This window comes from Saccoglossus kowalevskii, chromosome 12, assembly GCF_978046115.1.
Source record: "Saccoglossus kowalevskii chromosome 12, keSacKowa6.1, whole genome shotgun sequence".
Classification (NCBI taxonomy): domain Eukaryota; kingdom Metazoa; phylum Hemichordata; class Enteropneusta; family Harrimaniidae; genus Saccoglossus; species Saccoglossus kowalevskii.
The window spans coordinates 19,372,257-19,441,184 of NC_140652.1; the positions used below are offsets into that span (position 1 = coordinate 19,372,257).

The 68,928-nt window shown below is 35.5% G+C and overlaps 7 protein-coding genes across 7 annotated transcripts; 2 read left to right on the plus strand and 5 right to left on the minus strand.

The window, feature by feature from the left end:
• Nucleotides 1-15,502: 15,502 nt before the first annotated feature.
• LOC102802951 (acetylserotonin O-methyltransferase-like) lies at nt 15,503-17,442 on the minus strand. The gene has a single exon (XM_006823652.2). It carries the CDS (start codon nt 17,387-17,389, stop codon nt 16,367-16,369), a length of 1,023 nt encoding a protein of 340 aa, XP_006823715.1. The 5' UTR covers nt 17,390-17,442; the 3' UTR covers nt 15,503-16,366.
• Nucleotides 17,443-21,096: 3,654 nt separating this feature from the next.
• LOC102801144 (E3 ubiquitin-protein ligase TRIM71-like) lies at nt 21,097-28,063 on the plus strand. Its single transcript, XM_006823641.3, has one exon. The coding sequence runs from the start codon at nt 21,209-21,211 to the stop codon at nt 23,213-23,215; it is 2,007 nt and encodes a 668-aa protein (XP_006823704.3). The 5' UTR covers nt 21,097-21,208; the 3' UTR covers nt 23,216-28,063.
• A 3,732-nt stretch (nt 28,064-31,795) lies between these two features.
• LOC146735604 (retinol dehydrogenase 14-like) lies at nt 31,796-39,839 on the minus strand. Its single transcript, XM_085506169.1, has 6 exons — nt 39,730-39,839; nt 37,760-37,886; nt 36,046-36,269; nt 35,116-35,263; nt 32,997-33,123; nt 31,796-32,105 (listed from the first exon to the last, which is right to left on the minus strand). Exons 1-6 carry the CDS (start codon nt 39,790-39,792, stop codon nt 32,018-32,020), a joined length of 777 nt encoding a protein of 258 aa, XP_085362295.1. The 5' UTR covers nt 39,793-39,839; the 3' UTR covers nt 31,796-32,017.
• A 2,156-nt stretch (nt 39,840-41,995) lies between these two features.
• On the minus strand, nt 41,996-42,291 carry LOC144358886 (WW domain-containing oxidoreductase-like). Its single transcript, XM_078012289.1, has 2 exons — nt 42,219-42,291; nt 41,996-42,120 (listed from the first exon to the last, which is right to left on the minus strand). Exons 1-2 carry the CDS (start codon nt 42,289-42,291, stop codon nt 42,002-42,004), a joined length of 192 nt encoding a protein of 63 aa, XP_077868415.1. The 3' UTR covers nt 41,996-42,001.
• A 2,606-nt stretch (nt 42,292-44,897) lies between these two features.
• On the plus strand, nt 44,898-46,757 carry LOC146735605 (uncharacterized). The gene is made up of 2 exons (XM_085505943.1): nt 44,898-45,686; nt 45,987-46,757. Exons 1-2 carry the CDS (start codon nt 44,898-44,900, stop codon nt 46,755-46,757), a joined length of 1,560 nt encoding a protein of 519 aa, XP_085362069.1.
• A 3,300-nt stretch (nt 46,758-50,057) lies between these two features.
• LOC102802726 (retinol dehydrogenase 12-like) lies at nt 50,058-54,166 on the minus strand. Its single transcript, XM_085505944.1, has 8 exons — nt 54,127-54,166; nt 53,652-53,737; nt 53,185-53,304; nt 52,848-52,974; nt 51,470-51,693; nt 51,168-51,315; nt 50,580-50,706; nt 50,058-50,148 (listed from the first exon to the last, which is right to left on the minus strand). Exons 1-8 carry the CDS (start codon nt 54,164-54,166, stop codon nt 50,058-50,060), a joined length of 963 nt encoding a protein of 320 aa, XP_085362070.1.
• An 11,160-nt stretch (nt 54,167-65,326) lies between these two features.
• Nucleotides 65,327-68,353, minus strand: LOC102802602 (polyprenol dehydrogenase-like). The gene is made up of 5 exons (XM_006823649.2): nt 68,314-68,353; nt 67,625-67,710; nt 66,238-66,357; nt 65,983-66,109; nt 65,327-65,424 (listed from the first exon to the last, which is right to left on the minus strand). The coding sequence occupies exons 1-5, from the start codon at nt 68,351-68,353 to the stop codon at nt 65,327-65,329; spliced, it is 471 nt and encodes a 156-aa protein (XP_006823712.2).
• Nucleotides 68,354-68,928: the final 575 nt, after the last annotated feature.

The following is a 68,928-nucleotide window of genomic DNA, read 5'->3' on the forward strand; positions in this document are numbered from 1 at the left end:
ATGCGTCAGACGGCCATAGCGTGTCATTGTTTACAAACAAGGGTCTACCCATGAGCCTTTGCATATTTAGTGTGTGTTATCGTCGCTTGGGACTCAATTCCCACGCGTGCACAGGTGACGACCCTCCCACTTTAAAATATGACTCATTTTGACCATAGAAACCCCTCTGTAATTTACATAAGTTCATATGCTACTGACATCCTTAAGATGTATGTATGAAATGTTGAAATTTGACATAAATATGACAATATACGGTAAATGAAGTAGTAAACACTGTTTTATTATAACAGGAGAGTTAGTACTGAAAGCAGCTATCAGACTTTTAAATACTGATGGTCTTTATTCCTTAAAGTGCCTGTTAAATGGCTGCTATTTTCTCACCTAAAATCATTCATTGGTACATCAATGTTATTATTTTTTATGTTTTTAAGCATAAAATATTTTTCAAAGTGAAAAAAATGCGTTTCAAACTCTACTGCAACTTTATTTTTGTGTATTTTAAAACAAGGCTTCTCATTAGCATACAGAAATACCTCTTATGACAGTCCTTGTACAGTTTTCTCGTCTTTGATTAAATTTCCATGTAGCTTGTACATTATTTCATATATTTTTTTACTACTATGCCATATTTATGCGATTATCTTCTCATTTGCTGCAATGCATCTCTATATGGAACTCTTCCAGAATGTTCAGTTCTGTCACATGGTTTGGCCGCCATCTTGGATTTTAGGTAAAATTGACCAACATTTTGGATTTATGTTTCTCAAAAGAGCTTCAAGCAATCAACTGGATATGCTGTATATAAGATGTACGGTCATCGCTTGTTACAAGAAAAATATTATATTTATTTATTTATTTATTTATTTATTTATTTTAATTTTTGCTATTTTCGTTGAAGGAATGATTCAGTGAAAATAAAATCTAAGGAATATATCTTTTTTCCTATATTTTACATTCAATTCATCAAAAATCAGTGAAAATAAATTCCATATAAAACGCCAAAAAAAAAATTAATTCCAGCTAAAATAAAGTATTTTACAGTAATTACATTTATTTGATAATCACCTGTAGACCAGCTGTCTATGGACAATAATGACAATTACAACCCTAACGAAGTTACTTCGCTGTAACTTATCAGTGGTTTGCTTATTGCCCTTGCATAGCATTTACTAAATTATTTCACAGTCACACCAGTTATAAATACGTCTGTCGCTAATTTGTTTACTCGTGTTATTGTCCAAATCAAACATTTTTATCGATAATTAATCACATGACATCATAATGCTTGAAACATAACCCAAATCCAAAACCTGACATACTCTGAGTGCAACAAAGGCATTCCTATCATCTTTATAAATATTTTTTCTATTTATTTCACAATTCAAACTGAAACGAGAGGATTCACTTAGCTGATTTAATTGCCATTGGGTTATTTTTAGGATGAATGGAATACGTATGTTGCACTGTGAGTAGCTTGTACATTATTTCATATATTTCATTTTATTTTTATTTTTTTTATTGCGAATTTTTTGATGAAGAAATAGAGAAGCTGTTTCAAGACATAAGAATTAAATATAAACTAAATAAAACAGACAATTTCATTAAAATAATAACATGCTATATCTCCAGCAAAGTTTATAAATGAAGCAAAACGATATTAAGTATATGAAAACTATCGCCTCCACAGTGGAATTAATTAATATTATTTTTTTTCAAATTAAGCTTTTAACATCTTTTACTTTAATTTTTATCTTATAATAGTTTAGTTTATTTAGCTGCTTTATTTTTAATGATTTGTATTTTATTTTATTCACCATACTGCGCCCACTGAAGGCATAGTAGTGTAAAAAAATTATTACGAAATTTTGGAGTTAATATGTCACAAAATCACCTTGCAACCATGTTAGATATGTTCAGATGTCTTTGTTTACCACAAGTTGGTATTTTAGTTAGCAAGATATAAATGTAGTTTAAGAGACACGTAACAAGCAATATAACTTCTGTCACTATTTCTTATAAGTTTCTCTCTCTCTCTCTCTCTCTCTATATATATATAACAATTTGAGCAATGAAGGTGTACAACTTTTGTCAAGTATAATTTTGAATCACAGTAGGATAATGATGTCATGACAAGTTTAATTATCATCAGAACAAGAATTAATGGTATAATTAATTAAAAAGAACTCATTAATTTGAAGGTTTAACACAAGAATTCGTTATTACATTAACAATAATTGTATTTTCCAGACCAAATTAATCATAAAATAAATAATTGGTGACATTACTTGATTTGAATTAACCCATTCCTACTCATCACATTTTCTTTGCTAAAATTGCACTGTGGACAACACCACTTTTTTTTTACTTGTACGTCAACAAATCCATGCTTTTCCAGAAGTTGCGTCATTTCATGGGCGCTTCTCTGCTTCCCTCCATCGAAACATGCCATCATCACCATGCCAATACCGGTTGTTGCGATGGGACCTGTTTTATCGTCATCATACAGGGCTTCCATGATAAGTATGGCACCTCCAGAGTCCAATGCATTGTATGCCTTCGTTAAAATTGACTTGAACTGATCGGCTAGCGCGATGACACCCGGAAGATCCAGTACCGCTTGTGGCTGCCGCCCTCTATTGGCAGATTTGAAATGTTCTTTCTTCACTATGCAAGCTAGTGGGATGTCTCTTACTGCACTTCTTGCATATACTTCGATTTGGACATTTCCTAGACACATGACTAGAATGCAGACAACCAAAACAATAACCACCCTTTTTGATGAAATCTTGTTTCTCTGACATGGTCTTAGCTGTAAAAGTATAGCATTCTTGAATACTATGTCCACCCTTCTTACAGAAAATACAGGACTGGTCATTTTTGTCTGCCTTTGCTATGGTTGATAGAGTGCGACCTCCAGGCCTGCCGTTTCTGTGTGTGTAGCGGTGAGATGTATCTTTGTCTTTCTGCAGGGTAGATTTCAGAGATTCCACAGAAGTGCACGGATCACATGCAATTTCTGCTTCCTCCTGCAGGAAAGAAACAAATGATTTAAATGAGGGGTATATACCTGTGTATTTCTTTGTCTTTGCAACAATACGACTCCATCTATTTATAAGCCAATCTGGTAGTTTCTGAAGCATTTTTCTATTTTCTCGAACATCATTTAACACTTCCATACCTGTTGTGACTCTCATGGCTATGAGACACTGCTTTAGAAAGTCAGCAAACCGTCGCAAGGCTTTGGAATCTTTGCCAGAAATCTTTGGCCATGAGTCAATCTTATCTCTGAAGGCCTCGGTCAATGTGAAAGAATTTCCATATCTTTCTTCAAGAGTGGCTTTGGCTTCATCATATGCACTTTCACTTCTGAGTAGAAAGCATCCCTCTACCGTTTCTCTGGCAGAGCCACCTAAGTACCTTTTCAGGTAATGAATCCTCTCAACAGGCGGGATACCACGTGATTCGATTAAAGTAGAAAATGAAGTAATCCAATCTGGATATGCTAATGGGTCTCCTGTGAATACCAATGGTTCTGGTGCTGGTAGTCGACTCAGTGACACTGACGCTTTCAAGCTCTCAGTCAGTGCTCTAAGCTCATTCTGTGCTGTAGTTGGGCAATACTCCTGAGATAATACTGGTTGGCATTTGTGTTTATCATTATTTGATTGTTCAACTACAGGAGGGCTATGTGGCTCCATTATCACCATTGGTGTTCCTGTACTATGTGTATCTACCATTGCAGGTGGCACTAACTTGGGTTCTCTTTTAACTGGAAAATTTTCAAATAAATCTTCCCTTTCATATACAGCTAACTTAGCCTTTTCAATACGAAGCTCTCTTACTACTTTTTGTCTATCAAGCTCTCTTAACCTGCGCTGCATTTCTGCTTCAGCTGCAACCCTTCGCTTACTCTCCTCAAGCTCTAGTACCTTTAACTCCTCCTCTTGAATAGCCTCTTCTTCTCTGGCTTCCAACTCAGCTTGAAGGGCAGCTGCTTTCACAGCGGAAGCCCTGCGTAATGATGATGAATTTGTTTCTTTTGAGTGCTTAGAAGACCGTGAGCAATGTGAAATGACTGATTTAGAACTAGATGACCACAGAGAACCAATGGACACCATACTCGAAATTTCAGCCCGTTTTATTACACATTGTGCACGAAGAACTGTCTGATCCACATAGGCATTTACTCGATCAATGGCCATCAAAATATCTTTTCGTGGAGTGCTTGACAGATCTCTAATTTGATTATGTATTTTAATAATTTTATTGCGCTCTTCCTCTATCACGTCAATCAGTGTGTTGAGCGATTCAATTGATTCATCCATCAATCGCTCACGATGCGGAACACGCGACAACAGCCGATCATGGGTTTGCCAAAATAAATTTTCAAGATCTTGTAACTTACCTTCTCTCGCCTTCTCAGTGAGCTTAGGTACTCTCTCTGATCTACGTAAACTTAATAAAGACTCAGATTCAGTCTTACCTTTACTATTAGCCTGATCTGTACCAACCAACACTGCCTCTTCTCGCTTACCTTCAATATCCGACGTTGAGGGCGCTGTATCACAATCCATTGTCACGATAACACACATCAACGTTTTTGTGATTGTCACAAATGAAAATGGAAGGAGTGTGTAAAACTACCTACACTCTTATAAAAAAATGTCCTTGTCAATAAGCTCAGAGAAAGTCTCACAACCACAAACAGGTAAATCTAAACAATGTGAAAACTACAAGATTAAACAATTCAGACTCATAGTTGTGCAGCAGGGAGTATGACAGCAGTAAATACATGTGTGAAAAATTATGCCACTGTGACAAAATTAGGATAAATTATTGGCGAGGTTCAATATGTGCACAAATGTAACCGTACATACAGCAACCATTAAAAAGCATGCAAACAAATAAATAAAATATCAAATATAAATTCAATCAGAATGGATTATATAGTGTTCGAATTAAATGTTCAGTTTTTCGCACAACACTGTCAGCTATTGTATGTATGTTCTTTATGGAATGTTCAGGCAGTTACCAGCTTTCCAACATCGGTCTTGAATTCATCTGCTCTTGACAACTTCAGCTTAATGTTGACTTGAACAGCAGTAATGCACAGCACCAGTGAATAACTACAGTGGGGTTTCCTAGAAAGGCATCAAACGTCTTCAACACAGCTTGGAGACACGCCACAAAGATTTGAGTTTTTACTGTATCACCAAGAGCTTCACCTTAAAGTGACAAGTCTACAAGAGTTTCGTATACTGGAGATGTGATTTATTCAAGCAACAGTGCAGGTCTGCTTAACACTATACAGTGAACGATCCGTAATGTAAGACCAAGCACATTCATGAACATCGTATTCACAATCTTAAGCTCCGTAAAAACTGAAAAATACAGATAAATACAAATAACAATAACGTAGCAACACAATTACATTTATAGTAACGATATGCTAGGTATGTCGAATAATAGTAACAAATGATCGTTTTTCCGATCTACTCAAAACATCTAAAATACTTGATAACAAGATAAATCTTGAACAAAAAGAAGGCAAAAATAGTGTAAATGCAACGGATACATTATGGGCACATAGTTACCTCATTGGCGACCTGTAAAGCCTTGGGATAATCGAAAGTATCCGAAATTCACAGTGACATAACAGAAAACAGCTTTCATGTCTAGTATGTATCAACAAAACGGCAAAAAGGCGAATGGATACAATAGGGCAAGTCACTTAGAAAGATCAAATAAGTAATGAGTAAAAGTATTCAAAATACAACACAAAATAATTATTACTATCAATAAAAGACCCCAAACACAACAAGGAGTCTACAAATGCATAAAATTCATGAAACAAAAAGGAACTATTTTCTATGCATAATGGCACACCACCGCGAAGGTGAAGCTATTCGATCTGTTTGTTTCGCGATGCTCTTCCAACATTCTAAGAAAAGTACCAAGATCATCTCACAGTGAAACTACGGATCCCAACAGAACAATAGATCAAGATCTCAAAGAAAGGACCAATATACATGTGAAAGATGCTGGTTGTCAGGGCATAGTTCGCAAGCGTGACAAATCACTTTCATCCATGATTGTGCCTGTATGGATCTCCAGCAAAGAAGATCCTAGTGAAGAGATGTTAGTATATGCACTACTTGATACACAGTCTGATACTACATTTGTATTGAATCATGCTGCAGAGCAGCTCAAAACAAAGTCAGATCCAGTTAGTCTTCGTTTAACAACCATGACTTCAAGTGATCGTGTTATTCCCTGCAGAAAGTATCCCAATCTCAGTGTTCGTGGATTTGATTCTGATGTAATGGTTACACTACCAACTGCATACTCGTTAGAGTACATTCCAGTCAACAAATCGCATATACCAACTCCTGAGATTACAGAAAAATGGCCTCATCTCCACCAAATCGCTCATAGGATACATCCCATACAGAAGTGTGAAGTAGGTCTATTAATCGGTTATGATTGTCCCCAAGCCATTGCACCTCGTAACTGCATCACAGGAGTGGGAAATCAACCATTCGCCATAGAAACAGACCTGGGATGGAGCATTGTTGGGCAGATGACACAGGCAGAAGAGAGTGAAAATATTTTCGGTGTTTCACATAGAATACTTACCAAGGTAATACCAGACAACTTGGTACTCAGCATTAATAGTACTGGGGATGCACATAACTCTTATGAAAAGCAGTATACACCATCAGAGATTTGCTATGCTTTCAAGACTTCAACAAAAGAACAGATTGTCAGTCCTTTGGATGTAGTGAAATTACTTGAATCTGATTTTAATGAAACCAGAACTGATGATGTGTTTATGTCTCAGGAAGATTTCCGGTTCATGAAGATTATTGAGAATGGTATTCACAAGGGAGATGATGGGCTTTATACAATGCCACTCCCGTTTAAACATGATAAACCTAAATTGCCAGACAACAAGATTATGGCAGAGAATCGCTTGCAGTACCTTCGGCGTCGATTTAAGAGTGATCCTAAGTACTTAAATGACTATAAAGTGTTCATGCAGAGCATCATTTCAGCGGGCGATGCAGAATTAGTTGAGAAACAAGAAGAAGAATTCGGACATGTCTGGTACATACCTCACCATGGAGTCTAACACCCCAAAAAACCTGGTAAAATACGTGTTGTATTTGACTGTAGTGCCAGATACAAAGGAACAAGCCTAAATGACCATTTATTGCAAGGTCCAGACCAAATAAATTCTCTTGTTGGTGTTCTTTGTCGCTTCCGGAAAGAGAAGATTGCTATCATGTGTGATATCGAGAGAATGTTCCATAGATTCAGAGTAGCAGAGCAGGATAGAGATTTTCTTCGATTTCTTTGGTGGAAGAATGACGATATAGATTCTGACCCAGTTGTATACAAGATGAGAGTACATCTCTTTGGTGCAGTGTCTTCACCGGGGTGTGCGAATTATGGTCTTAAACGTATAGCTAAAGATAATCAACAGTATGGTAGTGATGTAGTCTACTTCGTTAACAGGAATTTTTATGTAGATGATGGCCTGCAAAGTGTTGAATCAGTGTCTAAAGCTGTTAAACTCATTCAAGATGTTCGTGATCTTTGTGCAGAAGGGAATCTTCGTCTGCACAAATTTGTTTCCAATAGCAGGAATACTATGGAATCGATACCTATCTCAGAGCAAGCACAAGGCATCAAGGACTTAGATCTTTCTTCCAGTGACCTACCAGTAGAAAGAGCCCTCGGTGTTGAATGGTGTGGAGAATCAGATTCCTTTCAGTTCAGACCAGCCATTAGAAATCATTCCCCTACACGTCGTGGTATCCTGTCAACTGTGGCTTCGATATTTGATCCACTTGGATTTCTTGCACCACTTGTCTTGTGTGGTAAATGTATTTTACAGGAGATGTGCAAGAAGGGTATGGAATGGGATGAACCCCTACCAGATAATCTTAGTACAAAATGGGAATCATGGCTTTCTGAAATTCCTAAGTTGGCTGATCTCAAAATCAGGAGATGCTACAAACCAGAAGGTTTTGAAGACTTGAAGAAAGTTGAGCTGCACCATTTTTCAGATGCTAGTCTTACAGGATATGGACAATGTTCCTATCTGAGATTAGTTGATGTTCATAGTAACATACATTGCTCCCTTGTCTTAGGAAAAGCAAGAGTCACTCCTCTGAAACCAGTGACTGTTCCCAGGTTGGAACTTCAAGCTGCAGTTACTTCCATTAAAGTCAGCAACTTCCTAAACAAAGAATTAGACTATGAAAACATAGACAATTTCTACTGGACAGACTCAAATGTAGTACTTGGTTATATTGGAAATGAAGCACGTCGCTTCCATATATATGTGGCGAATCGCATACAGAGAATTAAAGATGCTTCTGTAGCTGAGCAATGGCACTACATTCCCAGTGCAGAAAACCCTGCAGATCATGCATCCCGTGGCCTAGATGTGGCAGGCTTGCAGAAGTCAAACTGGTTCACCGGTCCAGCCTTTTTATGGAATGAAGAACTACCATCTTTTGGCAATATGAACATAGATCTACAAGAAGATGATCCGGAACTGAAAACTGCAAAGGTGTTGGCTACTACCGTAGTTAATTCATCAATGCTGCATCATTTGGAGTGCTTCTCAGACTGGTCCAAGGCAGTAACTGCAATTGCTGTATTACATCAATACATTTCCAGGAAGCTTAGGCAGACTACTATTTCACCACAAGAAGCTAGACAGAAAGCAGTGATGACCATCATAAAGTGGGCACAACAAGATGCATTCGCTGAAGAAATAGAAGACTTAAATCGTCATGCCAATTCAAACGATGTATTATCTGTGAAAAGAAACAGCTGTCTAATTTCATTAAGTCCTTATTTAGACGATCAACAAGTACTGAGAGTAGGTGGACGATTGAAGAGATCTACCATGCCTGACCATGTTAAACATCCCATTATTCTTCCTAAGAAGAATCATGTGTCGTCTATGATTATTGGATGGTGTCATAGAAAGGTGGCTCACCAAGGCAGAGGAATGACCGTGAATAATCTAAGATCAAGTGGATTTTGGATTCTGAACTGTAGTTCAGCAGTTGCATCGTACATATTCAGATGTGTCCTGTGTCGAAAACTTAGAGGAAAGGCCAACACACAAAGAATGGCAGATCTTCCCAAGGATCGTTTAGAGCCAGCTCCACCATTCACATACTGTGGAATGGATTGTTTCGGCCCATTCATCATTAAGGAACGTCGATGTAGAGGGAAACGATATGGTGTAATTTTTACTTGTTTGGCCCTTCGTGCTGTTCACATAGAAACTATAGAAGAAATGTCTACTGATGCATTCATTAATAGCTTACGTTCATTCATTGCTATCAGAGGTCCTGTAAGACATATACGATGTGACAGGGGATCTAACTTCATTGGTGCCAAAAATGAGCTTTATCGTGAAATGCAGGCACTAGATAAAGAAACAATCCAGGACACATTGCAGAGTGTTCAATGTGAGTTCATATTCAATTCTCCAGCTTCTAGTCACATGGGAGGTGTCTGGGAACGCCAGATTAGGTCAGTAAGGAACGTGCTTGCAGGAATCCTTGAGCAAGCTAAAGCCAGGCTGAATACTTCGTCTCTCAGAACATTCTTATATGAGTCTATGGCCATCGTCAATAGCCGGCCTTTGACAACAGAGCACTTGAATGATCCTATGGGACCGACTCCACTTTCTCCTAATCAGCTCCTGACAATGAAATCTGATGTTGTTGCACCACCTCCAGGTAATTTTGTGAAAGAGGATCTATATGCTCGTAAACGATGGCGCACAGTTCAGTATCTAAGCAATTTATTCTGGACAAGATGGCGAAAGGAGTATTTGATAAATCTCCAGTCCAGGCAGAAATGGCAAAAGACGAAAAGAAACATACAGGTAGGTGACATTGTACTTCTTCAAGAAGAAGACACCATTAGATCTCATTGGAGATTAGCAAAGGTAATAGAAACCATTAATGACAAAGATGGACTTGTACGACGGGTCAAGATTCTTATGGGTGACCCAAACTTAACCAAACGAGGTAAGAGAACAACTAATTGCTCTATTCTAGAGAGACCTATCCATAAACTTGTTCTACTTGTGGAAAACAATTCTGAAGACCACCACCCCTGATGTAGCCCTGATGGGTGGGAGCAGTATAGAGTACACTCGTTATCGTAGGTTTTTTGGTACATGTTATAGAAAATCATAAATGATTTTGGGTGGGAGTGTGGCTGCCGCCCTCTATTGGCAGATTTGAAATGTTCTTTCTTAGAATGTTGGAAGAGCATCGCGAAACAAACAGATCGAATAGCTTCACCTTCGCGGTGGTGTGCCATTATGCATAGAAAATAGTTCCTTTTTGTTTCATGAATTTTATGCATTTGTAGACTCCTTGTTGTGTTTGGGGTCTTTTATTGATAGTAATAATTATTTTGTGTTGTATTTTGAATACTTTTACTCATTACTTATTTGATCTTTCTAAGTGACTTGCCCTATTGTATCCATTCGCCTTTTTGCCGTTTTGTTGATACATACTAGACATGAAAGCTGTTTTCTGTTATGTCACTGTGAATTTCGGATACTTTCGATTATCCCAAGGCTTTACAGGTCGCCAATGAGGTAACTATGTGCCCATAATGTATCCGTTGCATTTACACTATTTTTGCCTTCTTTTTGTTCAAGATTTATCTTGTTATCAAGTATTTTAGATGTTTTGAGTAGATCGGAAAAACGATCATTTGTTACTATTATTCGACATACCTAGCATATCGTTACTATAAATGTAATTGTGTTGCTACGTTATTGTTATTTGTATTTATCTGTATTTTTCAGTTTTTACAGAGCTTAAGATTGTGAATACGATGTTCATGAATGTGCTTGGTCTTACATTACGGATCGTTCGCTGTATAGTGTTAAGCAGACCTGCACTGTTGCTTGAATAAATCACATCTCCAGTATACGAAACTCTTGTAGACTTGTCACTTTAAGGTAAAGCTCTTGGTGATACACCGCTAACGTCATCTTCGGGTATTTAGCGGCGAAGGCGTAAGCCAAGGCACCGGTACAACCACCGAGATCGCACGCATTTGTGTAATGCGACAAATCGAACAGAGTTACCAGTTCACGCATAAACACGGACGACATTGAATGCATTTCCGTCATGAATCCCTTCCTTTCATTGGGATCGCGATAAAGTTCGTCGAAGTAATTGCGGCTGCCATACACTCGCGGTATTTGTGATTTGCCTTCTCTCACTGCATGAGTCAAGTTGCCAACCAATTGGTAATCAATAAGACTGGTCCCAACAAAGAGAGGACGCATTGACAACGGACTTGATGAAGTCAGATATTTCTTCGACTCGGGCGTATTGCGGAATAGGCAATCTCCATCAACATTAGCATCATGTATTTTCTCCAACAGTCCCATCCCAACACACGCGTTGAGTATGCATTCTATACGGTCGGCGTCTGCCTCTACCATTTCTAAGACTTGTTTGACACTCCTGGGTCCATCTTCCAGTATATCAAACAAGTTCAAGTTAATAGCTGCGATGCATACTTGGGTCTTCGTATAGGACATCAGCAAACCGTACAAGTGAGACGCCATGTTTGGGCGCAGTCGACTTGTCAGGGCCACCTCTGAAATGAGAGAGGTCTCGTTGATTTATAGAGTTGAGTCAGAAGCGTAAAAAAATACACGATACTGCCCACTCGCTTTCTCCAATACACTCGGTATCAACCAAGTAGGCTGTATTTGAAAGAATGTCTGACTACTAGTATTTAAGATTACCGTATTAGACGAAGTGTAATTGGGGGCCAATGTCATTGATAAACAAAATGGCAGCTTATGGCGCATGACACCATGCAGCCCGGGAGAATATTTAGCAGTTCTCTATAATTGCGGTGGATTAATTATTTTAACTGCGTGATGTCAACATATTCAAAGTGTGCGATAATATATTTACCCATAAATCAAAGAGGGAATGTGGGTAGTATTTGGTTGAGTATTTTTTTTAATTAAAAAATCAGTATGGCCAAGTTACAATTTTGGCTGCAAACATAGCACTCTCAAGGAAATAATACAAAACGTGCCTGGATGCATATGTATTAGTTTCTCATCATATACATAAAGTCATATATTATTGCTCACACAATTTCTAAATTTCGCGTATAATAGCAGTTTGCTCGAAGTCTGGTCAGAATTGAGATCGCATTCACGATTCTATTTGTGTGCAAAAGTCTTTCGAACAAAAACACATGGAATTCATTTAGTATATTACACTTGTTATGACTGTCTGGGCATAATTCCACAATAACAACAAATATTTCAGGGGAAATATACACACTCGTTTAATTATAGCAAACACGCTATAATTGCCTACTTGACATTCATTGTGCCATTCTCACTGGATTTATTTGATTTTATTTATATAAAAACAATCAAACACACAAATCCGTCACGCTATTTTTTTAAAAAATATGTTACATACCATTCCCCCAATGTAACACTATACTTTGTATTAGTACACAAAACTGTTAAAAGACATATACCATTTCTCGAAGTGACAAAAAACTAAACCAAGAGCTTGTCAGTATATACTAGTAGCAACCATTCCAAAACAACAAGTGGCATCAATGACTACTACTGACGAAGTGAAAACATCGCGGGCATGAATGTTCAAGGCTGTGCATGCAGTCGACCATTAATTATTAAAGGGCGATAGTCGTCGCGCCGCGCATTCGCGAGATATGGGTCTGGGACAGTTGTGTGTGAGAAAAATACTGAGACAGTGGTGTGTGAGAAACATACTGAGACAGTGATGTCTGAGAAAGATACCGAGACAGTGGTGTCTGAGAAAGATACTGAGACAGTGATGTGTGAGAAAGATACTGAGACAGTAATGTGTGAGAAAGATACTGAGACAGTGGTTGTTGAGAAAGATACCGAGACAGTGGTGTGTGAGAAACATACTGAGAGAGTGGTGTGTGAGAAACATACTGAGACAGTGGTGTGTGAGAAACATACTGAGACAGTGATGTGTGAGAAAGATACTGAGACAGTGGTGTGTGAGAAAGATACTGAGACAGTGGTGTGTGAGAACAAACTGAGACAGTGGTGTGTGAGAAACAAACTGAGACAGTGATGTGTGAGAATGATACCGAGACAGCGGTGTGTGAGAAATATACTGAGACAGTGATGTGTGAGAAACATACTGAGTCAGGTATGTGTGAGAAACATACTGAAATAGTGGTGTGTGAGAAATATACTGAGACAGTGGTGTGTGAGAAACAAACTGAGACAGTGGTGTGTGAGGAACATACTGAGACAGTGGTGTGTGAGAAATATACTGAGACAGTGGTGTGTGAGAAACATACTGAGACAGTGATGTGTGTGAATGATACCGAGACAGTGGTGTGTGAGAAATATACTGAGACAGTGGTGTGTGAGAAACATACTGAGACAGTGATGTGTGTGAATGATACCGAGACAGTGGTGTGTGAGAAATATACCGAGACAGTGGTGTGTGAGAAATATACCGAGACAGTGGTGTGTGAGAAATATACCGAGACAGTGGTGTGTGAGAAATATACCGATACAGTGGTGTGTGAGAAATATACCGAGACAGTGGTGTGTGAGAAATATACTTAGACAGTGGTGTGTGAGAAATATACCGAGACAGTGGTGTGTGAGAAATATACTGAGACAGTGGTGTGTGAGAAACACACTGAGACAGTGATGTGTGTGAATGATACCGAGACAGTGGTGTGTGAGAAATATACCGAGACAGTGGTGTGTGAGAAATATACCGAGACAGTGGTGTGTGAGAAATATACCGAGACAGTGGTGTGTGAGAAATATACTGAGACAGTGATGTGTGTGAATGATACCGAGACAGTGGTGTGTGAGAAATATACTGAGACAGTGGTGTGTGAGAAATATACCGAGACAGTGGTGTGTGAGAAATATACCGAGACAGTGGTGTGTGAGAAATATACCGAGACAGTGGTGTGTGAGAAATATACTTAGACAGTGATGTGTGTGAATGATACCGAGACAGTGGTGTGTGTGAAATATACTGAGACAGTGGTGTGTGAGAAATATACCGAGACAGTGGTGTGTGAGAAATATACCGAGACAGTGGTGTGTGAGAAATATACTTAGACAGTGATGTGTGTGAATGATACCGAGACAGTGGTGTGTGAGAAATATACTGAGACAGTGGTGTGTGAGAAACATACTGAGACAGTGATGTGTGTGAATGATACCGAGACAGTGGTGTGTGAGAAATATACCGAGACAGTGATGTGTGAGAAATATACCGAGACAGTGGTGTGTGAGAAATATACCGAGACAGTGGTGTGTGAGAAATATACCGAGACAGTGGTGTGTGAGAAATATACCGAGACAGTGGTGTGTGAGAAATATACTGAGACAGTGGTGTGTGAGAAATATACTGAGACAGTGGTGTGTGAGAAATATACTGAGACAGTGGTGTGTGAGAAATATACTGAGACAGTGGTGTGTGAGAAATATACCGAGACAGTGGTGTGTGAGAAATATACTGAGACAGTGGTGTGTGAGAAATATACTGAGACAGTGGTGTGTGAGAAATATACCGAGACAGTGGTGTGTGAGAAATATACCGAGACAGTGATGTGTGAGAAAGATACTGAGACAGTAATGTGTGAGAAAGATACTGAGACAGTGGTGTGTGAGAAATATACTGAGACAGTGGTGTGTGAGAAATATACTGAGACAGTGGTGTGTGAGAAATATACCGAGACAGTGGTGTGTGAGAAATATACTTAGACAGTGGTGTGTGAGAAATATACCGATACAGTGGTGTGTGAGAAATATACTGAGACAGTAATGTGTGAGAAAGATACTGAGACAGTGGTGTGTGAGAAATATACTGAGACAGTGGTGTGTGAGAAACATACTGAGACAGTGGTGTGTGAGAAATATACCGAGACAGTGGTGTGTGAGAAATATACCGAGACAGTGGTGTGTGAGAAATATACTTAGACAGTGGTGTGTGAGAAATATACCGAGATAGTGGTGTGTGAGAAATATACTGAGACAGTGGTGTGTGAGAAATATACTTAGACAGTGGTGTGCGAGAAACATACTTAGACTGTGTGATTTGTGAGAACGGTACATCCTAAGCTGCATTTGAGTGCCACTGCTAAATGTATTTAAAGTTTTAATTCTCATTTCAAAGTAGGCAGGCTCGTGATGGGCCATATACAGTGCCATAATAGTATACATACATATAAAGTGGATGGAACATGAAACTAACCAATGTTAAGTTTTTGTTGGAACTATGCAGCATATTTCGAGTTTAAAATCGTATACAGGTCAACAACCTAAACTGTCTTAAAATTTACACATATCACGAATATGTCTGCCTATTTACTATATGAATTTGGCTGTTGCAAAACGAAAAGAAGCATATGGAATAGATAAAAACAAATATTTGTATTTTTGAAATTGTTTTTAATATATTTTTACTAATAAAAATGCGATCAGCACGGTATCTGACCGACCACTCTACAGTGATACATATTCTGTTGTCAATATTAAGATTAATAAAAGACACAAATTTCACATTTTTTGAAAAGCACAGCGCAAGTACAATGCTATGTTTTTCTGCGATTGTGTGTTGTTATCTGTTTCCAGGGAAACTAAAGGTGGGTACAATCCAAGTTTGGAGCTTGATTTTGATTCATGTTTGTTGACCATTTCCGTACATCAATGCCTTCACATCGTTGTCTGATAATTTTCAAAAATACAGTTTCGTTTTATTGCTACTTGCCTCAACTTTGCCTCTTTATGGAAATAAAAACCAAAATTATACCGGATTTCTATACTGTGTAATATCGATCCGAAACATCGACAATCTACGTTTTTTTTCCAGTTGTAACCTCGAATTAATTATAGTGTTAATTCTTGTTTAAAGGGCGGCAGTCGTCGCGCCGCGTCCTGTTCGATATGGGACTCATAGCGACGTATACAACGCGTGTAAAATACATTGTTTATATACATGAAATTCGAACACGCGCTGCGCGACGACCACCGCGCTTTAAATTCTAGTTTAAATGCATAATGTCTGCAACTGCGTAATTTATTCCTACTGATCGGAAATTGTTGTATTAGTTGAGCTTTTTGTTGTAAAGTTGAGAAACTTAAATGAATATGTTTTGTATATTTGCCATTGAAATATCAACAAATAAATCATAATAATAATATTAGAAATCACAAGAGACAACATGGCCTCGCCCATATATATACTGGTACCTACACAGATTGAATACTCGTGAGTTAACCCATTCCTACTCATCACATTTTCTTTGCCAAAATTGCATCGTGGACAATACCACTTCTTTTCACTTGTACGTCAACAAATCCATGCTTTTCCAGAAGCTGCGTTATTTCGTGGGCGCTTCTCTGCTTCCCTCCATCGAAAGTTGCCATCATCACCATGCAAAGAGCAGTTGTTGTGATGGGACCTGTTTTATCGTCATCATACAGAGCTTCTATGATAAGTATGGCACCTCCAGAATCCAATGCATTGTATGCCTTCGTTAAAATTCCCCCAATACGATCGTCAGACCAGTCATGTAATATATTACTTAAAACGAACAAATCGCTGTTCGGAAACGGGCCAGCAAAGAAATCGCAAGCTATGAATGTTACTCTTTCCGACTTCGGGTCGATTGGCGTGAAGTGACCTGCTAGTGCAATAACGTCAGGAATATCCAGTACCGCTAACGTCATCTTGGGGTATTTGGCGGCGAAGGCGTAAGCCAATGCACCGGTACAACCACCGACATCGCACGCATTTGTGTAATGCGACAAATCGAACAGAGTTACCAGTTCACGCATAAGCACGGTTATTGTTGAATGCATTTCTGCCATGAATGCTTTCATTTCATTGGGATCGCGATAAAGTTCGTCGAAGTAATTGCGGCTGCCATACACTCGCGGTATTTGTGATTTGCCTTCTCTCACTGCATGAGTCAAGTTGCCAACCAATTGGTAATCAATTCGACTGGCCCCATTAAAAATAGGAAGCATTGACAACGGGCTTGATGAAGTCAGATATTTCTTCGACACGGGCGTATTGCGGAATAGGCAATCTCCATCAACATTAGCCATATGTATTTTCTCCAACAGTCCCATTCCAACACACGCGTTGAGTATGCATTCTATACGGTCGGCGTCTGCCTCTACCATTTCTAACACTTGTTTGACACTCCTGGGTCCACCTTCCAGTATATCAAACAAGGTCAACTCAATAGCTGTAAAGCATACTTGGGTCTTCGTATAGGACATCAACAAATTGTACAAGTTGGATGCCATTTCAAGGTATATTCGCCTTTTCAGAGCTCAGAAAATACTGTTCTCAACACGGAACAGGTGGTTATAGTGTGGGTTTACTAATCTGCACCCGCTAAAATTAGAATATTACTAATTTAAAATGCGCTTTCCACGATTCGTGCTCTTCCATTCGTTTGAATTTTGACTACAAGCTTAATTACATAGGTTCGTTATTATTAAGATGGAAAGTTCTAATATTAAAAACACACATTTGTAATGGGAGTAATCTTCGTGGGTTCCTGGAGATTTTTATCTTGAATTCTCGAATAATTATTCAACAATTATCGTTTTGACCGATATGTGATGGCATTTTTTTTTTAATTGCGTTAAATTAAATCGAGTTCATTGGAATAATTTCATTATTCACCCGAGTAAATTATAACGTTCAAGTCAATAAGCTGCAGTGCATATATGGGTCTCGGTATTGGACGCCATTTCATGGTATAGTCGTATTACTAATCCGCGCCCGCTAAAATCAGAATATTACTAATTTAAAATGTGTTCAGCACGATTCCTGCTCTCTCATTCGTCTGAATTTTGACTACCAGCTTAATTACACACGTTTCGTTATTATTAAGATAGAAAGATCGAACGAGTATTAAAAATATGCCGCGTATGGGATCCTGGATATTTTTTTTTTTTTTTTGAAAACGTTGTCGGGAATCAAACACATTTAAATACATATACGTGCATATAAAGAAACTGTCGTTAAAAAGTACATAAATTACGTCTAATACAAATTTCGTAGTATTCACAATAATTTTAAGCTTCTCTTGGTTTTTTTTGAAGCATAACGCAAGTACACTGCTAGGTTTGTCTGATGTCATAAAAAGAACACAGTCGGTGAGATCTGGGTGTTTGAAATTGTAAGTCGGCTAAACTTTTGTTTCCGTCTTTGAGTAACGAAGTTGAAACCTCTGTTTAATTAATGATGATCAGACAAAGCAATGTTATTTACGTATATTTTTTCTCCTGACTGTTTCAATAAATTAATATGAGCTGATAATTGCTTTCCAGACCAAAAGTGAACATTGTATATTGTCTGAAACTAATTCATGTCCGCTGAGGACAATGACTATTCTGTGTATCAATGTACTAGTATTTACGGCGTTGTCTTAAAACATTCAGAAGTACAGTTGTAACAAGTGTCCCACACTTTGCCTCAACTTAAACCATGTTATCCGAGAACAAAACAATCAAAATCAGACCTGTTGTCTAAGATTGATACGAAACATCGAAATTCTCCGGGTTTTTTTTTCTCGGATAATTATTCAACAATTATCGCACGTTTTGATCGATATGCATTTTGTTTTGTTTTCTGTAAACATTGGGCATGCGTATAAATTAAATCGAGGTCACTGGATTTTTGTTATTGACCTAAGTAAATAATGAGCTTTATTCATCATCACGTGACCGCGTTGAAACCAATCAACGTAACGCTAACTTGAACACCAACGTCTTTGGCAGAAAACAACCCGGTTTCGCGGACCTGTAACAGCTTCTTTACAGCTGTAGCAACTATATCGATTTTTTTCTTCGATTTTTATTTTTAACAAAACAGTCCTATGTTGCCGCATACAGAACGTTTCATGGTGCTAAGACGCGCACCACTCTGCCATGTATTTCTATGGGCTGTGTGCGAGCTGCTGTATTACGCCGGTGAAGCTGAGCCAGATACTTAAAAGTCGAAGAAACAGAACAAATTCAACTTTAAAGTTTTCCTGAGCAACCAAATTTATATATGTTTCATATGTAGGGGTAATCTTGTATTTACTATTGAAGGGAGTACCGTTTTCTGGGAGTTTTCGGTCTTTATTTTCACCTTGATGATAGTCAGGCGATGAAAATACCCGGATGTCAGCCCGAGAGTATGAAGGATCGAGGAAATATTCACCGTTACGGTATTTATTTCCAGCAGATTTGATGTTCTAGGGATATTCAAAGGGCTTTAAATTCACTTGTTTGTGATTCATTGTGATTTATTATATTGTTAAAGTCGGAGAGTCGTCACCTGCGCACGCACGGTACTAGTAATTGAGCGATGATAACAACACATGCTGAGAACGCAAAGGCTCATGGGTAGACGCTTGTTTGTAAACAATGACATGTTATGGCCACCTGACGCATGCCTACTTTATTTATTTATTTTATTTATTTATTAACACACAACATCCACCGGAGTGAATGAAAAGAGTTACAAATCAGATATTAGTAAAAGAAAAATAACTACATGAAAAGTAAAGAAACAAAAAACATAAAGAAAAAAAAATGTTATACAAGGAATGTGTTACTGGCTTAGTTTATGAAGGTTTTTTAATATTGTGCTAAAGTATTTGACATTTTCTCATCACTTAGTAATGATATGGATTTATTTTCATTACTAAATTTGTCAAAACTTGGTATACATTTATTAGCTACAATGTAAATTTTCAACCTTATTTCATTGTAACGAGGACAATTTGTGACAAAATGTTGTTCATCTTCAATATGATCATTGTTGCACATATTGCAGATTCTGTCTTTAAAATCCAATCCCGTATGCCGACCTGTTTCAATTTTCAGACAGTGGTTGCCAAGTCTACATTTTGCGAAGTTCACTGTTTTTCATAATTGTTAAGTAGTTTTCTTGTTCTATTTTGGTTTTTAAAAGTTTGTAGGTTCTTAGTGTATTTTTAGAACTTGATTTACTTCCTGTTGTCATTATTAATTTCATTTTTCCACTCAGTTGTAAACTCTTCTTTTAATTTCTCATCAACTGTTTTTAATTTTGATAATGAGCGAGATAATATTTGTTTCGTTTAAAAGATAAGAATGGTTTATATATTTTAATATCAAATCAAATTTGTTTAAACCATTTACTTTTAATAATTTTATTGTTTACTTTATATTTACGTTGACTAAATTTATGCGTAGGTAACAGCTTTACATTTTCTGACTCGTTTCGCTTAAGTTTAGTGCATTTAACTATCAACTATTAGAAATGTACTAGTATATGCCCGGTTTATTCGGAATATTTACTGAAATGAACCGTGACAAAAGACATTAGACATTCTTTACTACTGTCTTTGATTGACCATACACCCAACAATGGCTACTTCCACATGCGACTGTATTGTAAAATAGATAATGGATGTAATATACGCTTCGTGAATAAGCAAAGACACTGAACATGTCTCATACTACAAAATACAACTCCATAGACGACATTGTTAGCGTTTTGATGAATTTCTCAAAAAGATGGGTTTACAAGGATCGAAATATTGTTTTAATTTGTTGAAACCACTTGTATGGAACATACATTCAGTCTTTCTACCTTCAATATTCTCAGAAGCGTAGCCAGTTTGAAAGAGTTGCCCGGACCTCAGACTACTACTAGTAATACTATAAGTTGTCTGAGCCCAGTCCCACAGGTCGCCGGCACACAAGGCTAACAGCTGACGTAATTGAAGTACGCCCTCATACGCGCGTTTCAGATAAAAATCGGTGAAATAAAACCTAAAACAGCAACAACGAACGCTGATAGGACAATTAGTGGCATAAGACCTAACAAACTAGTCTGAAATGATCATTAATCAGTTCTATCACACCCCGGGATCACAGCCTTACTTATTTACAATAGTATTTCAAGAAATGTATGTCGCGTGACTTCTTCAGTTCGCGTGAGATCTTCGTGAATTTATCTAGCGCCCTCTCTTTACGTCTTATGTCGTGCGTATTTATGTTCAGTTCGCTGTGTTGAAGTCTGGTGTACGTTGTTTTACAAGTTTCTAAATCGCTCTCACCAACAAAGCATATCCGACCATGGCTGCTAACATGTCTGTTGACAAGGTTGCCGAAGATCTACTGACGTGTTCTATTTGCTTGGAGCGTTACAGGAATCCGAAGATTTTACCGTGTCACCATTCTTTCTGCCTGCCCTGTTTGGTAAAGTTGAAGGGACCTCGTGACGCGATAAAATGTCCTAACTGCAGACAAGAACATTTCGTGAATAACGTTCGCCATGATTTCCCACCAAGTATGATAATCAATTCCGTCATGGACATTTTTAAGCAACCGGAACAACCGCAAGGTGATGGGACATGCCATGGTTGTCAAGAAAACCCATCAACAAACACGTGTGTAGACTGTGCCATGGATTTCTGTACAACGTGCACCAAAGCTCACAGAACAGCGCCTGTTAGTCGACAACATCGTATTATGACTGTTGATGATTTTAAAACGTCAAATTTGCGAGACAAGTCGATTGTTTTGCCCGCAGACCCATGCACTTCCCACCAGGATAAACTTATTGAGCTTTACTGTGAGGATTGCCAGACTTCAATCTGTCTTTCATGTCTGGGGTCAAATCACAAAGGTCACCAAGTGATAGATTTGAAAGGAGCGGCAGAGGAATTTTGTAAGATGGCAACTGAGAACCTTAAAGTAGTGAAAACCAAACTCTCTGAGGAAAAACGACGAATAAAAATAGTCACAAAAAAATTAGAGGAATTATCGAAACAACAGTTACAGCAAAAACGGCTGATACAGAAACATTCGCAGGAAACTATTAGAAAATTGACTAAAGTAATTAAACAGGAAGAAAGCAGTCTCTTGGATCAATTGAATACTGATTATAAAAAATTGGATTCAGTGAAAAAGGTACGTATGCTTGAATCAAATATGGAACAACTGACACTTTTAATAACATACATGGAAAAAATGTTGAGAGATCGCATAGCTACGCAGTTAATGTCCTACAAGGAAGAGGCAGTCCGTCGTATTGAATATGTGATATCACTTGATCTTGGATGGGAGTGTGACAATAATTCACTCCTATCTTTTCACCCCAATGACATCAAACTGCAAGGAACTCTGGGAACGTTTCACAACACTGAGGTAGAATCTGAGTCTCGTTCGGATCAGCACTCCCATGATGCATCACTTCGTGGAGCTTGTGCACCAATGAAACTAGAGCGAACTGTTGACGCTGAGAGTGGATCAATGAAACTACAGCAGACCATTGGTGGCAAAGGCACAAAACAGGGGAAGTTCTCTCTACCGCTTGGATTGTGCGTCAATGCACATGGTGATATTGCGGTGGCAGATCACGATAATGCAAGAGTACAGGTTATAGATGCCCGCAACGGCAGATCGAAGTTACAGTTTAAACTTGCAGGGTTCAGTAAACCGGCCAGGCCAATAGATATATCATCATCAGTAGATGGTAGATACTTCATTACAGATGGGTCATTTGAAAATAATGTGGGAAATAATCAGGTGATTGTGTGTAATGAATATGGAAAGGTTCTAAAATGTTTTGGTAAGAAACAGTTACAGAATCCGTGGGGAATTGCTGTCAACCATAGGACTGGTTGCGTACTTGTAGTTGATCGGGAGGCGCATTGCATAAGAACTTATCTGATGACAAATTACAGGTACATTAGCTCGATTTGTACGAGGGATGATATGATTTCATGTCGGTTGGAATATCCCATGTACCTTGCTATTGATAGTAGAGGGTGTTTAATAGTCTCGGTTGATGACCTGCAGATTCAGATTATAACACCTGATGGGAAGTTTGAATTTAGGTCATGTCCAATTGAGGGCGTTGATAGTGCCAAAGGAGTTGCCATGGATGCAGATGATAATATTTATGTCTGTGATGTTTGCGAGTCAAGGGTGCAGATGTACGACAAACATGGTGAGTTTATCAGCACTGTAGCCAGTTTTGCCGATGGGGTATACCGCCCCATGGGTGTAACTGTTGACGCTGATGGTAAAGTTTTAGTAACAGATGGTATGCATAGTGTTAAAGTGTTTTCAAGGTGAAATTCACTGTTTCTATTTTGATTGCTGCCACATGTTTTTAATTGATTCGTAAGATTGATCGGATGGTTGGCAGCTGTTTAGTGTTTTTCCCACCTTGTGAAAATCATGTATAACTGGTATCTAAGTTTTGACTTGGTACATACAGTCATTAATTAAAGTGGGAGGGTCGTCACCTGCGCATGCGTCAGATGAGCATAACATGTCATTGTTTACAAAGAAGCGTCTATCTATGAACCTTTGCATTTTTAGCGTGTGTTGTCGTCACTCGGGACTCAATTTCCGCAAGTGCGCAGGTGACGACCCTCTCGCTTTAAGTCGTAGTGTGATGGTCCGTGTAACATGAATAATATTTTTTTGACCAAATTTGGTTTATTTTTGTTTTGTTTTGCATATTGAGGCAAAATAGTCATTTTTGTCACTTTTCTTTTTTATAAAATCCAGATTTTGGAAATCTTTTGAAAATGTGTATCCCACCAGTTGCAAAATATGAATTTCCCGCACTATGTCTCTAGCCTACAATTGTAACATCTCCAGCATAGACACCAGTAGTAAAAATGTTTTAGTACTGACACAAATAGCCATTTGTACAATATAACAACCACCATAGTTTTCCCCAAAATGCACAATTCCTTGCAAAATAGATAAATTGTGTGTATTTTTATTTGTGAGTCGCATGACCTCTAATGGACGTAAATTTCCTTTCTGTGAAAATCAAAAATATGATTTTATCTAAAACTTAACAAAAATTATTTTATTACTGCTTGGATTCCTTGTGTGACTGTACTCTTGACTTACCCCAATCTGTTAACATAAAACATGTTATTATATGTCTCTCATCGTAACACCATAAGTTACATCGTGCTGTAATTTTCATCCTACCATATTAGGAAATGTGAATTCCAAATATGGAATGATTACTCAGAGAAGCGTCCTCTAATAATAAAAACAAACATGGCTGCCACCAGAGTTTGACCGGACTCCACACAAAAAGTTTGCTGATTCTGTTGTAAACATTTTGGATTTCGGCATTCCCATGGTGTATCCTTGGAAGGAAAATATGCATTTATTACGATGAAACCTCAAGATATGCACTCAGACAGTAGGCAGTCCATCGACCTCCGCTGCACGGAAGTCGATACTCTCGCTGTGTACTGTCTTCATGCATACTTTGAGGTATCCTCGTAATAACCTCATATTATGTTTGACATTCAGTTGGTCAAGAGTAAAGAGATGTTTGAAATTTCTTTGATTTGTGTATTATTTTTTTTATCTATTTTATGTAGTCATTTAATTTTTAATCTGGAATTCAGCTTGTTACACAGTACGAGTACTGGCACCATTACGTGACAAATGTGTTGTAGGGTGACTACTGCATAGACTCTAGGCATAGTTTTAATTGTAAACTAATGGAAGGGCGAAAACAAGTCTTGTCTCTGTCAATGATAAGATTTTAGGGACTATTTTAAACCTGTAACAAAAATAATAATTTGTTGATTGTCTTAAGGTAGCGAGACTATTATTTGTGTTGAAAATTCCGATTTTCACATTTATTTAAGAATTGATGAAATGCACTATAAACTTTCATCTGACAAAGTCAACGTAACCTAGAATGTCATGTAAGTTGGTTAAAATGTAGATTTTCTGAAGGGAAGCAAGGCAGCTTCAGTAGTGTTTTCTAAAATCAACAACACAGGTTTAATTTGTGTGCCTATAAGTTTCAAAGATTAACTCAAGACAAAGCAATGTTAGGATATGTTATCAGTAGCTATCTGACACACAATGAGTGTTTCCAAACATTTGAGTGGTTTGTCTCCGCCCCTGTTTATTTCACAGATTAGTCATTTGCATATGAATGTGTCAGACACGAGGTCACACAGCCACTGAAAAAAATCATTGATTTTAGTGTTTTCATCTGCCGTTTTATCGAACTATAGCTATCCCATTCCTTTAATTTTTGTGGGTTTCCAATAGCCTTACACATTTGGATGCCCCTACGCATGTTAAAACAGACCTTGATGGGAAAACGAATCGCTTGTGCAGATAAACAAGGTAGAAAATCTTTGCTGTGACTTCATCGGCGTTTTCTAGGAGTTTATGTTTTTCAAAATACAAGGTCTTTAACAAAAAATAACGTATACTTATTGTCGTTGGATTAACACCAAATTTCCACAGCTTTAAGGTGACAATGAGAGGAAATTGAAAGTGTCCAGACAAACTAATTCATGGATTATTTACCAATGTGTTGTGGTTTGAGTTGGGGTCAATGCGACTAAAACAGAAATTAAAATTCAGGACACTATTTTTCAAAACGCGTTGCTTGAATAAAACTGATCAGACACATTCAATTTACCAGACTATTGAACAACTAGGAAAAGTGAAAACAAAACTTATTATCACCAGCATAAATGCATAATTATTTTTTTTACAAAAAAAGTAATTTTTCACTTTTGATTAAGTAATGCACCGTAGAATGCAGATACGGGCATGACAAACACACCTTTGAAAAGCTTGAAATCAGGCGATTCCAAAAATATATACTTTCCTGGGTCTATTTGTAGTCGTTTGGTCCCAATTAGAAGATGAAAAAAAGTATGCAAATAATAGTCCCGCTACCTTAATGGTGTATTCAATACGAATGTTTTAAAATTAATTCAACATGCAATTTAGTATTTTGATTTTATTACCTTGCCCGTACCATCAAAGATGGAAGGGAAAGGTATATTAAGGGAAAAATTTTGTCCGACGTTGTCGTCGTCTTCGTCGTTGTCGTCGTCGTTAATAATTGTTATTGTGTGCATGATAACTTTACTAATTCTATTCCAAACTTCATCAAACTTGGTCACTTTGTTCATCAGTATAAAGTCTTCCCTGAGTTTGAACAACAGATGTCCTGTATGAAAATATCATGCAAAAATTGAGAAAAACTGATAAAATATTTTGACTGTTTCTACTTGACTGATCACTGGTGATACACATCAAAGGTCACTGATCTCAGTGGAAATATGCATTGTTGTATGTGTTCAATGAAGCAAATGATTTATCTTGTAATAATATCCTTGGTAATGTATCCCATACTGGGTTTCAAAACCAACTCATGGAGAGATTGCAAAGTCTGATGCACATTTGCAAACCTACCAATAAATCTTTACAGAAAACAAGATGTCAGAAAATCAATATAAGCACTCCTATGAACTGGGTGCCAAACTTTGATCAAGATCTGAAGCTAATAGAAAATCTGTTTAGTTCAAAGTTATCAAATCAAAAACAATACATAAAAAATACATAAAAAGCAAAACATTTCATCCACATTTTAAAAAGAAAATTGTTCTAAAATATATGTATTCTGTATTTGACAAACAGTTCATTCGACAAATGAAAACTCACAGGAATATGTTTCAGCTATTAGAACAGAATGATAGAGTTTTTATAATACTAGTTTAAAAACGCACTTCAAAGATTGCAGTGTTTGAAGATGTAGATTCTCAGGAGGCAACAGTACTGTTGACTTCTCCCTCCACTGGACACCAACTAACTATTTAAGTTGATTTGCATACAAAGCAGAGCTTGCAACATGATAGCTATTCATAAAGGGTGTTTTTTTTTACTTTTCATATAATACAGTAGTCACACAATGAGGCAGTTCATATTTGTCTCAGTGAATCATTAATTTTTGACAGACACCTGTACAAAATACTTGGACTAAAGCCAGCTAAAATTTTCTGTTATCTTCCATGTTTTATGAATCTATTCACATCTAAATGCAGCACTTTTTTTTTCAATGAGACATTTGTTTTTATACTAAAATATCTGAATTACTTTGAAGAAAGCTGGAAATTATGTCCCTTAAAATAATTAAACAAATAAGGCACCAATGTTTTTGTAAGATATTTACATCTTTTAAGGACATTCGGTAGACTGATTCCCCACTGTTGGTTCAACCCCAAAACTTGTTTGTATTCATAATTAATTATGACAATGCATATTTATATTGAAACAAACTATGATAAAGGGAATTATATTATATAACAAAGGGCAAGGTCACCAGAGTTCAACTATGTTTAGATTTCTTTTTAAAGGTGATTGATTTATACTATTTTATATTTGCTTAATCTTAGTGTTGTGTCGACTTGGGTAATTTACAAACTACTGTAAAATACTTTATTTTCGCTTGGAATTAATTTTTGTCTAAAGAATAATTCATTGAAAAAAAAAATCCAGCGAATATACTTTTTTTCTTATATTTTACATTAAACTCGTCAAATAATCAGTGAAAATATATTCCACACAAAAAACCCAAAAAGTCGTTTCAGTGAAAATTAAATCCAATCCAGCTAAAATAAAGTATTTTACAGTCTTTTTTTTCAACATACTGAAAGCGACACAAAGTACATTTCATATGTTCTAGTTTGTAGTAGATTACTCTGTGATTCCAAAATGTGTTAATGACACAATATGTAGTTTATGTGGGCTTCCTATACAAATCCATTTCTGTATACCAAATAAACAATATACCTTTGACATCAGTGTACTGTAAACTACAGAAATATTTTGTGATGCATGTTTTTCTTTTTTTTTTTGTTCATTGCAAAAAAATGTCTGTTTAATGGTGTTTTTTTCTGACCACGTTGAATAACCTTTGTTATACATGATGTCCTCTGATTTGTAAAACTTTAAAAGATTAAATTTTAATTATTTTGAATTTGGCAATTCAGTGGCATTTGTGAAAGTCTGTAAAGGGGGGAAAATATTCACTGGGTTTAATTTTTACTTTGTGTACTGGTAATCACTGGATTTTAAGCTTTTAACAAAATAAGGGAAAATAAAACCCAGCTAATGACGAGCACTATACAGTACTTGTACGGGTTTAATTTATTCGAAAATGTAAGCAGCTACGTAATGCTATTGAGCATGCTGTGATATCCTTATTGTTGTTATGTTAGCGTTGTCTGTCAGATGTTCAATCCGCGTTGGATTGTTTTGCGCTTTAAGTACGGGCGGTGCATAGTGTAGAACAGCATACCCCATGCAATAAGTATGTACATAACCAACCTGTGTATAGCGACAACTCAAGTGACTTCCTTAAAATGTTCTTCATAGACAGGTGGTATTTATTTATAGGTTATTATTTTATGAACCTCACATTTATCCAGAAAACGTACTGCTGCAACAAAAACTCATTTGAATTTATGAAAAATCAAATAGGAAATTAAAAATTATTCGGGAAAACATTATTTTGGATTCTAAGGTTGATCTGCTGAAAAGTTTTGCTGAAAGGGTGGTCACATAAGATGGGTAGTCTTTATATACAGGCTGCTCATATGTTATGCTTTGGGACTGCCTAACAATGGTCACTATAGGCAGGTGGTCTTTATATAGAGTTGTTTACTAACACAAGTTGATCATCACCAGGTTGAAATGTGAAATACTTTATAATATGAGGCTATATTACAAGAATACTACAAAGCATGCACAAAGACAGTGCAGCGGGAGTATCGACCGATGTGCAGCGGATGTCAATGCGACCACGTACTCTGCAGCATCCTCGTAATAACCTTATTATTATACATCTTTTTCTTTGAGAAATGCATCATGGAATGCGGAAGTCCAAAACGTTTTAGAACAGATTAGTGAACTTTTTTGTGTGGGGTCCGGTCAAACCCTGGGGGCAGCCATGTTTGTTTTTATTATTAGAGGACGCTTACGCACGTAATCGTTCCATATTTGGAATTCTCTTTTCTTAATATGGTAGGATGAAAATACCCTGTAAAATACCGCAAAATTATAGCACGCTGTAACTAATGGCATTACGGTGACAGATGTATAATAGTCATATTGCACTTTCTTTTTACATCTTCTGCAACACCCAAAATGTTGCCCGATTTTTTTGTTAATACAGTAATGCCAAAAAACACTAGACATTCCACGGGATATTGTACTTCTATTTTTTTTTAAATATTTCTATGATGACTGGATAATTTTAATTTAATATCTAACATGATATACATACATCTGGATAATTCAGTGAAAATAAAATCTAGCAGATGTGTTGTAAAAGTGTTAATTATTCACTGGGTTTTAATTTTGCTTAATTCGCTTACTGGAAAATGCGCTAAATTAAAACCCAGTGAATATGTAAAATTTAGCATAGAACACATTATCCAAATGATACAACCATGAATTTAAACCCATTTAATATGCCTGAAATGGTAAATCATCGAAATTCAATCCCAGTGAAAATTAGTCATTTTACAGTACATTTTTTTCTATATTTCAACTCGTCAAAAATCAGTAAAAATAATTTTCATACAAAACACCCAAAAAATCTTAATAAAAGTATTTTACAGTACTTGGTTCATAGCGTGAAAGTAATAATAATCGTAGCAATTTTCATAATTGTGATCAGTTCTATGCTTCATATACCAATACTTGGGATGTTCACAAACATTTTCTTTTTGAATTTTTATGATAATCTCATATCATTTAATATGTTTTATTGCTTTAAATCCTTAAGTGAATCAATATTGCCCAACATGATCAAAGTTCTATAGTTGACTCAAAGTTGAACTAAATCCGAGACTGAAAAATCTACGAACAATAGACTTATGATTCGTGCTGAAGTATTGTGGGCGGAGCTTCACCTACAGGTAGTGTGCAATTCGACTGAAGCATAGATTTGCACTGACGTAACGAGTTGTGCTATTTCACTGGCACATCATTGGACGTCACAATGGGAAATCATATACTGATATTTTTAACATCTTATTTTAGTTATGAAACTTGCAATTTAGTAAAATGAAATTCTTGTTTTATAAACATAAGTGTAAATACGAAGAAAATTAGGGATCACAATTTTGTGCCTTAAGTCAAATGCATTTTTAAAAAAAATCAATTCTGATGGTGGCAACATTGCTTTCAGGTATGTCTGTGCAATGCGTGTTTCCATAGCGATGTGCTAAAGTCATGGAGTTGATCAATCGATGATCAGCGGTTAGGAAATGCGAATTCCAAATATTGAACAATTACACGTGTAAGCGTCCTCAAATAAATAAAAACAAACATGGCTGCCACCAGTGTTTGACCGGACAGTACACAAAGAAGTTTGTTAAAATCTGTTCTAAATGTTTTGGATTTTGGCATTCTCTTGATGTATTCCTGGTAGGTAGGTAGGTAGGTAGGTAGGTATTCATTCATGTAATAATATACATATGTCTAATAATAATGTTATTACGAGGATACTGCAAAATATGCACTTGGACAGTACGTGGTAACATTGACCTTCGCTGCGCGTCAGTCAATAATCTTGCTGTACTGTCTACGTGCATACTTTACTGGGAGTCTCTGTTTCATTGATATCTCAAGAACCACAAGTTTTTAATGAAATTTGATGCATACATGCTCTGGGTTAATACACTGATTTGATGAGGTTTTTGTAGAATTCCATGCCTATTAATTACTTAATTTACATGATAATTACCTAATATGTATCTGTTCTATGACAGTTTCATTGACATCTAAAGAGCCGCTCATTGTATTTTGATGAAACTTGGTACATATATGCTCTGGACTATTAGAATTAATTAGTTTTGGGTAAAAATGTTTGCATATTAATTACCTAATTTGCATCATTAACCAATTTTCAGCTTCCACACTAATATCTCGAGTACTAATTATCCATTTCAATAAAACTTGGTACATAGATGCCTAGGACAATGTACAGACATGATTAGTTTGAGTTTCAAATATGTGTATAATAATTACTTCATTTGCATAATTAACCAATTTTCAGCTTTCATACTGATGTCTCAAGTACTAATTATTCCATTTCAATGAACCTTGGTACATGGATGCTCTAGGACAATGCACAGACATAATCAGTTTTTTGTTAAATATGTGCATATTAAATACCTAATTTGCCTAAGTAACCAATTTTCAGCTTTCATACTGATGTCTCAAGTACTAATTATTCCATTTCAATGAACCTTGGTACATAGATGCTCTAAGACAATGCACAGACCTGATTAGTTTTGGGTTAAAATCTGTGCATATTAAATACCTAATTAGCATAATAATTCATAATTTTTGGTTCTGATCATTTCAATAAAACTTGGTACATAGATGGTGTGTGACATTGTACATACTTTATTAGTTTTACACTCAAATCTGTGCATATTAATAACCTGATATGCATAATTACCTAGTCAGTTTTCAGTTTTCAATATCTCAAGTACAATTTTAATGTGTCTCCAATACTCTCAGCACACAGGAGTTTGATTTCAAACAGGCAAACGTCTACATATATTATATGATTGAATTACACTAGCTTCACTTACCCCTCCATACCCACTGATAAAAATACTGCTTTTAGTATATTTACATTATTCTAAATGACGAGTGCTACATAACCAAATATAGTTGTAGATTTGTACTACCGTTGCCCATCTATTTTTTGTTACTGTTCTGAAGCATATTGTCGCTAGAGGGTGCAATTTTATCAAATCTTATCACGCCAGTGATTTAAAAAAAAGAGGACAGTGTTCTATGTCCTCATTGTGACAATAACAACCACAATTATTGACCAACTCAGGCTTATAATAATGTGTATTATGTGTTCTTGTGCCAATCGTATCATACCCCATATCATGAGAAATCAATCATACGGCGCTCTGAGCTCGAGAGCATGTACAACTGCTGATGTCATCTGGAAGACAATTGTTTTTTGGTAACATGTAACATGGTAACGTGTTATCTATCAGTGTTCCTTTAAAGTTCATTGTTGCAAAGAATTAAATTACAGTTTTTATGCTACCATATTAGGTAACCACGTTGTTGATAATATCCCTTCAGACATTGCATACTGTACTCCCACAATTCCTCTTGTTTTTTGACACTTCTGAAATAGAACAAAGAAATAAAATATATAATAAATTGAATTACCGCGAAAATACACTGTATTGTCAAAAACATAGTGTCAACTGTTATGACCTTGTGCTTGAGTATCAATTTATGTGACATTGATTTCACCAATAATAATAATGGATATGAATATATATATATATTCATATACTATTGTTAATGCGCACAAAATACTGATGGGTGGGATAAAGAAACCCTTTAGTAGAATGTAATTTTGCTTACAGAAATCATGGTTAAATAATAAATGAAAAACACCGCAGAGAAATATACAAATCACCTTCCTCTATGCAACATAGAACAGTAATATATCAACTTTGTATGTAGTGTAAAAAATGCAATTTCGAAAAATTGCATTTTGACTGTAATAGTTTGTTTAATGTGACATGTTAACGAATAAACTCAAGAATTTTAATAGACAGAAATGACCGCTGAGATCTCGTTAAGAACGAGAAATCCACGAAACTTTGTTTTGCCCTTCAAGCAGTATTCAACTTTCTTCTGTCACTGTGGTCACTCCTTGACCGTGTGACTATAACATTTAGAATATAACAGATGATATAGGAGAAAGCGGAATAGTATTTTCGAGGCATAAACAAGTCTCGCGGAGCTCTCACTGATGATGAGATATCGGCAGCCATTTGTGTGTAAGGTATATCATAAGTCTTGTTTAACTAAGATCTATGGGTAATAATGGGCATTACAGCTTAAATATAAGTTGACGAATAAGCATTTTGACAATATTCATGCAAAATAAGTCTGGTTGGAAAAATCAATTCTTTGTGCCAAAAAAAAAAATAGAAATGAACAAAACTTAGGCGATACTGATTACAAATACAGTATAGGAAAGTTCGAGATCACGTATACGTACCTCGAGAGGGCGCTTGGAATCTTTCTTTTACCATGCTCAAAATAGGTTCCACTGACACCATCATATTCAGGGTTCACTGCTACGTCTATGCACGCCGCAGCAGCTTTCTCTGCATCAATAAATAGGCCTTGAACGAGGATGAGAGTTGAGCGAATTATCATATACGAGCTAAATCCATCATGAAATGTCATTGGTATATATATATTTGAAATACTAACGATGTCAACAGTTTTTGATTATACATTGTAAACGTTCTAGTTGTCACTGACAATAACAAATAGATGAAATTGAATAATTACCCAAGCAAGTTTGCGTCCCGAAAGCATTTAATGTATAGGGGGTGTAACCACCACATACCACATCCAAAGAAAGATATTCTTAACTCATTCAGTGCACATGCCCCACAAATCGCGCCCTCTATCTATGAAGGGTCTCGGGGGTTTGCTTTACTACATTCTAAAACCAATCAGCTGGCGTATAAATGATAATATAACACAAATTAATTTACCAATACTTACTAAATGGGACGGCCATCTTTAATCCTCGCCAAACATAAGGAAATGACTTGCTTGGCTAGAGGATTGAAGAAGGTAAATATCAGTAAATTGGTCGCATTTATTGTATTACCACGTGTACGCCAGCTGACTGTGACCCCAAATGACAAACGGCTTTTTACTATTACAATCAAACAGAGTGAAAATTCGAACGACATTGCGAGTTGCCTATACCCATCACCGTACCTTTCAGATCACAGAAGTGTTTCACTAGAGGGCGCTGCAATTGATTTAATGTATTTAATTTGAAATTTCACAGTCGAAACAGTCGCAGCAATTCACAAATATGAATAAGTAAAACAATTGAACCTCGAATAGTGCAAACATATAGACTATCTTTCTTACTGGAAGCGAACATTTTCATAATTCCAGTTAATGTTACAACAAGATGTGTACACATGGGTCCGGGTGTTGTTTTTTTACCGAGTCTTTTGGCAAGACTGCTTAATCAACCATATTTAACAATATCCATGTTTTGATTTTAATGGTAAAGATTTCCCAGATCAAATGGATTTTTAACATTAAACAAGACAAGCAACAAATTCGTGGTCCAATATACGCACATTTTTTATGTGATCAACCTTTAATACGGAATAAAACAATCATAATGGACAATATTTCTAAAAAGCAACCTTGCACATATCGCAGGAAACTGTGACCTGCGTGGCCTCTATTAGCAATAGTACTAGTATTCTCCAAATTGGGGGAAGTCATCAAATCGTGAAACAAATGTAGGTCTCAATCCAGAGACGACCACTTGATACGAAAACAATTTTTGACAAGCCAAGGGTGTATGCATGCATATGCTACGTGTATTCAGAATTTTTTGGTTGCGCGTCGACGACCACCGCCCTTTATGGTAGAAGCCTAGTCATAAATTACAATACCCAGAATTTATTCATTTTGCAATACACTGTACTCCAAGGCAATATTGACTTAAAATAAGGATATTGACTTAAAAAAAGCTGGGCGTCACCAGCCTTTTTTTCGAGAATTTGATTGCTGTTTTTTCAGTGGAAAGTCGCCATTTTGACACTATTATAACACTTTTACCATAGGTTCCTATGGCAGAGATAATGTGAAAAAATCGTATATTGTTGATGATGGAATACTTTTTATTATTATGAATTTTTTAAAAAATCTGGGTTTTAAAAAGTGTCAAAAAATGCATTTTTTCTGTAACATTGTGTTCTATGGAATTGTTCTAAAAATAAATATTAGGACACGTTTCTCAAACTTAACTGTAACACACAAAATAATGATATTTCATTGTACCATGGGACATTAACTTCATGATTGTAAATAATAAACTAATGAATATTGTCATGCAATTTATGACCAATTTTATCAAAAATTATAACTAGGCTTAAAAGTTTCCGAGATTTTTCTTTTTTCATACAGGGCAATACGAGGTGTGTACTGTACTGTACTGTCCCGTTAACGGAAACATCATCATAACGCGAAATTGTATGAAAATTTGTTCTGTATTCAAATTAGCATATTTTCAATTGTTTTTCTACACGTATTTTAATGTAAAACATTGTAATTATTATTCAAGTATTTACCAAGATTCCTGTAGCCTTTATAGATATACTGAAACCAATGATCTTGAAAGCTTTGTGCGATGTTTGTATCCACGCTACCCGGATGTAATGACGTCACTGTCACCTCTGAATCGTCCAGTCTTCGTTGCAAGCAAAACATTGACATAATCTACAGAAATATGTACACAGATGTGTAAAAGAAGGGGGCCATGTTTTTTTATTGTTTCTTTATAACGAACGAGCTCCAAAAATGACGAAAAAGCGCCGTAGTAGTCACGTGTTTGATCTGTACGTAACACACGTTGTTTACGGCGCAATTGACGTCAAACTCCCACGCAGAGTGATATTTCTACGATCAGATCAATTAATTAAATCATGGTCACGTGGTCTTCTGTACCACAGCTGTCTTGAATTTGGAATGCATGTTATGGCCTAGTAGACGAGATCGAAGTATAAAAAAGCAGTATATGCAACACATTGACTACAATTAAAGGGCGGTGGTTGTCGCGCAGTGCGTGTTCGATTTTCATGTAAACAAAGAATGTATGAGTTCCATACCAAAACTACGCGTACTCGCCGCAATAGTTTGAATGTTCGAAACTCACTAATTCGCGACAGTTAAATCATTGTTTCTCGATGGCATGTAACCATTACTATTTGTGTCTATTGAACTATGACGAGAACGTGACTGTTTACAAATAGAAACCAATGATGAATGAGTCACCATTTTGCATGGGTGTTTTAACCCGTTTTGTGTATTTAAGTGACCTTATTTGTTATCTCTGAAGTTAGTAACTAACACTACCACTTAACAATAAAAGCACTTCATAAAGATAAGGAAATCCGTTGATATGTGCCATCCACCCTGATGTCATCTAATATAGTACAACAACAACAACAACAACAACAACAACAACAACCACCAATCATGACAGTATAGTTGTTTATTACCTGATATAGCTTTGAGTTGCCATAACATTTCAGTCTGTCATACAACTGCTGACCCTGAATATTCCCCAAATCGAATTCCCCTCTGAGATAGGACATCGACGAAACATTAACAATCCTACTTCCGGGTCCTGATGCTATCAATATCGGCATTAAATGTAACGTCAGAAGTAAATGGCTCAGATAATTCACTTGAAACTGTTGTTCAAAACCATCCTCAGTTAACTCTGTTGTATAAAAAGAAGTATTAAACAAATATATATGGAAGGATGGCAACTGTAACATTTAGGTTTCTAAGAATGATCCTAGGCTAAATTGAAAATGCAAATTAATTATATGCCCATACTTAGTAGCTATTTTTAACTGTTCCCCATACAGCTTTTCAATACACAGGTTGTTACAATACAATACTGTTTTGTTTCATTAGCTTTTATCCCATTAAGGTAGAAGCCTACTCATAAATTTAAAAACCCAGAATTTATTCATTTTGTAATAAAATGTACTCCAAGGTAATATGAGGGGATTGACCTAAAAAAGTTGGGGGTCACCAGCCTTTTTTTCGAGAAATTGATGGTTGTATTTTAGTGGAAAGTCGCCATTTTGACACTATTATAACACTTTTACCACAGGTTCCTATGGCACAGATATTATACAATATCTCAAAATCTAGCCTGGTGACATAGGCTGAAAAAATCATATATAGTTAATGAAGGGGTACTTTTTGTTGTTCTTAATTATTTAAAAAATCTGGGTTTTAAAAAGTGTCAAAAAATGCAATTTTTCTTTAACACTGTTCTATGGAATTGTTCTAAAAATAGCAATTTTCAAAAAGTATTAGGACAAGTTTCTCAAAAAGCATAACTGTAACACACAACATAGTCATATTTCATTGTACCATAGGACATTAGCTTCGTGATTGTACATAATAAACTAATGAACATTGCGATGCGATTTATGACCAATTTTGTCAAAAATTATGACTAGGCTTCTACCTTAACGCTGTCTGTTCAAAGTTTAAATGCAATATGACGTGAAGAATTACCATGCATGGTATGGGGTGCCGTTTGTGCATTTATTTATATAGCGATTTGTTTTATAGATGTAAGCTTATTATATGTAAACAATTCTCTGATTTTTCAATAATGATATTTCAAATCAATTAGATAGAAGTCAAGAGTTAACATGTTTGTTTTATTTATAAATACTAAGATTTATACTATTATATATATTTAATATCTTTATGTACATTTTATTATTTATAAATAATTGTACATTCATTAATCAAATGTTATTTAATTATGATTTGAGATATGTACAAATATGTAAAAATTATGACGGTCAAGTTCAACTCTAAAGAAAATAATCTTTGTTGCAGCATTTATTTACAAGCCAAGGATCAACATATTATAAACTCATAGTTGCTGTTGACATAGAAAGTCAGGAAGTAAGCAAATAACACCGAATAAACGGCAAGGTAAATACTATGTCAAATTATAGTAAAAATGTACTGCGTGGGTGACTCGACCTGGCGAGGGGAAGACATGCAGGTAGTGATTAGGTGCAGTATTTCTGATTTATCCAATGTTTGTATTGTTAATGATGAAATGCGTCAGGAACATTATCATTCTCGTTGTATATTATGTCAGTGAAAAACTACTCAAATTCACAGAGAAGTAGGCTAAAAAACTAAAAAATGATAAGAGCAAACAAACCACACCTTTCGGGGGACAGCTTATGCCAGCATTGCAGATAAGAATGTTAAGAGAGCATTCTTTCATTTTGAAGTTATTTATGAAGTCCATCGTAGACTTTAACGAGCTGAGGTCCAAGTTCATATACGCAAGCTGTGAAAGAATATACACAAATGTTACACGTGTCGACACTGTTTAGTGTCAATGTGTATGCAGTGCGCAAAATCAAGTAATGGCAAACACTTACCAATGAGTTGGAACATTTAGCAATGAATGGAGACACTGAGCAATGAATAAGAACACTTGGCAAAAAGTGGGGCACTTAGCGATGAATGGTAACAGTTAGCAATGTATGGGAATACTTAGCAATGAATGGGAACACTTAGCAATGAATGGGAACACTTAGCGATGAATGGTAACAGTTAGCAATGTATGGGAATACTTAGCAATGAATGGGAACACTTAGCAATGTATGGGAACACTTAGCGATGAATGGTAACAGTTAGCAATGTATGGGAATACTTAGCAATGAATGGGAACACTTAGCAATGAATGGGAACACTTAGCAATGGATGGGAACACTTAGCAATGAATGGGAACACTTAGCAATGAATGGGAACACTTAGCAATGAATGGGAACACTTAGCAATGAATGGGAACACTTAGCAATGGATGGGCACACTTAGCAATGGATGGGAACACTTAGCAATGAATGGGAACACTTAGCAATGAATGGGAACACTTAGCAATGAATGGGAACACTTAGCAATGAATGGGAACACTTAGCAATGGATAAGAACACTTAGCAATGAATGGGAACACTTAGCAATGGATAAGAACACTTTGCAATGAATGGGAACACTTAGCAATGAATGGGAACACTTAGCAATGGATAAGAACACTTAGCAATGAATGGGCACACTTAGCACTGAATGGGAACACAGTCGACAGTCGACTAACATTAACAAAATAAAATATTTAAAAAAATTAAATTAAAGCGAATTCCATATTCGAGATTTGAAAAGCAACAGTCACATTCACTGTTTTATTGCAGATGTAAAACTGGTTTTATATTTGGGCTTTATAATTAAACGCAAAATGTAATTTAATTAATTTGCATAAAATCACGGCAATCCTATGCAGAAGTATTATATGCACATTGCGAATATATAATCACACAACCCACATTATAATTCAAAAATACGCAAACCGAAATACTGATAAATGTTTCACACAATAATTTCAGTTAAGATCTCCAGTATAGAAGTGTGAGTTCTAAATATCGACAAGAAACAAAACAAAACAAGTTGATTAAAATAATATTTGTTTGGTCTAAAATTAATTCGCAATTTGTACAATGAGAAGTAATACTGGTTATATTCTTTACTAGTATCCGCAAGCGTTATGTGATTGCGATTAATTAAGTATTTCAGTCAAAGGTCATTACTACTATTTGGTGACGTAAATATCACTCTAATGACTAGTTGTACTTCATGTGAAGCTCACTAATGTGCGGACGTCACGTATACGTATCACGTTAAGCGGAATACATGTAGCATATTCAAATTATGTCAATGACGTGTGCAAGAAATGTACACTGAGCATGAATTAATAAAAACACTTAATTGTTGTTTCTCTAAACTAAACGTATCAAACAAATTTCAAAATACTATAATTATTTGCAATCGCATTGCATGGGATATTGTAACAAATATTATAAAAGATTTTTATAAAGTGTAACTCAACTTTCATAGCATAATATAACACATATTTAACACACACCAATGCAATACTGTGCGCATTACCGTACATTGAACTACTGAATCAGCCAAGCTGTCATGGTGAGATACTTGCAGAATATACACCATGATAAGACATACAATGTGTACATTATCCAGATATTAGTCTCACTGTTGATTTAAACCATTCCATATTATACATTTTTGCATTGACATCGATATTGACAATCTGATTTACTCAATTTAAACATGCGTACATTTAAGTCATCTGGATTCGACTGGTCATTCAGGAAATTGTAAGACTTCCTCGTTTTCATCATGTTAAGTTGCGTATCCTGCGTCTGGCGATCAATATATTCCGTTTTCATTTTCGTAATAGCCTATTAATACATATATATAGTTATCTACATTATATGACCATATATATTATATGACGATTTACATTCCTCTGCTCTGACGTACATACAGTATGAACTTCGCAAATTAGCATATTAATTAAAATAAAAACGTACAGGTTTAAGTGTTACATAATAAACTTTTGATCTGTGTCGGCATGATGATCCGAGTTCATTTCCCTGTGTTCAGTGTGGAGTGGTGAGGTCTAAACATTATGATACATTTTTCCTTCAATCATAAAATGCATCGCAACGGGCTACAGGGAGCAAGAATTTTACGAAACGAGGCCATGTGGTTTCTATATCTTGTTATGAATTCATTTCCAGTATATTATATACCGTGACTACATATATTACTGAGACTTACTGATAAGGCAAGGAAAACCAAATATTCAATTGGTAACATCTACAGTGAAAAGTTTAACAATATTAAGTTGAAATCCAAACTGTTTGACTCATTGCAATTACCAATTTTATTGTATGGATCTGAAGTTTGGGCTGTTTTAGAGACTGGTAAATGGGACAAGACTGACATAGAGAAGTTTCACTTAAATTTTTGTCGTCAGACTCTGTGTGTCAACAATAAAACAAGTGTGATTGGTTGTAGGATGGAAATGGGTAGATTACCCTTAATTGCAAGAATCCATTACCAGGCAATCAAATATTATCAAAATATTTTGAACAATGGACCTATCTGCTTTACATACTATGCTATTAAGGAACTGCAACAAAACTGCTATAAAAATACATGACTAGCTAGTCTAATTAAGATTAGTAAAATTTACAAAATTAACATTCAGTCTGTACAAAAACAAACTTGTTATCAGTTGGCCAAAGATCATTATGTAAATTCATGGCTTCAGGACATCAAAAGACCAGATTCAAAAATGAGAACATATTCTTTATTAAAAGATGACATTAGCACATCACCTTATTTATACCTGTTGAATAAGAGAGAGGAAATTAAGCTTATGTCTAAACTGAGACTTAGCAACCACAGATTAGAAATAGAGCTAGGACGTTACAAGAGACCAAAAACACCAGTTGACAACAGAGTTTGCAGGATCTGTAACATACTTGAAGATGAAATACATTTCATTACATCCTGTAAACTCTATAATACAGATCGTGAAAAACTATATATGGTCTTCACTGAACAATTCCCAGATTTCCAGTCTGCCAGTAATATTGAAAAATTTAAGTATATCATGAATACATCAGAAATAAAACTCATTAAACATGTTATTACCTATCTTAAATCATCTTATACTTTACATGCTAACTTCCAAGCACAATGAAAATGTTCTTCTCTTAGTACTGTACCTAGTAGTAGTGTGTCTTGTATGTGATTTAGTTACTTCTTTTTGTTATACTTTTATTACAATTAGCTAAAATTGAGATGTAGTTTCACAATACGGCGTAATAAAGTTATTATTATTATATTGAATGGAAATTTATGATATATCACCATCTATACATATGGAAATCTATACCATATAACCACTATATTATACAATAATCTGTAGATTATGCTATCTGTATTTCATGACAATCTTTACTATAATACCATTTATATTATATGACAATATATAGAAGATAACCTGTATTATCTATATTACACCATAATCTATATTCTATACCACGACCACCCATATTATGACGCCCTCTATATTTCATGACAATCTATAATATATGGTTATCTGTAATATATGAATATATATATAGACTAGTCATATATATTATATGACAATATATAAAATATTCTAGAAAACGGTACTTTGGGGTGGTTGTTGAGACTCCCCTGAACAGTGTAACAAGATTAACCCTATGTGTGTAACATATATAAATTTGGTTGTTCAGGATTACTTCAAAGTTGAGTTTGTGTTGTTTTCTCGAATTTTCACCGGCTTGACCGGCGTTCCACAGCAGCGCGCACAGAGTCCATAGAAATGCATGTATAGTGGTGCGCGTCCTAGCAATGTGGAACGTCTTGTGACGTAGCTCCGCCCCCGAGGATATATCTGTATACATATTCCATGACTATATATGTGAACATTTATAATATATGACAGTTTCTATAGAGTGACAATATATATTCTAGGACCATCTATTGTTGGAATTATTCAAATTATTTTTATCTGATATGATTGGTTATTCTAATGTTCACCTGTTCAGCTCTGTGTTCTGATCTACATGCTAATATGACCTTTGCCCCCATCATACTCAATTGTTTTGCCGTTTCAAAACCAATTCCTGTAATATAATAAAATAAAATATTGTGAAGTAACTCCATAAAATGTCGGCGTTATGTCCCATAACTCCTTGATGAATCGCAACATACAATATCTTACCTGAATTCGCTCCAGTCACGATTACAGTCTTCGTGGATAAATCAAGCTTCGGGTATGAATAATGTCCACCCATCTTTACACATACGAATGTGTTGTATCCGAAGAAGCGATAACTGAGACCAAAACAGTTCTCTCTGTAAATATGTATCGATTATGTTCAATATCTTGTCCTAGCCCTACCCTTTGAAGAATCCACGAACGCTCAACATTGTTTCAGCAACACGCCGGATCACCACGAACAACAAACACACATATAACTCGTCACAACGCAGTGTGGCATATTTTAATTCGACCGCCTACGTAGGATTACAATATATATATATATATATATATATATATATATATATATATATATATATATATATATATATATATATATATATATATATATATATATATATGCTATTTAAACCGATAAAATGAGATATTATTATTTATTTGTGTCCTGCATAATGTACACAGCAATAACGATATCCATTTAGTGTAATAGTCAGGCATTGCCCTAATTATATTTTATATTTATTAGGACAAATAAATTATGCAAAATTGATCACTAGTTTGTTAGAATTATTTTTGATTATAATATGTAACTATAGTATTTAATATTATTAACATTCACTAGAAGCATTTTCCAGTTGTATACATTAATATATTTTAAGTATATTTAGATTCTGTCACGACTTGATTATTTAAGTTGAATTGCGTATTTCACAAAATGTAGCAAAGCCATGGATACAAGCACAGTTTGCTGGTATATTTGGCATTTAGAACAATATGTAAAAATAGTATATATTATTTGAAATATTATTTGTCCATACATTTTGTCGCATCTGTATTTCACAAAATATATCAAGGTACAAGCAAACGTTTCTGATACATTTGTCATAGGAAAGATAATAAATACACGTCTATATGATCAGACCATTATTCGCAATTGCTGTAACCATCTTGTCTACGTTTATTTATCACCTAAAAATCCTATACAACTTAAGGTTGTATGCGCGGAAATGCACTGCGCATACGTTCTGCGCATTTGAAGCAGACTTTCAAGATGGCTGCCACAACAAACAAGTACACTTCGCGATCACCGAATGTACGCAAATTTAAAGGATTTTTGACCGAGAAAGAGAAGAGAAGAAGACTGGCAGTGATCCAGGCGAACCGCCAACATAAGAAAGTTGCTGAAGTAGTTTTAGAATCAAATTCAGGTACGTACGTACGGTGTCAGTATACGACGTAAACTTTGGTTGAGTCGTCTGCTACTGTTATCCACAACTCGAATCAATATATTTTCACATTTTATTTGTTTTTATGAACATCGGATTATGCTTATTTTGGGGGAAACAGTGTTTATTTTTTCCTAATTCCTGTTTCACTAAATACAGAAATTGTGATAAAAAAAATATTTGACAACGAAGTTTGTCTGTCGCGTCGTCTGCAGCTTTCATTAATTATGACGAGGTGCCTTCAACGCGAACTGGTAATTTTAACTATACGCACAAATCCCCCAATTTGAGGGCATGATTGTCCTCACACTTCCATATAACCAAGGGGATACAATTTTAACTATGAATAAACATCACGTTCAAATATTTTCTATATTTTGCTGTTTTGAAATCCATATTTATTTTCCTAGTGTTATAAATTTAGAGCATTGAAATTTCATCTGTTTACTCTTCAGAAAAAAATTAACATGTAACATGATGAACTTGCGGCTGTGTTAAGGAAATTAAAATTAAAATACTTGCATATTATAGTAGATACTTGAATTTTATTTTTTCTATTTGTTATTGTGTCAAATATTTTTGTTCTAAATACATTGTAATATATATTTTTGGACATTTTCTCCCAATAAATGTTTTTTTCTGAAAATAAGCCATGACCTAAAAATTATTGTTATTTTTCACATTATCTGAATGTGAGAGAGTTTCTGTTTTGCCTATGGCTTCTTTGGAAATGATGAGTTTGGAATAATGGTTTCTTTTTATTTCTGTAAATATTCATACATTTCAGTACAGCTGTCTGTTCTAGCTGAGGGATTAAAAGCCTGTGCTGTGTGTTGTGAACACCTTGATCTGATGGATTGCCAGGAGGAGAGACGATATGGTCTTGGTAGTGTACTGTATATACCTTGCCAGAGATGTGGTGCTGTAAACCATGTGTATACAGGTTCGACACATAGGAATGCCAAATCAAACCAAGGATTACCTATATTTGATGTAAATACCAAATTAGCCACCGGTAAGATTTACAGGCAAACTAAGGATTCATCTCAATTATTAACCTCTTATGGTCATATATTGGTGATCATACTTTTAGTAATGTAGGGCAGCAAAAACTAATCTTATAAAATGTTAATCTAAGTTGTTTCTTATTTCATAACATAGGAATGGTACACAGTGGAATGGGAGAGACTCATGTGAATAAATTGCCTCACTGAATATACCGGGTATACACCACAAAACATTAAATAAAAGAGAAAGAGAAGCAGGTGTTGGTATTGAGAATGTTGCAAAACGACTGTGTGTTAAAGCTCTTACTGAAGAACAAAAACTTAGTTCACATGAAAATCAAGTTGATATTTCCTTTGATGGTGCATGGCAGCGCCGTGGCCCTGGCAAAGAATATAACAGTCTGTCAGGTCATGGTGCTGCTATAGGGGAAGCAACTGGTAAAACTATGGGATATGCTGTGCGTTCAAAGGGATGCAAAATTTGTGAAAATGGGGATATGAACACAAGAAAACATGACTGTCGTAAAAACTGGACAGGGAGTTCCAAAGCTATGGAAGGAGATATTGCTGTTGAAGTGGTAAAAACTATTAACAAAACTAGTGCTAAAACAGTATCTTTAACTATGTATGATGATACAACAACCATTCATAAACTAAGAACAGAAATTAACCAAGATATTGAAAAGAGACCAGATATGAACCACACCAAAAAAGGTCTAGGAAATAAACTATATGAACTTTCAAAAACTCACAAAATATTAACACCACGTGTTATCAAGTATTTTCAAACATGTTTTTCCTATGCTGTTACTCAGAACAAAGGTAGGCCAGCTTTAATCAATAAAAACTTGCTTGCCATTGTTCCCCATGCATTTGGATCTCATGAATCATGTGATCGTAAATGGTGTGGTTACCAACGTCAGCCAGATACTTACTGCCACAAACGTCTTCCATATGGTAAAGATCTTTCTGGGGTAGAATTGCGTAAAGATTTAAAATCTATTTTTGAAATTTATGCTGCATGTGCAAATAAACTTTCTCTTATGAGTTCAACACAAGCCAATGAAAGCTTTCATAACACTGTTGCTTCTAAAGCACCAAAAAACAGACATTACAGTAAATCAGAAAGTTTAAATATCCGCATTGCAGCAGCAGTTTCACAGAAAAATAGTGGATACACATATGTTTGTAGTGTTAACAAAGAAAATGGACTATCTCCTGGAATTGTTTCACAGGTGAGGGGAATAAAACTAGACAATAAAGCAAGAAAAAGAAAGATGCAGACAGAAAACAAAAAAATACAAACTTAGACGTATACAATTAAAAGAGGAGCGAAACAACAAATGTAATGCTACTGAGTTAAGAGAAGGTGACACATACAACACAAACATTGCAATTAGAAATGACATTGATATTACATGTATTCCTGAACCAGTTAATGCTCCAGTTTTCCAGTAAAAATACTTCAAGATTCTCCTGTTGTTGTATTTGATCTTGAAACAACATCATTTGGTATTGATTCCTCAATTTGTCAGATTGCTGCATCTTATGATGGTAAAATATTTGATGAGTATGTTGACCCCTGTCAGCCAATACATCCAGCAGCATCCAATGTAACTGGGTTGACATATACATGTGGTAAACTGTTTCATAACTTTAATTTAGTACCAACATTATCACAGAAAGATGCTCTTGAGAGTTTTATAGAATGGATTCCATTAAATTCTGTGTTAGTTGCACATAACTGTAAGAATTTTGATGCTAGGATTCTGGTTAGTTCTGTGCAAAGATATGGTCTTTTAGACAAACTGAAACATAAACATTGCTGCTTTTCTGATACGCTCTCTGTATTTCTTGAAATTTTACCACCTCGATCATCTTACTCTGAAGAAAACCTGGTTAATGATTATTTACACACTGAATACAGTGCTCACAATGCAAAACATGATGTACATATGCTTCAACAATTGATTGGTAAATGTAATGTTGACATCAGCCATATTAGTAAACATAGCTTCTCTGTTGATTTTATTATAGAAGCTCTTGAATTTCTATTGTGTAAAAAGAAAAATCTGTCTTCTCTTAGTCAACTAATAAGTAAGAAGGTAATTACAAAGTGTATGGCTGAGAAAATAGCTGCTTCTGGTCTGGCTTTTTGTCACTTGAACTTGGCTTATAGCAGAGGAGGGATAGATGGATTGGTGAAGTTGCTTAGTGAAGATTATTTTGGTCATCCACGGGTAACCAAACATAAAAAACATTCTTGTCACTATCGCAGTTTTTTGAAAAGAAGTAACTATATTTAAAACAATGATTAATGACTCTTGTGATATTTTTTTAGTTCACTAATCCATCCATTTGTTACAAGACTTATTTGAGAGCACTAGACTGATATTTGGTATGTAAATGTCTCATAGGGTGAAAAATGGGATTATTCATGCAATGTTGGCATATTTTCAGAAAAGAAAACACTTTTTTTGTCCATTGAAGGTTATTGTATCTAAATAGATGTATTTATATCCAGATTTAAAAAAAATTAAATACATACAATTGTATATTAATAAAATGATAAAGCAAGTGTTATATGATTTTAAAATATGTGAAATATTTAATTATATTAGTATTTATGGACCACTTTTATTTATTTATCGATATATGAATATTTAAAAAAACAGAACACAAAATAAATATTACTTACAACTAAACAATACTGATCTTTTTGTCTCTTCATGTATGGTAACACTAGTCATACTCTGCCTTGTATGTATGTTACAGCACACCACACCCCTACCCACCACCATACACACCTGTGCCCTAACTGAGAATACACTGCTTTCATCAGTATCCCTCAGAAGAAAATAATACTTCAGTGCATTAGTGGCTTGACTTTGAATTTCTATATTTCCAATGAAAGGTAAGAATATTCTCCCAAGCACCCAGCCAATATATATAAACTGTACTTCATATATAAAACAATATAATCTACTGATGTTGGATGTACATGACCATATTTGATGTACCCCAGTATGTATATTGACAAGGGCACTGGCAAAGGTCAAAGGTCACGCAAATGATCCAACATGGCCACCAAGATTATTGAAACAATTAAACTAATTTTTTCTCAAAAAGTAGTGCATTAGCATACCATTTTCAATGTATAATATGGAATAACTTCATAAGCACTCGACATATACACAATTTCAAGAGATTTCCATGGATGAAATTTTTTGTAGGACAGTTTCTATGAATTTTATTATCTAAAATACAAAACCAAATGAAGGAAACTATTGTTTTCTTTAAATAGGTAATTTCTTAAATTCATTAGAATTGAATTTAAATATGAACTCATATTATGTGCTGATAGGATAAAACCAATTTCAGTAAAAATGTGGATTAAGACTGAGTATAAATGACAACTTAAGTTATTTATTAAAGCTACTTAAAAATGCTGACTCAGCATAATTGTGAGTTGTGTATCTTAAAAATTAGTACATTCACCCCATGTTTTTTTCTTTTCTATGAGTTTAGAGTAACATGTCCTGTACACCTGTAGTATTTTAAACGATTTTCCATGGGTTTTTTATTTTGTAGCATACATCCTTAAGGCGGGGGAGTCGTCACCTGCGCATGCGCCAGACGGCCATAGCGTGTCATTGTTTACAAACAAGCGTTTGCCCACGAGCCTTTGCGTTTTTAGCGTGTGTTGTTATCGTCGCTTGGAACTCAATTCCCGTGTGTGCGCATATTTCGAGCTTTAAATGAGTACGCGTATATTCGATGCTTGGTTAATTTACATACAACTCAATGCAGGTAATCATGACATTACAAGTACTTACACCACGAGTCCATTTCACTTATATCAAATCTATTTTCATAATTTCACATGACATGCAATACACATGGTTTGTTTTATCTCTCTATTATTAACTATTTATTTATTTCAGAAAAAGTCAACCCTATTTATGGTTCAGAATATCAAGTTTCCTGTTTGCAGACGATATTATAATCTACCTGTCACACAAGACATTGCATGATGAATACACTATAAAATGAGGCTTAGAGATGAACGTAGCTCAATTTGTCACCAAAACGGGCATACATTGGAAAAATCATCATTCATCATGGAAATATTTCATTATAGCGTAATAACGCATATTATTGTAACTTACATAACATATCGGACATTAACTTACAACCAGGACACTGCTTTGCGCTTGGGTAGTTAAATATGTAAAGCGATATCACATTTTTATACTAGACATCTCTTCCTTCCAAGCTATTAAATCCATTTTTATTCCTTAAATTAGTATTTCCAATTTGGGGAGGTACAATGATATCATTCTGTTTCCAAATGATCACAAAATATTTTAATACTATGAGGTTATTACGAGAATAACGTTAAATACCGCAAAATTACGGCACGCTGTAACTTATGACGTTACGGTGACAGATGTATTATAATTCTTTTTAGAGACTATTTGTGATAAATAATTTATGTGCCTATATGTGTTTATATCTTACACTCGAATGAATATATCTTGAATGCCTGTCTGGGAATTGAGAATAAATACACACATATTACCCAGATATAAAACATGTACTTCATAACACATTTATTCATTGTGTTTGATAAAATAAACATACGTATATGTATGACCATAATAGATAGTGTTTATTTTATTTTGTTGATTCTGAATATTTTGTTTTTCGTTGTTGTCATGCGCTCTTGATCAATCATTATTGCAAAATAAAATTGCAAAAATAAGATATTTATTATAAAGTATTTATTCATTTGGGATTCATTTGAAGACATCATTCTGAAATGAAAAAAAAAAAACATGTACTAACATGTTGTCCTAACATTGATTACAAGTGTTCCACAGGGATAAGATCGCCGCTTTGAGGAACATGCTATTAATATGATAAACATACAGTTTACGATAATTGTGAAAACCAAGCCAAGAACGCTATTCTATACATTATTGGAAATAGTGGAACGCCCGAAAGTCGTGCTGACTATTAAAATACAGAGAGTTGGTGGGAACAGTTGTCAATTTGCATATCATTATAGTTAACGAAACGGACATTGTGCACACTGATAATAGACTTCGATTCGGAAGCAGCGATTCTTGGCTGTCCCATATTTCATTACATGAATATAAAATCAGAAGATTATGGTTGTAAATGTATAAATAAAGATGGTACAATTGAAACATTTACTCAGCAACAAAAAGAAAGTACTGTACAAGATCACGAATGGTAGTATAACTGTAGATACCCCTGGTACTTGTGATTAGTTGTGATTTCGTAATTCGACCACAAATATTTTGATTTAGACCACCAAGTTGACGGTCATCATCATATTTAAAAATTAATTTCTAGCCCTGCCTCGACACAACCCAACACAATGCTAGTAATGTGAATATAACCATAGTGATTATATATTGGTTACATATATCTTCGCCTGTTGAATAATATAACGTGAATACACAGTTACAATGCGACTTGAATGCAACCAAGTGTTGTATACAGTAGACAGTATGGAAAATCGTGTTGAATTGTTTTCTTATATGTTCATCATCGTCGTATTTTTCAGCATGAAGATTTTAAGCAGCACTTTGTAGTATATCATCGTCCAGATAATCCCCGATACACTCCAGACTGTATTTCCAAAGGATCTCTTGCTTTTCAGCATTCCTAGAAGTAATTTGAATATATTCATTAAGTGTTGCGAAATTAAGTTTAACAGTCAATTAGTAAAAGCTTGTATGCCCATCCATTTGAAACGATTAAATATATAAACTCGGTACTGCCTGACAGGACACACTAATCAACTGTAATGTTCCCCGTACGGAACAGCTCAAAATGTGACTCTAATCATTGTAGTTTATTACGGTGAATTAAATATGACAGCTCAGCTATGAATCTCACTAACATAATGAAAATTTATATTAAATTCAATATATCCAATAAAGCATTTCATCACGGTGAAATAATTTGTTCTCGCAACACATGAAAACAATGAACGTAGCATAAATTGACCCAAAATGTATTATGTCCCATAAAGTATCAACGCACAAAAAATGAATCCTCCAGTGCGAAATGCAAGTACTCATTCGCGGTGTTACCTGGATAATGAAGTTGGTGTTTTCTTCTTGCACTCAGAAAAGTATACTCCAGTGACGTCATTGTATTCGGGATTCACTGCCAGGTCTATTGATGTTGCAGCGCCTTTCTCTACGTCTATTAACATGCCTGTGATAATATAATTATAATATCATATTACGGGCGCTAATTTATACTAGCTATACATAGAGAACCGAATGGGTAATTGATTAATTCGACCATTCATTCATTCATTCATTCATTCATTCATTCATTCATTCACTCATTCATTCATTCATTCATTCACTCATTCATTCATTCATTCATTCGTGTTCCTTGTTAATTTAACTATTGGTTTAAATATTTGGTTATCAAAGCAAATCCATGTACGAGATTTTGTCAATTTGAAACTATCAGACACGTTTTTCTCTCTCTACAATCCACAATTAAATCGTGCTGAAAAGACACGTTCATTTGCAATATAAATGCATTTGTTCAAAACTTTCAGAAAATAATTAGCATTCTCGGAGGGTCTCAAGTCTTTCCTGGTGATGATCAAAATCTGTGACTCGTAGCTGACATTATGAGTAAAAGATGTGACAGGATCTTACCAAAGCGTTTTAAAATACTCCAAACGTGCCTCAACCAATGGTCTCCAAAACTGTCGTTGACTGTTGTGTTAACGCCACCTGGATTTAATGATGTCACTGTGACCCCCGAACCTTCCAGTCTTCGTTGGAGACAAACCATCGACATAATCTAAAGAAGTTGCTCATTGGTCATTAACAATCAGTGAAACCTTTAACATCAAAACACTTTTACTATGATAATTCATCAAAAAATAACAGGAAGACGTCACACTTATATCATTTTTATATCATTCGTTGAAATCGAATCTGCTTCAAATACAAACCTGATATAGTTTTGAGTTCCCATAAAATTTAATCCTATCGTAGGATAGTTGTGCTTGAATATTCTCCATTTGTAATGCTCCGCTGGAGTGCGCCACCGACGATACGTTGATAATTCTACTTCCGGGTCCCGATGATTTCAAAAGTGGCAGTAATTGTAGCGTCAACAGAAGATGGCTCAAATAATTCACCTGAAACTGTTTTTCAAATCCATCATCTGTCATTTCTGTTTACACAGAATAGTTATTTGTCAACATAAGCACATCGACTGAGTGGAATATGGAAGAGGGCACGCTCAGCTGGCGTACAAAAAGTAATATGCTAACTCATATCATGGAGGTAGAATCTACCTCCATGCTCATATGCATATATTAACTATATGAGGCGGCCATCTTGAATCACCCCGACACACAAAATACATTAATAAAAATCTATAAATTAAACTATTTATTACATTAACACCTGTATTGATTGGACGTTTGTATTATTTCCATTATAAACGCGCTTTTTGGTTGGGCATTTCCCCACTAAATGTCCCAGCTAAAAGTGTAAATCCCATTAACGTGTCTACATATATTGTTTATTCTTAATTATGCGTTCACCAGCACAAGACTTCCCGCACAAACAAACACTGGAAATGACAAGTTTCTTTTCACAATAACAGCTTTCAAAATTGAACACACTATTCAAGAATGTCAAAGTTAGATCTACTACCGAACTTCCATCATTTGTTTACCACTGCTAGATACACAAACTCACTCCTGATACTTATACCAAGGCCCTCTCCCAAATCTTTGAACGGTGATCCAGCAGATGATATCTATATCAGATTCAATGAAAGCGAATTTTCTTCAACGTTAGGTTTAATCCACGTGTGATATAAATGGGTAACCGTATGAGATGAATGGGTTGACCACTGCTTGCTATAATATGTATTATAGACGCAAGGCCACGGAGGCGCAGTGGGCGTTTCGTACTTGAGTTACCAATCAGTTGTATTGCTCGTGCACACCACAGAATGTACATACATATGATGTAGTGTACGCATTGTGATCTGCTAATGAATAATTGAATGCATACCACTTGACATTGAAATGACCATTTTAATGGCTGTATCCCCCCCAAAAAACAATCGTAATAGCTCAGTCGTTATATGCCTGATCCGAGCGACTGGTCTTTATTTATTGTAATATTAACTATTATACCTCAAAGGTGGTGTGAGACTACACTGAAAGTCGTGGTTGAGCAATGGCTCACGTGAGCAAAAGTGATAAAAATACAACACGTAACGGAAGTCATGTTGTTGTTGTTGATGGTTCTACACTATCCTCTGATATGAATGCTACATGATACGATCTGGATTCGCAAGAATACTCTTACCTTTAGGTGGAAAGGCTATACCAGCGTTGCATACGAGAACATTCAGTGGATATTCACGAGATTTGTAATTGTGTACAAAATCCATCGTTGACTTCAGGGACGTGAGATCAAGTTTCATAAATTCAAGCTGCAAAATGATTTTTTTTCTTCAGAAATGTCGGTTTAATATATAAATTGGGTGATGTCATGCTATCATCACTCTTACTACACAACTCTGGCCCGCAATGCAACCAAAAAACATACGACAGCATATTTAAATTGTTTATAGTGATAAAGTAATTAGCATCAAACTTCAGGTTGCTTACATGTATATACATATAGCCTACAATCTACTTACCTTTAGTTCGTCTGGGCGTGGCTCTTGTTCAGATGGTTCAACAATGGACTTATTTTTTGATTTAGCGTTCTGCCTTTCCTGCTTCCATTGCAAATAGTCCGCTTTCATATTATGAATAGCCTAAACAACAAATAAATAAATAAATAATAAATAAATAAATAAATAAATAAATAAATAAATAAATAAATAAATAAATAAATAAATAAATAAATAAATAAATAAATAAATAAATAAATAAATAAAGATGAGGGCTTAATTCATTCTAATGTATTTCGGTTGTCTTCGCACTTGATACATTGTGAAACATGAATTTATGTTACTCGTGTGAAACGCGTTTTCATTCATGGTATGCAATTGCACCTTTGCCAAATCATGTAAAAAACTTGCCCTGCTGTCTGCCATGTTGCTATGGGAGACGACACTATACAGAAAATAATCACTGTGGAAGTATTATATGTTGCATTTACTTGGTTTGCTTTATCTTCAGATCTGCAAGCGACGATGACCTTTGCACCCATCATGCTTATCTGCTTGGCCGTGGCGTAGCCGATACCTGTTGAACATAGCGGGGGTTGATGAGATATTGGCCTGTTTGTGGTAAAAAATAGCTCACTACACAACTCACGCCAAATGTACTTTATTATATGAAGGGTTATATGTTTTTATGACATTAAAAAAAGGGTATAGCATGCGTTTTCGTCATTTGATGTTCTATAACGGGGAAAGAGCAGGATCCGGTTCTGTATGTATAGACGAGATAGTCTTAGTACTTTCCCAGACAATTGTCCACTCTCCGGCTTTACGGCCCGACAAAAATAATTTTGGCAAGTCAATGACACTGAATTAACAACAAAACCCAAACAAATACGCAATTTAATTATCTATGTTATTTATATGGAGGCTTGCGTTGGCAACGTGAACGTGTGTATGCGTGTATATTACCTGTATTTGCACCAGTGACGATGACCGTCTTCGCCGACATATCGACCCTTGGGTAGGAGTATTTATTACCCATGGTTACTGTGATATTCGTCGGTACACACAAGGTAAAGTATTAGCTGGAGTGCTGCCTTTTTGATGGTGAGACAAAAACTGCAAGACAACTCCGTTGGTAAATGCAAATAAACTAAAATAGCTTAGTCATGCACAGTTGACACTTAATATTTACTATGCAAATACTGGATGTATAAATCTATAGAGGACGATATATTCAGGATAAAGGCAACCGAAATGTTTTACGCTCCATCATTTTATTTCTTGCATAATAGGTCATTGATGAATGTACTTATTTATTTAAGTTGACCTCATTTCAAGCCCAGAACCTACATAATGTGAAAACTATACCGAATTATTTACATTCGATGTTCGTAGTTCCCCATCAATATGCAAAGTAGACTGTGTCGTGGCGAGGAAGGCTCCTGTCGACGTTAGTGTGGTGCTTCCTTAGTAGACTACGTATTCGAACCATGTTTAGTGGTGCAAATGCATTGTTCGTTCGCCTGTAATTATTTCCCTTTGATGATCGTATTTCTCCAACAATGTGACAATTTAATATTCAATGTTCGCCTATCTTTTCGCCAAGTAATTTTACGCCCAATGTATCTACTTGTTATGCACTTTCTTATCAGAATGCGTGAACCATGGATCCATTGGACGCATTTACAATCCAAACGTTCGGGATAACTTGAAAACTTTGTTCCAAACTGTGTCTGGCGCCGCGACGCCTCCCCCTAAACCCGCGCGTGTACACGCAGTGTTATGCTCAATTCGCTCGAATTCCACAACGCGTGTCAGTAATTTGATATAGTTTTCGTAATATATTATTTGGGACAATGTTCATGGATTGTGTCAAAGGTTTATTATGGTAAACGTACAACGATGAAGAGATAAACAATTAGGCTTCTATAGATAACTGCACGTAGTATATCCATTACGATAGCAAACATTAAATAGCAACTTTGCGTGACTAAGCTGTTTAGTTAACCTACATTCACTGACATAGTTGTTCCTCAGTTTTATTTTTGACATGTCATCGTCAATGGTGCAAATGTAGTTAAAATAGACACGCGTTCATACGCTTATATTGTCGACGCATGCCGCCGTATACATAACATTGATGATTTCATTGCTTACTTATTCAATTTTTTAACAACTGTATGTTTATGTAAACAATATATGCAATGACTATTATAACTGCTTATCCTTTGAAGTCCATTATCAGTGTAATATAATTTCGTTATCTCAATTTATAGATACAAGGTAGTTTACAGTTTTTGTGTCAGGTATCTGTGCTGTGCGATTTTAAGCGTCACTGCTTGTTTCCCCATGAAGTGCAGAAACAGATATGGTCGTGTTTGTGACTTCACAATTAAATAGAAAAAAAAAACTTTTTCTCAATTATCAAAAATTGCAAATTGTCTATTTATTTTAATTCTTACAACCTTATTTTTTTTACTTCTTATCCATTTTAGGAAAACATGTCAGAGAAACTTAAAGCGAGAGGGTCGTCACCTGCGCACGCGCGGGAATTGAGTTCCAAGCGACGATAACAACACACGCTAAAAACGCAAAGGCTCATGGGTAGACGCTTGTTTGTAAATAGTGACACGCTATGGCCATCTGACGCATGCGCAGGTGACGACTCCCCCGCTTTAGTTTACTATCAGAGCGATGTCCCGAACCAACAACTAAAACTGGTAAAACATTGCGATAAAATGAAAGAATAAATAAAAAAAACTGTTCCACAACTCGGTAATTGCTTTTTTCGATTTGAAAAAAATTAACCAGTAAATTAGATACAAATGTGTGTATTCTTAATGCGATAAGAGATATTATATATTACATGGACAAGGTATATAGAACAACTTGGTGTACAGCAAAGACATGATACCTTGTGTTTCGATGCTTCATACCCTAAACAAGTGAAATTAGCTGATTTTGTGAACATTTTGAAAGATACCATGTTATCTCCACGAGAAAATGAATGATGAGGCAAACCTTTCCAGAGAAATAGTTTCGAAGAAAGAAGGGGGTAATATGTACATATGCCGTGCGTAACGAATGCGGTGGAAAATGCATTGTCTGAGACAGTGCATGGTATATTGTCGATAATAAACAATCATATTGCAGCCTTGTCGAAAATGTAAGGTGAGTATGTATGCATGAAATAGGAGAATCTCATTTTAAAATCTCAAGTTCATGTGGACAGATATAATAGCAATACAAATCCAAGATTACATAATATTCATATTATTTTCTTTTTACTTTATTTGTTCAGTCAATAATTACTAACATTTGCATATGCATATATTCTACTGTCTTTACTCACTGCAATACCAGAGTAAACATAATCAGATTTGAATTTCTCTAAAATACCAAACCACAACATGAGTAAACCTGAGTAAAACAAATCATAATCCTAAAAGTAAACACATGCTTTTTATTAAATCCCCCCTTAGAAACTATGACAACGGAATTTCGATAGAATTAACAGTTCAAATTGCGATAAATTTATACTCGTACTTTCTGCAAATGTACGATAAGCTTATCAACTTGGAAAAGTCGTAAATTAACAACATTGAACTTATTACTAATCAATGACATCACAGAACCTAGTATACATTAACAGAAATGAACGGGGCTTTATCACCGTAATTAGTAGTACACACCAAAAAGTTGACAAACATTTTAAAAAGGCCCTTCGAGATTTAAGGTAGCGAGACTATTATTTGTGTTGAAAATTACGATTTTCACATTTATTTATTAATTGATGAAATGCACTATAAACTTTCATATGATAAAGTCAACATAACATAGAATGTCATGTAAGTTGGTTAAAATGTAGATTTTCTGAAGGGAAGCAAGGCAGCCTCAGTAGTGTTTTCCAAAATCAACAATACAGGTTTAATCTGTGTGCCTTAAGTTTCAAAGATAAACTCAAGACAAAGCAATGTTAGGATGTGTTATCAGTAGCTATCTGACACACAATGAGTGTTTCCGAACATTCGAGTGGTTTGTCTCCGCCCCTGTTTGTTTCACAGATTAGTCATTTGCATATGAATGTGTCAGACACAAGGTCACACAGCCACTGAAAAAAATCATTGATTTTGGTGTTTTCATATGCCGAATTTATCCAATTATAGCTATCCCATTCCTTTATTTTTTTGGTTTCTAATAGCCTTACACATTTGGATGCCCCTACACATGGTAAAACAGACCTTGATGGGAAAACAAATTGATTGTGCCGATAAACAAGCTTGAAAATCTTTGCTGTTACTTCATGGACGTTTTCTAGGAGTTTATGTTTTTCAAAATACAAGGTCTTTAACAAAAAATAACGTATACTTATTGTCGTCGGATTAACACCAAATTTTCACAGCTTTAAGGTGACAATGAGAGGAACTTGAATGTGTCCAGACACACTATTTCATCGATTATTTACCAACGTGTTGTGGTTTTAGTTGGGGGCAAAGTGACTAAAACAGTAATTGAAATTCAGCACACTATTTTTTAAAACGCGTTGCTTGAATAAAACTGACCAGACACATTCAATTTACCAGACTATTGAACAACTAGGAAAAGTGAAAAAAATACTTTTTATCGCCAGCCTAAATGCGTAATTATTTTTTTTACAGAAAAAGTAATTTTTCACCTTTGATTGAGTAACGCGTCGTAGAATGCAGATACGGGCATGCAAAATACACTTGTGAAAAGCTTGAAGTCTGGCGATTCTAAAAATATATTCTTTTCCGGGTCTATTTGTAGTCATTTAGTCACAATTAGAAGATGAAAAAAAGTATGCAAATAATAGTCTCGCTACCTTAAAGAGTCATTAATTGACACATTTTCTAGGAACAAATGCTTTGAATTCCGTGTGTCAGTGCACCAAATAGAATGCAATGACATTAGCTGCTTGTGGATTGATATGGATCACATCTAGGTGTCTGTTCTTAACTGGTACAGGGTAAAACACGTTATGTCAATCTCACAGCTATAGGAGACAAACTAGGAGAAATGGCACCAGAAGGTTTGATAGGGGCTCATCCATTTACTAGATGTGACACCACGAGTGCCTTCAAAAGTCAGGGAAAACAGGTTTTGTTTGGTTGCTGTATAATAATGCCGCATTTCGTAGTGCAATGGCATCACTTTAAAGAAGTTTTACCCCCCCCCCCCAGCCAGATGACCTATTCATATCTTGCGAAGCAGTAACTTGCATATATTAAAGCTTCAATGCCAGGACCAATCGCATCATGCCTATTCCAACAACCAAGGTCAATGAAATGCGCACAATCATGTTTGCATCAGGAATATCAGATCCAGAGAAATTACAATTACCCCCATGTCAATGTGCATTGAGGAAAAAAGCGCAGAGGGTCAATTATCAAGCATTTCGCTACATAAACTGCCTCACACAGAAGGAAAAAACAACCAACACCAGATGGACATGGTTGGACTATTACAGACAATAATTTGAAAATTGATTGGATGGACATTCTACTAGCGCCATCTGCAGTCCTGGCAATGACATGTTGTGGTTGTAAGACAGTCTGTCGACACGAAAGAAGGGGATGTTTTAAGAACAGTCGGCATGTCATGTACATAAACTGCAGCTACAAATGTCTCACCAGCTGCTGATTTACAAAATCAAAAACATTGATTCACAATACGATGAAGATGATTCCGATTCAGACCAATAACTAATGGAAGTACAAATGTGCGGAATCATATATTAGTAGTTACTATTCAGATCGCAATATTAAAATGTGTTTGTTACTTTGATATGTTAGTGTGTGTGTGTATGTGTGTGTGTGTGTACTTGGATTGCTATATGTTGCGAGGACAAAAATACATATATATAGCTACTTCCGAGGACATACACACCTTCCGAGGACCTTTTTCATAGTCCTCGGAAAACATAATTTATATTAATAGTTAATTCGATTATTAATACGTTTTGCGTAGCTTAGGTTTAGTATCGGGGGAAGGTATGGTTCACGTTATATTAATATTAATATAATTGTACCATACCTTACCCCGATACTAAACCTAAGCTTCGCAAACATTTCTATGTTCAGTCACGGGATATTCAACTCTTGTTTAATTAAACCTAATTAAAATGCAATTCTCCATTGTATTGCATTGTAATTGAGTTTAATTAAACTCCAATTAAAACGCAACCCTATATAGGAACGCGTTTTAATCGAGTTCATATCGCAACTATATTAAAAGTTAATTCAACTATATTAAAAGTTAATCCAATGAAGTCCTCGGAACATATTGCAATACAAGTATGTGTGCGTGTGTGTGTGTGTGTGTGTGTGTGTGTGTGTGTGTGTGTGTGTGTGTGTGTACTTGGATTGCTATATGTTGCGAGGACAAAAATACAGATATATAGCTACTTCCGAGGACATACACACCTTCCGAGGACCTTTTTCATAGTCCTCGGAAAACATAATTTATATTAATAGTTAATTCGATTATTAATACGTTTTGCGTAGCTTAGGTTTAGTATCGGGGGAAGGTATGGTTCACGTTATATTAATATTAATATAATTATACCATACCTTACCCCGATACTAAACCTAAGCTTCGCAAACATTTCTATGTTCAGTCACGGGATATTCAACTCTTGTTTAATTAAACTTAATTAAAATGCAATTCTCCATTGTATTGCATTGTAATTGAGTTTAATTAAACTCCAATTAAAACGCAACCCTATATAGGAACGCGTTTTAATCGAGTTCATATCGCAACTATATTAAAAGTTAATTCAACTATATTAAAAGTTAATCCAATGGAGTCCTCGGAACATATTGCAATACAAGTATGTGTGTGTGTGTGGGTGTGGGTGCGTGTGTGTGCGTGTGTGTGCGTGCGTGCCACACACAATTATTATAAATATTCGTAAACAATAATGATATCTTTAATTGCCCATTGTATACTTTATATTGTGCATTTTAAAATGAAATTTACTTAAACTTTTAATTGAAAACTATTTTTTTCTATGTGGCAATTAAATTTAGCAGTTTATAAATATATATAATACCCTATATATAGGGTCCAAAAACAACTATGAAAGCATAGCCCGGCATATAGTTATGAACTGCTCATTGCTCAAATTGTTTGTACACAGTGTGGTATATATTTGTCAATTTGAAGTGAGCAATACTATACATGTATCATTAAAACAGATCCGCTATCCAATATTATATATCATACAAAACTGTTTTACCTTGTGACTTGGTGTGGTTGTTTGTCTAGTAAATTTGATTTGACATTTTTCGCTGACATGACATTGGAACATCAGGGCGGGACATGCCAGCAGCAGATGCTTACTTTTGACGCGCATCTGGTCTGACTCTCTTGTGGGGGTTCATGATGTTCCGATTCCATCGATTTTGTCAGTATATTTTTCTTGACTACTGATTGTTGAAGAATGACTAATTGGTACTTCTATAATTACTAAAGTCATTAGGTCTACGAGACGAACAATTCACTAAAATTCTGGACTCGGTTAGCATGGATATATTGCTATCAACTATTGGTATCAACTTAGAATGCAAATATGTGGATTATTTAGTCAATAAAACATACGTATAGACATTCAAACTAACATTCTAGCATAAGTATTTAACCAGATATGTGTACAATTACCATTCAGTAGCCATATTGGACGCCATCTTGAATTTGAAGGTGACTGCAATGATTTTTTTTGAGAACACCAAAGAAATATTGTTTCTCATGCAACTTAGAAGCAAAATAATAAAATGAACATAGTTTGTAGGATGGGTACAATGGAACCTGAGATCCGGGCAAGCTATGGGAATCAGACCTTCGCTTAGACTGGTTCCCAAACAGATGTTGCCCGGTTGTAACAATACCTCATTTACTTGTGTATATATTACTACCATTAACTAAACATGGATAATAATCATTCCCGCTGTGGGTCGACATGACAATGAAGATGGTCATCATCACTGGTGTAACGTCACATAAAAAGTACACACAGTGCGAAAGGACGACATACACGTCATAGCTGTGTAACATTCGCACTATGGGTCATTCACTTGCGTACTGTGGTATCTTCTAGCGGGTATTTATCCAACACTTTTTGTTGTTCATTTTGCCAATATTGTTTTTATCGTCCAAGAAAAACTGCCCAACCAACCAATAACGTTTTATTATTGAAAATATGATTTGACCTACAATTCAATATGTCGGTCAAATACTTTTACTGAGTAAGCCATGCATGATGGTTATTAATCGTATGAAAGCCTCACAGAAGAAAAGTCAAATTGCGTCAAATCATCTTTGAGTAGAATAGTATTTTAGTACTCATTAGCTGTGAAGCGCCCTCTGTTGGCCATTGCTTCGAGTCAATATACTGGAAAATGTCAGATAGATAGTATTTGCCGAGTAAATGATCGTATATATTTCTGTAATTTATACTGATCTATGTAACCATGAAATGTTAAACAATATTTAAGGAGAGAGAACAATGTAGTGGCTCTATTGCTTTCAAAGAGATCTTGGCGGCAAATATATATATTGAGGTCTGATATATGGTTAAATAATTAAATAAAAAATCACACGACTAACAATTGTTTGGTCAAAATCTACCTGGCCGTGTCGAGAGTGAATTGTACCAGACATGTTTATTTGATTCTGTATTTAAATTTATAAAAATGCCTAAATTTACCGGTAAGAACATGTTGCCTTACTGGTAAACATGTGTTGTCATTATGTTGCCCGCCCTCAACGTTATTATAGCGTAGATGGGTGTAAGCCGAGGGGGAAGTAGTGTCGTTCAAACAGACTACTGTGTTTGACTGTGAAGTCAATATTCGTTATTGATATTATTCAACGAAGTAACAATAAATATATTAATTCAATTTAACATAATCTTTCATTTATATAAAATATCATATCAATTGTCTCTTATATATTGACTCCTTACATACATAGATTTATTCACATTCGCTATAGTATAAACTGTTACCGAGGTCTACTCATCATCAACTGGGGAATAACTTCCGTAATTAAAACAATAGCTCCGATAGAAATAAAAGCCCATCAACTAAATATTGCTTGACATCTTTACAATCAAACAAAACAAATAAAACAATCTGCAATTTATCTGAGCATGGAATTATTTTTGTAGACCATTTTGGTATAAATAACCTTCACATTCACTGTTTCGGCTGAACATAGCTGATGTTCAACAAATGAATTACATATATCAATGATTCTATCATATTACTATGAAGTTATTACGAGAATACAGTACAGCCGGAGTATCGACCGACGTGGTGGCAGCCATGTTTGTTTTTATTATTAGAGGACGATCACACGCGTAATCATTCCATATTTGGAATTCGCATTTCCTAATATGGTAGGATGAGAATAATTCGTAAAATACCGCAAAATTACAGCACGCTGTAACTTATGGCGTTACGATCATAGATGTATAATAAATAACATTATTATACATCTGACACCGACAAAATAACATCTACTCATCAAGTGCCACGGACACGTCCCTTTCTATTGATCACAGTACTGCCTTTGTGCATAACGTTGCGGTGTTCTCGTGATATCCTCATATTGATTATCTACCTGCCATGGTTACTCACACTGTTAACATTGTTCTTTAGACGTGTGATTTGTATAACTATGTAACTATGACGTAATCAAGTAATGAATATTAACACTGTTATCTTATATTTTGTCATTTTCGCCAACATCTTTCACTGCTTTGCGATCTTAACCTATTTGTTCTAAGATATCATCGTCTAGATAATCTTTAAGACAGTCCAAACTGTAGTTCAAAAGGATTTCTTGCTTCTCAACGTTTCTAGAAATAATAATAATATATTAACGATATCGAGATTATTTTGTGATGCGATTGCATTCATCCATTCAGAATTGATTCAGAATATGCACGTGATAACCTCGAAGCTAAATAAGTACTACAAACAGCGTTTTTTTATATCCAATGAGTTTGAAAGGACACTATATTATATTATTGTTATTGGTCAACTGTGTAAGAAAGTACTAGCACAATCATGCATTCGATGCTAATATCAACATTGCGACTGAACAGCTGCCTATAGAATTCATATGAATGAATTTTGCCGAATGTTAACTTCTTTTCAAATTGCCCGAATATAACCATGGAGGTACAAACAGAGTTATATCTCCATGATATAACCAATGTCCAAACTCAATGAACATGAAACATTATAATGGGAACAAAAAACAACAAATACGAATTCTCATTTACTTTCAGTCAGTCTTTCTGACACCGTGTCGTGGTTTGTTACCTGGATAATGAAGATGGTGTTTTTCTCTTGCACTCAGAAATGAATACTCCAGTGACGTCATTGTACTCAGGATTCACTGCCAGGTCTATTGATGTTGCTGCGTGTCAAAATGGCGATTTTTCACTAAAATAAAACCATCAATTTCTCGAAAAAAAAGGCTGGTGACTCATATTACAAAATGACATATGAGATATTAGGAAATACCACATATATCAAATGGTTACTATGTACTTTCGTTCGCTAAATTTTTTTTTACAGCGCTGAAAGGTTGTACCTGCTACTGTCACAACTGCAACATACATTACGAGTAACGTTGATGGGCCCCTTAAGTACAAATACATATGTATTTAAAATGTTACATCAAATAACGTCATTTTTATTTAAAAAAATAACCAAAAACATTGCATTACTACTGATTAGAATACACATCACCAAGTTTGCGGTAATTTAGTATTTTTGAAAAAAATAATAACAATTTTCAAAGAAATCAACAAAACCGAATAGTATAATTCATTAGATTGTTTGTGAATAAAATAAAACCATATTTAAAGGATTGGAATCCGATCATGTGCTTAAATCGCGGTAGTCGTCGCGCTGCGCATGTGCGAAACATATGGGTCTCATATAAACAAAGATGGCGACTTTGACTGTTGCGCAGATCAACGAGTACGAACTGAGACGTTGCCAAGCTTTAATTACGTAATTTTCTTGTAATTGAAATGTATCGAAGGAGTCACCGGCGTTAATCAGTGCAAGTCGCGCCCAGGTCAAACCTCATACTTGTGATTTCCATTTGAAGAGCGCATTGGATTGTGGGAAAGTCAATGTTTATCAACACAAATGTCGCACATGCGCAGCGCGACGACTACCGCGCTTTAAAATGGTAGCCAAACTCTACTACATTTGTACATCTGCAAATTTGTAGCCGAAATTAGTCTATATAAGAAAGGTGCATTCGAATCGACGAGACCTTACCAGTGCGTTTAAGAAAAAGCCACAAATTGTTTATCCAATAGTCTTGAAAGTTTCTATCGATTTCAGTATTAACGTAACACCACCAGGATGTGATGACGTCACATTGACTCCAGATCCTTCCAGTCTTCTTTGGAGAGAAAACATTGACATGATCAACAGAATAAGCAAACTCTCCTGTCATTGGTCATTGGCAATCAATGAACGATGAACGAATACAGCTAACGACAACTCGACAATTATCGTATTTGAACGACAAGATCTCTAAGCATTACGTAATGTGATAAATTATTATTGTAGTTTAATTTGGAAAACCAACGAGATGCAGAATTGTTCGAGTTACGGACATCGAGTTACGAAACAGTTCATGTTGCCCGTAAGTTTTGTTAACTGTTAGTTGAACATTGAGTTATAATTTGAGCGTGGTTTCACAAAAGTGGGCATGGTTTCTAGAACATGGGCGTGGTTATTTTGGTAACTCGATGTTCGTAACTAGATGTCCGTAAACTCGAACTCGAACAGGCATATTCATTTCATTAGTGGGCTACAGGAACAACGAGTTTAATTCATGATTAATCATAGCTTGAACTGGTCTTCAACATATCTTATCAAATAACATATAAATGTTTTCACCAATGTATCTTTTCACTTTTGAATGAAAATTCTATTAACCCTGTGCCCATATACAGCTAACATAATTTCAACCGTCAGCGCACCTGATACAATTTTAAGTTCGAATAACATTGTATTCTACTGTAAGATAATTGAGCTTGAATATTTTCTAAGTTCAACTCTCCCCTGGCATGGGCCACAGACGACGACAAGTTTATAATTCTACTTCCGGGTTATGATGACTTCAAAAGTGGCAATAATTGAAGCGTCAGTAAGAAATGGCTCAAATAATTCACTTGGAACTGTTTTTTAAATCCATCTTCTGTTAATTCTGTTAAAAAAAAAAAAAATACATTGTGCAATGCATTGTTCTCATCAAAAGCGTCCTCTATTAAGCAAGGATTGTCTCAGCAGTCATTTTGTAGTAAATTGCAACAATACAGCTCAGAATAATAATTTATGAAACCATTTCTAATAATGTCAAAAACGCAAACCTCAACAAAACCTGTATATTTGTAAATATCATTCCATTAATCTACGAATAAGAAAACTGTACGTGCTTGGACAAGAATTACATTTAGCTAGCGTTTCTGTGAACACTTTCTAACACCTTGCAGATTTGCCTAAAATATTTTACAATTACAATTGTGTAAAACTGTTATAAGCGGCACAATCATCGCGCCTCGTCGTGTGTCTCATGCGACGTATACCACACGTGTAAAATACGTTGTCTGTTTACATGGAATTCGATACTGGAGCTACGCCCTCCTATGTCACCTATGTGGTCTTATTTTTGTGAAAAACCTTGTACTTATGTATAATATTAATAAACTCGTAAATCTAGTTTAAACTAGTTAAAAATCTAGTTAATACCACTGCAAAAAATTACCTTTTGGTGGTAATGCTATACCAGCATTACATACAAGAACATTTAAGTTATATCCACGAGATTTGTAATTGCGTACAAAATCCATCGTTGACTTCAGGGACGTGAGATCAAGCTTCATAAATTCCAGCTGTGTTATATAGAAGAAGTTTATCGTGAGATGTTTGTAAATCATATAACAGGCTGGTGTCAAATCACCTATTCGTTGGAAAACACAATAGCTATATATTCCAGCTCATGAACACGTGTATAACTTACATTTAATTCGTCTGGCTGCGGCTCTTCCACTGTGTCTCTCTCCTTAGTCTTCGTTTTCGATTTAGCTTTCTGCCGTTTCTGAACCCATTGGGAATATTCCGCTCTCATATTGACAATTGCCTGAATAATTGAAAGATAACACGTTAGCAATATAAGTTACAGGAACATTATGAACATATAAAAACACAACATGAGATTCGAACTAACGACCACGTGGACTCACAGAGACTAGATGGGCATATGCAATACGAATTCCTGGCGTCTCAAACAAAATATAGATTTTCTCACACATATAAAAAACGACCAATAATGAAATGCATTACCCATTCATTGGGCTTTTCGTAACGAAAAGAAATCAAAACCTTCTGAACATATGGCTTGTTCGTCTCGTTGGGGCGCAGGATTCAAGGATTGATCTCTGTGCGTGGGTCCGTGTGTATGTGCGTGCGTTTGGGCCTTATCATAGACATGCCTTAACTGTTTACATTCAAACTTCACACACACATCAACCATAATACTATACATATACACAATCAATTTGTTTCACAATCTGATGGCTAAAAGGCGGCCATTTGTGTGCTAAAAATCATCAAAATCAAGGATTTTTGGCACTGAGGAGCCAGATCTTGGTTGTTTACAGATGGATTTTGTTGAAACTTGGTACATACATACAAGATGACTGAATGCCAGTCATTTTTATGTTAAAAAAATATAATCAAGTGTCAGCCTCTGGATCCATATCTCTGGCATGGTTATGCTCCAAATATAATACTATAAACAAAAACTATATATCTTAAATTTGATAACTAACGGGGACTGTGCCATGCATGGCTTGTTAAATAAACATTTTGTCCCTCATAGATAACGCGATTTGTCAGTATGTAATCATCGATAAATAAAAATTCGCACAAATGTGTTATTGGCCTCTGATAGCATGGCAATACGCAATTTCACACATAAAAAAAATCGGATCTGGCGTCCCATTGCGGAGGAAATTGATCCTATGGAGGAAACGATCTTTGCATCCACAAAACTTGCCCATTCGTGTCTTGTCAGTATATGCTTACGCCCCTTTGTTGGGATTATACAGTTACATTCTACAAATTGTTTAATTTCAGTTATAAGGAACTGACGTACAATAACGAACATTAGCATAATAACACGCAACAGGGGGTACCAATTCGTGCACACGGCGCAGCGCTTTGCCACTGCAACTATACCTAAGTAAACACGACCCCCACAGTGACTGGAAAGAATTACACAAGCCAAATCTTGAACAACACAAACAACTTATGGTATTTACTCATACACTTAATAAAAATAGTATTCATGATTCAATACGAATCCCTCAGCTTAGTGAATATCCACGGCGACAAACACTGTTTACCTGTGTCGCTTTATCTTCGGCTCTGCAAGCAAGGATGATCTTTGCATCCATCATGCTTATATGTTTTGCCGTGACATAGCCGATACCTGTTTGAATAGTTGGTAAAATATCAGTCAGTAGCAAAACAAAGCTGCGTAATTCAAAATCAAAGACCAGTCAGTTTGAAAAAATAATTCTGACGAAATATCATACTGCAGTAGACGATTTGGTTACATGCTGATTGGAAATTGAACGACAGCAAAATGGTAGACTAAATAACAGACAATACACGCGAAAAGCAAGGCAGTACGCAATGTCATTTGTTTATCTATACACGAATCCCGTGGGTAATGTATACTTTTCAGAACTCAGAACCAACTTTTCAGAACCAACTTTTCAGAACCAACTTCTCAAAATCCAATTTCAAAATAGGTTTCTTATCACCGGTAGTCATCTTTTAGATTGTTATTATCAATAACACACCCAAACCCAAAAATATGCAAATCGCAGTTATTTCCTTTGATCTCAACCATTGGACCAATTTAGTTCATATGCGATAGAATCACACTTTGAAACGAGTAGATGTGCTTCTGACAGTAATGACCACGCCCTCCCAAAAATATGCAAATTATAACAATTCTGAGGTTCTGAGTTCTGAAAATTATACACTACCGAATCCCGTGGCCTCTGTCGCATACTCATTTATTTACCTGCAGTTGCACCAGTGACGATGACCGTCTTCGCCGACATATCGACCCGCGGATAAGAGTATTTGTTACCCATGGTTACTGTGAGATACGGTGCTATCGGTAGAACTCCAGGTGACAAGCTGCAATATATGGATCACTAGAATTAGGTGTTATGATAGTGACTATGCGTTCGCACATTCCAATCCCACGCTATTAGACAATTGCTTAGAATCAACAACTTGCATATTTAGAGTGGAGATTATAAACATATATATATAACAGGAATTTGATAAATAGATCGTTTACTTATTTCTCTTTCTCTACGTCTATTAACAAGCATGGGATTGGTTGAACAATAGATTAGGTAAGTTACACTTATCCCAGGGTAATTCAAATACATCAAATAATTTACATGCAAACAAACTCATATTACAAAATGACATACGGGGTATAAGAAAATACCTTATCAATGTGCATCTATACCAGTGGTCACTCTGTTTTTGCACCAAGTCTCGGTAAACATTTCTATTTTAGCCAGCACATATTATATTGAAACTATATACTATTTATGGTACATATTTTTTTATCATTCAGCTAATTACTACATTGAGTTAAATTTTTTTGAATGACGAAACA

Coding starts and splice junctions, on each gene's coding strand:
- LOC102802602 (XM_006823649.2), bottom strand. CDS start 68,353: ATGTCGGCGAAGACGGTCATCGTCACTGGTGCAACTGCAG. Junction 66,110..66,237: donor CGCAGCCAGACGAATTAAAT/GTAAGTTATACA, acceptor TATATAACACAG/CTGGAATTTATGAAGCTTGA. Junction 65,425..65,982: donor TATAGCATTACCACCAAAAG/GTAATTTTTTGC, acceptor TTTTTTTAACAG/AATTAACAGAAGATGGATTT.
- LOC102802726 (XM_085505944.1), bottom strand. CDS start 54,166: ATGTCGGCGAAGACGGTCATCGTCACTGGTGCAAATACAG. Junction 53,738..54,126: donor CGTCACTGGTGCAAATACAG/GTAATATACACG, acceptor TATGTTCAACAG/GTATCGGCTACGCCACGGCC. Junction 53,305..53,651: donor CTGAAGATAAAGCAAACCAA/GTAAATGCAACA, acceptor TTTGTTGTTTAG/GCTATTCATAATATGAAAGC.
- LOC144358886 (XM_078012289.1), bottom strand. CDS start 42,291: ATGGGTGGACATTATTCATACCCGAAGCTTGATTTATCCACGAAGACT. Junction 42,121..42,218: donor CGTGACTGGAGCGAATTCAG/GTAAGATATTGT, acceptor ATTATATTACAG/GAATTGGTTTTGAAACGGCA.
- LOC146735604 (XM_085506169.1), bottom strand. CDS start 39,792: ATGATGAAAACGAGGAAGTCTTACAATTTCCTGAATGACCAGTCGAAT. Junction 37,887..39,729: donor CGAATCCAGATGACTTAAAT/GTACGCATGTTT, acceptor ATTCTTTCACAG/CTTGCGTATATGAACTTGGA. Junction 33,124..35,115: donor TAAAGGCTACAGGAATCTTG/GTAAATACTTGA, acceptor TCCTCGTTCAAG/GCCTATTTATTGATGCAGAG.
- LOC102802951 (XM_006823652.2), bottom strand. CDS start 17,389: ATGGCATCCAACTTGTACAATTTGTTGATGTCCTATACGAAGACCCAA.
- LOC102801144 (XM_006823641.3), top strand. CDS start 21,209: ATGGCTGCTAACATGTCTGTTGACAAGGTTGCCGAAGATCTACTGACG.
- LOC146735605 (XM_085505943.1), top strand. CDS start 44,898: ATGGGATATGCTGTGCGTTCAAAGGGATGCAAAATTTGTGAAAATGGG. Junction 45,687..45,986: donor CTCCTGGAATTGTTTCACAG/GTGAGGGGAATA, acceptor TCAATTTGTCAG/ATTGCTGCATCTTATGATGG.